This window comes from Sturnira hondurensis, unplaced genomic scaffold (genome assembly GCF_014824575.4).
Source record: "Sturnira hondurensis isolate 20B ecotype Veracruz unplaced genomic scaffold, ASM1482457v3 Scaffold0002638, whole genome shotgun sequence".
NCBI lineage: Eukaryota > Metazoa > Chordata > Mammalia > Chiroptera > Phyllostomidae > Sturnira > Sturnira hondurensis.
Window position 1 is genome coordinate 15966971 of NW_028075269.1, and position 72089 is coordinate 16039059.

Consider the following 72089-nt stretch of genomic DNA (forward strand, 5'->3'; position numbering starts at 1 on the left):
ATGCTGCTGATTGAACGCTGAGCATTCAAAGGCGTCTAGTCTGAAGTTAAAAGCAGGGAGGTGGGGAACAAAGTCAAAGATAGCCATGCAACCTTTGTGTTTTGGCCCTTTTTTACAAAAGCCAAGAGCTGAGGACTGAATCTGTTCCTTATGTGGATTTTGCTCAAGGCCTATTCCTTTCTCCACCAGCCGTATTTAATGTATTCCTATAATCCTTCCATTTTCTGGTTCGCAGGCCCGTGCTCAATCCACTGAGCTACGCCAGCCAGGGCCCATTTTTTGTTATGATGACCAATTCATTCACGTCCCAGTTCATGAACTTGGTTCCAGCTTTCCCAGTCTGGTGGTCCTTACACCAGTCACAGAGTAGCTTCTGTCTCTTCTGAGAAGGGAGATCAGTCCGCTTCTTCCCTTCTCTCTTCCATACCCAGAACCTCTTCTACTCGGTAGGAAGCAGGATACCACCTCTTTAGTGAAGCAGACTTCATTGTGATGCCATTGACCTAGTTTGAGGGTTGTTAAAAAATAAACAGCCCTGTGGAGCTCATCACTCATTGTAAGGGTATTGCCAAGGACATGATTCATTACATCATACAGTGTCCTATTTGTGAAGCCTTCTGAAAAATAAATAGAAGTTTCATCTTTATACAAAGAATAGTTGTACTTTTTCTAAGTATTTGAAATGTTTATTTATTTCTTTTGGCCTGTCTGTTTACTTAGAAAGGTCATTATGAATAGTTTCATCAATACAAAAGGTGGATAACTCCAGGAAAGTGTATGGTTTATTTTACTCTAACCATTTATTTGTCAGGCCTCCTTTGGAGTGTCAATAGCTCTTTGTGTTCTGTATTGTTTATTGCATTTTTTGTTGTTTTTTGCTGATCATAGTCATATATCTATTAGTTAATATTTCTAGAACACTCATTATGGTCAGGCAGTATTTTAAGTACATACATACATTGAGTCATTTGAATCCTACTTTCCAATGTATAAAATAGCTACTATGACTATCTTTTGCAGATAGAAAAAAAAATGTGTTGCAAAGAGAGTAAGTAACTACCTTAAGGTCACATAGCTAGTGAGCAGAGAAGATACTCAAAGAAATTAAATTATTTCTATAAGAAGACACAAAGGGGGGTTCGCTACACTGGAGCTAGACATAGGGCTGATTTCTCTAAAATGAAGGTAATTCCACTAGGTAAGGAAGTTTGCTTTAACCACTGAGATGACAAAAGTGCTGTCCTGTTCCGTAACCTGTTAGAGAATTGCCAAATTTGTTGCCAACAACAGCTCCCCCTGAGGCCTCAAGAGACTAGGTCAATATTTAGAGTTTACCAATTGAAGGTTTAGGGTTTGGGCACATGCAGATTACAGGAGAAAGGTACAGCCAGAGACAGTCTCCATGACTTAGAGGGTTGTGAGCCCTGGGTTTCCTGTGAGGCCTGTCACACTAAATCTCCCTTGAAAAGCTGATCTCACCTCACTTAGATTAAACACAATTATGTTTAACAGACATTCATGAATGAGTTGTGTGTAAGTGGGCTGCAGATATTGGTGTCGTTTGTAGTGCTGCATTCTAAGTTTTAGCTATTAGAAATCTACCAATGTAGGATTATATAAAAGCTTTTCAGAAATGTAGTAGCAGCATCCTTTTTCAGAGTTTTCAGAAGATAAATTTGGACACGGCCTCTTTGGGCCTTTTGAACGGACACAGAAGTCTTTCTTTTTTGAGTTCCTATACAAACAATGGAAACCAGGGCTGTTTGCCTGAGGCAGAGAAGGAATCTATTGGAAGACTATGAAGGAACAGACAGGATCAATAGGAGACTGAAAGAGAGTCTAGAAAATTAGCAGAGATCAAAAGAAGACTGGTTTGACCACACAGGCCAGGGCTGCCTTGGGATGCTGGGAGGTGGTGCTGGTATGGCTGCTACCACTTCCACCTTGGATACTGCTGCCAATGCTAGATTTAGTGCTGATCTCCCCTCACGAGTTCCAGGTTTAGTCAAAATCATGAGGTGGGCTGAGTTGCCTTATGATAGACAACTTTTAGCAACTGTCTGGCCTTGTACGCTTTTGTAACGGAAAAAGGAGTCCTAAATTCATCATACAAAAGGGTCCAGAAACGAAACTGCCAAAAAAATGACAAATGTTCATAAGAAATGACGAGTAAATTCCAGTTACCTTTTCATTCTTTCATCCATGTATTCTCTCGGCCACCCCAGACATCCATCTATCCATTCAACGAGTAGCTCCTGAGTGTCAGGCCTGGTATTAAGTGCTGGGAGTTACACTGGATATCTTCTGATTGCCTTTCCAGATTCATCCCCCACTGACCTTAGTCAGATCTACTCAGATGGCAGATCTTCACGGATGATCTTACCTGGGGCCCACTGCCTCCTAGATTCTGAACAGTGGAGGCATTGGCACAAAATTCAAAGTTAGAAGGAGAGAGAGCCAAGCATTCGCTCCTCCTGCTTCTCCCTGCCTGGCCACTGTCTGCAAGTGGCTATATTACTTTACAAACATGACGGCTCCTGTAAGAGTATGTGGCCTCACTTAAAGCTACAGCTCTCAGAGCGTTACTGTCTTCGCCCTGTCAGGTCTAAAAATGGTAGCAGCTCCCTACTTTTGCTAGCCTGGAGGAGTTTTCCCATCTTCTCTTGGCTGCTCTTAATCCAGAAGTCTTTATATAGGTTCCCTTTGAACAACGTCCTTCAGTTGCCTTTTGTAGAGGGCTATCTGTTTGTTGGAGGAACCATGCTTTTACAGAATCCGTTGGTTGCTTGAAAGTCAGCCCTTGATCTTATTGTACTTACAGTTTCACAAAGCTATGACTTGTGTATATTGGGAAACTCACATTGCAAAGGGGCTAGCGTGAAAAGCAGTACATACTCTACCACATCATTCTCCGTTCTGAAAATGGCTACTTCTGTACTCAGCCACGCTGACAAATGCGCAACACATATACATTTGTGTACTTTTCCTTCTAGAATACTTATTTTGAGTGATTCTTTGTGTAATCCTTCATTAGTCAGGAACTGTTACTACACAATTAAAGGCTTACTACAATAAAGGTTAGGTAATTAAATCTAGAATATAATCACATGGAGAAATGAATGTAAGCCAACAGAACTGAGTAACTAAATGTGTGTCTGTAATGAGGGTCTTCATTAATGTGACCACTGTATCTGATTCTGTCAGAATCAGACCACAGAATGGGGTTAGAACACATTGCCGTGAGGGTATTAGCCACAAGTTACAGGGGATAATAGAGGTGAAAACATTAAGAAAACAACATGGTATCTTTATTAGCAGAGTCATAGAGCAAATACTGTCAACCTAAATAAGGAAGGTAGAAATCAAGTCCAAGTAGGTCAGTGATTTATGGCTCTCAGTAGCCAACAAGAAGAGTCTGCCTGAGGACCAAATAGCAAAGGAGGAGTCAGCAACAGTAGGAAATAGTGTCACCTAGAAAAATCCACTAAAAACATAGGGGAACAACATGATCCTTTGCTGGCATAAATGTATATATGTATACATATATGTATATATACCATTATATATGTGTGTGTACACACATATGTACATGTACCTGTATATATGTATATATGTGTATATACATACACATACACACATATAAATGGTGTATATAAGTATATGTAGTAGTATAACTGTATATACATATGTGTGTGTGTATAGTTACATGGTACCCTTAATATTTAGTAGGGTGAAAAATACTGATATGCTACCCAGCTAGGGTCTATTGGTTCTGTGAAGAAGACTACTCTCAAGTTTCTTGGCAGCCATTACTAACAGTTGGAATGAGGCTACGGAAGATTGGCAACCTCAGCACCTGGTTTTTTTCTCAACTCCGCTGTAATCTCGAGAAGCTAGATTAATAGAAATGAATTCTGCAACCTGTTTTATGCCTGAGAATAAGCAGTGGCTCCCAATTTCAACTTGTAAGATATAGCTTACGTATTAAAAAAAGAATCTGGGTCATGTATTTAGAAAATTGGTTTCTCGTACCAATCATTAGTTTCACAAGTTGGTGATAAATACAATAATAAATAAATAAGTAAACAAACAAATGAGCAAGTAAATAAATAAGTTCATAAACTGGGAAGTTAAATTCAGGCCGAGCATATTTAACTGGTATCTTTAGAAGATACCATCTATCCTCAGATAACAGACCAAACTTCTTCTTTTTCATCTTCCCTGAGTGTCCTCAAACTTCTGTGCAATATGTTTTCTAGGTTTCCTCACAGACCTTACCAACCTGGGATCACTTCCATTTTCCTCTAATACTTTAAAATGCTATGCTTAGAATTACGTTGATCATTCTGGCTCTGGTTAGCAAAAATTTAGAGATGAAGTAACTGAAGCATTAGAGATATTAGCCTATGATACTCATATGTCTATTAAGTAGAACATCGTGCCCAGACCTCTATCTCCTACCTCCTAAAGCAAACTTCTTACCCATCCTAACTACTGTTCGGTAGAACACATAAACAAACTTCTATAAACCTAATAATTCTGTTATACATGCACCATGCCGCAGTACCAGTGGGCTAGGAAACCAACTTTCCTGCATTCTGCAGCATTTACTAATTCACCACGAGTATAACCAAAGCTAGAGACATCTGCCCAGAACTGGGAATATCTGACAGCAAGCTCTTCTATGTTGAAAGTCTACTCTGCTTCTTTTAAAATGTTTTCACAAATGTAATACTCTATATATAAACACAGACATTTAGTCATTAACATCAATGCTAGATGTTCTATTTTGCAGTGACTGTTTATGAACAAAAATATAATTTCAGTGTTAAAATTTATTTTAAATGCTCCACTTATTGCCCTTTTCACTCAGCATGACATTTTTCAAGACTTTGGGACGCAGAACACAGGGGCACAGGGAAAATGAAGCACTGTCTCAAGGACACGGGGGAAACAAATAACTCTAAAACATAGCTCAGAATTGCTCCATGGTGATGAAAATGAGCACAGATCTGCCTGGGGACAGCTGAGGTCTTGTCTCCAGATTCTGACCATTAGAGTCTGACTTGACAGTTAGAGAGACCAGATACATTTCTGATGATAGCTACTATAAAATTATTGACAAAAGCCCATGTTCAGTCTTGGAATAAAAATATTTAGGATTTAACCATACAAAGCATATTTCAAAAGAAATCATGATGTCCAAAAATATCCTTCATTTATTAACACCAAGAAATAATCAGTAAACTCAGTAGTAATATAATTTTTCAACTTTAGCTTTTGGCAACAACAATTTTTTGCTCTGAAACAATGCTAAGCATTATTATTACATAAAAGGAATCCAGAAGCTAAAATGTTATGCTTTTTAAAGATAAGCAAGTACATTTTAAACACACTCATTTCATTGTTATAACAACCATATAACAAAAATGTGGTAGATTAGAAAATCCAGCCATATTATTTTGTAACTCCTTTTATCAAAGTGAAATCTGTTTTCCCAAACTTTGTCTGGCATGTCCTCATGAGTTACTTTGTCCAATAGAATGTGGCCGACATGATGTTTTATGAGAACACAATTCAACCCACTACAGGCAGCAAGGAGACTTTTTAGTTGAAATGTTAAGTGAATTAAGGAAACTACTATTGGAAACCGAAAAATGGGTGACCATAAGACTCTTGACAAACCTGTCACTTGCAGTAACTTGCATAATGGAAAATATGCCAGATGAATTTGCATATATGGTTAAGGAGATTTTGAAGCAGAATATTGAAAGTGTCATTTGCCTTTTGTGAGCTGTGTTAGATAAGATACAGAAACAACAAGAGAAATGAAAAAATGAAAAAATTATTTTACTTCAAATCAGGATGTAGAAAATATATAAAATAACCATGACTTGCTTGATAGTAATAATAATAAAAATGTGTCAACTCTCTAGTCTCTCCACCATCCCCCCCAAAAACCTCAGATTAGGAAATGGCTTCAGGATCAAGGATGAGTTAGTAAAACTCTTTGTGAGACCTCAGTAAGACTTAAGGTGATACCTAGTAAACCCTTTTCACAGGTTTCTGTATCAAAAGCGGTTGCACCAGAGATACATTCCACATCTGGACCTGAAACAAATGACAACCTTGTAAACATTGAAGTTGATGCCATGGTTGGATGGGACTATAAAGTCTTGAATCATGTTCAGTGTATTTTCAGTGTGGGTCAAAGAAGTCCATGTGGGTAGAGAGTTATCTATAGTAGAATGTGGTAGTAACAGTTCCAAAAGCACTGTCCTTCCTAGCATCTAAGGCCTTATGCAGCCCTTCCCCCACTGATTTCTGCCTTGGGCGGTCATGTAACTAACTCCAGTCCATGTAACACCAGCAAACATGAAACAAGAAGAGGTTTGATAAGTGCAAGCACAGGAGGTTTGCCTTTGGGAAGGCTTCTACTGTCAGGTAAAGTAGGTTGAGAAGAAATAACATGGGATCTGAGAACCATTCTGGGCATCTTGGCATAGGCACCAGTTATATAAGTGAGACCAGATCATGCAGCCCCATGGTATTACCTAATAGCCTGTCTCCTACCTACTACCAATACCAGGCTGAGATTCCACTGTTTGCCTGCCCAAAATCTGTTACCTTCACTCCCTAATTCTCATATCAAAAATAGGTTCAGGTCCTCTGATGGGCAGACTGCATTATTTATATCACTGATCATGACAACGGCTAAACCGGGAAGCCTATATTTACTTTGGCTGAATTTAGGGGAGTCCAAAATGATGAGTTAGAGGGTAACAATCCAGATGACAGTGTTTCTGAATTTGAAATCTCTTGGAATGAGGGCTTGTTATCACAGATGAATTAAATAATTACATCATCTTGGAAGTGTAGAATTTTTAAAGTGTGTTTTATATTCAGTATAAAAACCTCTTTCCATTTGGTCGTACTAAACTTGTCTAGCAGCCAAAACAAATTAATTGGGCATAGTAATATGATGAATCTGAATAAAACTTTCATCTATAGGTTTTAATAACTGAGTTAAACTAGCTGCTTATTTATATTTACATGAGATTATAAACTATAAGAAAACAGGACTGTATATTTCTCAAAGACAGAAAAATGCAGGCCACATAAAACTCAATAAATAATTAAGTCAATAGATGAGATTCTCTCCTAGAACGTGTTTTTCTTGGACAAATCACCGCTTTCATGACAAACGGGAATGCTGACAAATGCGTGATGCGTTTAAGAGACCGAATGCTGAGAAGCGTGCAGTTAGTTCTTGGATTACTTCGTGGGACCTTCTCAGATATCTAATGAGTGCTTCTATTTGACAAATAAAAACTAAAGCTCTAAATAATTATAACTTTCTCAAAAATTGACAAATTAACTGTTGGCTGATTAAATGTTTTCTAATTCCCAGATTACAATGTTTTTCTAAGCCAGTGTTTCCCAAGCACCTGTCTTTTGGTAGCATTTTTGCTATTGTGAGGCTATCGGCAGTTTTGTCACCCACTAAATAGTTATTTAATTACCTCATTCATTTAATTTAAACATTTTTTTTAAAGATTTTATTTATTTATTTATCTTTAGTTGGGAAGGAGAGAGGGAGAGAAACATCAATGTATGGTTGCCTTTCGTGCATCCCCTGCTGGGAGTTGGCCTACAGGGAACCGGCCTGCAACCCAGGCATGTGCCCTGGCTGGGAATCGAACAGCGATCGTCTGGTTCGCAGGCCCGCGCTCAATCCACTGAGCTACACCAGCCAGGGCTTAATTTAAACATTTTAAATGTGACACTATCTTATAATATTTGGGAAATTTATACAATTTTCTGTACGTAAAAGATAACTATAAAATTGATTTCATGTTAGGCAAATTTTTAAATTCTTGGTGCTGAATGTCATTGACTCTCAAATGCTCTGTGGCAGTGACCCATTCTTTTTTAGTATAAAAAGAGGTTATCAAGCTGAAGGCTTATTAACACCAAACTGGGACTTTCTCCTTGAAATAATCAGATGAAATGAAACAGAAGAGAAAATATTTCTGTCCTGAGTAACACTGCATGGCACATATTCAAAAATTTGAAAAATATTATGCTGCTCTAGACAATATTACTTTCCAAAATTTGGTGATATTCTTTTACCTTCTATTTTTCTCTTCATAATATATTTTGTCCTGAGTATACATATACAAATATTTATTGACAAGCCTAGCTTAATCTATGTAATTATTTTAAAAGATACTGTTCCAATGGACTACCTTAGTAGCATGACATTAAGAAAGTCTACTTCAAGGTTAGTTAATGCATAAATGTGTTTTATTATAATTGAATAGTATCTTTCTTGAGCAAAAATACAGGTGAGTTCTTTGGTTGCAGTTTTATTCTCAATATAATATTTTTGAGACCTTTCCTACTCTTAAAACATTCTCTTCTCAAATCATTTCTTCTATTTTATTTTTAATTTTTAAGGCAAATTCCCATTCACTGACTACATTTCATGACCCTCCAACAGACTCTTTCCTTGGCTTCTTGAAGACCCCCACCATTCATTATATTAACCCAAGGATCAAGGATCACCAATAACATTTTAGTTGTCTTCAGTCATAGACCTTTTCCTCTCTATGTAATATTTAACTAACTGTTCCAACTCAACCTTAACTTCTGTGAGGTTGAGATCACTTGGCTTAAACCATTTTGACTGTATCTTTCATCCTAAGCCTTCAGTGATCTCCTCCTTGTAAATGAGTCCCAACTACCAAGCTATGGATTTTGTCTCTAGTTGCCTGCTATCCATAGGAGATAAGATGCCTTTGATTGGGAATGGGAACGGAGCATGCAACTCAAACACTCCATTGAGCAAATCCAAAATAAAACTCAACTTCCAGTGCCTCAACACTGCCCTTCCTACTTGTTTTTTCTAGTGTTCCTATGTGACTTTCATCTATTCAGTTATTCCAGACTAAAACCTTGGTGTCATCTTATTGACATGACATTTAAGCAATTGTCAAGTCCTATGTCCCACATGAAAAATATTAATTCTGGTTCTCATTCTCACTACCAACAATTTAGGTCTTTACAAAGTTACTTGTCCTGCTTTATCACTCTCTTCTATGCTCCCCAACTCTAGTGTTTCCAATTCATCTTAAGCAAGACTGTCAGATTATTCAACACATGGGATGGCACTATGGGTCAGGCCACTACCCTTCCTTAATGCTGGGAATTGCCCTGCCTGGTTTCAGGAGCTGTAACCGCCCCCATGGCTAAGGCTGAGTGAGTGACCTTCAGACCCTAAGCCACTAACAAGACAAAGCTAATCTCCCTGGCAGGAGCACCGCTTCTGCTCCTTTTTCCATAACTGGCCCCCAGTGCTTGATCAGTTAGCCAATGACGGGTAAGATTCTCCAAGAGGGGAGTGATCTAAGACAGGCATGATCATGTGGAGGCTCCAGGGAAGGACTTGGGGGGCTATGGAGAAAGGGAGTGATGGACCCTTGCCCCTTGGCTTTGACGAAGCCTGAGTCCTCAGTCCATCTGCGAGAAGTCTCTGAGAATTCCTTGGCTGTCTGCCTCCTCTGCCTGACTTACGCCTGAAAACAATGAGGGTGGTGCAGCCCAGTGCTGGCAAAGGTGGGCTCCGTGTGTGATCAGGCCTGAGAAAGGAGATATAAAATCCTGTGAAACCTACTTTGCTAAGAATGTTCTTAAGTAAATGATAAAGGCCCAGGCAGAAAATGAGTTTGTTTTCCTAAAGTTTTGTAGTCCTTTAGTTAATAGACCCTGGCTTACAAGAAGCCCTAATAGTTCTTTGTATGCTATCTATTGTTTACTGCCTGACAATGATTAATAAGTTGTATCTGAACTCCTGTACAAATAAATAAATAAATAAAAGCCTGTCTAGGGAGGGGTATGGGCGCTCTCCCCTTGAGAGAGTTGCCAGACTACTCTGAGGCACTTCCCCCCTTGAGGGAGTAGCCGTACCGTCCCTTTCCCTCCACAGGACTTGGTACTCCGTGTGAATTTGTCTCATGTCTCATCCATGACACCGTGGGCACTGCGAGCCAGTGCATGCATCACCTTATATCAGTCAGTGTCTTCCAAATTGATTCCCCAAACAAAGTTCAAACTTCTTAGTTTGGAATTCAAATCCTTACACGATCCAATCATTTCATTTACTCGGTGTGTATTTACTTTTCATCCTTGATTGTGAAATTAATTAAAAATTAGTTTAATTAAAATTGCACATAAATTTTAAACATTTTGATCTAACATCATATGTATAAGTATGTATTCATTTGCCAATCACTTCATGCAAAGCATGGGTGATTTTTAGTCTTCAGTATGGAGTTACCAACTGCATAAATCACATACTTTTTCCAGTTTTAATTTTCCTAGAGCGGAGTAAGTTCTTCGACACACTTCTGAAACAATTTGAATGCACAGTCCTTTTATATTTTAAAATATTCCTCCAAATGTTTATATTTGACTCTTTTCCAACCACTAATTCTGTTGTAATGTTTAAATAACTCATCTATATTGTGCCTTTTCAATACATTAATTTAGCATGCGCAGAAAAAATAAGCATCTTTCTTTTTTCACTTATATTTTGTTAGCTAGGCCAACACACTTGTAAGTTACTATATATTTACAAAAACAAGAACCACTGGTATCAGTAGTTTTAGGAAGAAAAACAAGTGACCCCTGCTAAACGTATCATTGATTTATAGAAGCAAAAATGGATGAATGTGATATAGAGTAGCTTAGAAGCCCAAAGGTCAATACGCCATGAACATTAAGAATACCTTACAGAAATCAGAAGGGTATCAGTCATTCAACAACTTGAAGTTTATTGAAGGAGATACTTGTACTTGCTATTCTTTATCCAAAATAATAATTCTGACCTTTGCTTCCCATAGTCCTTTCTCTACCCAGCCTACTCAAATTGAAAAGAAGTTTAGCAAATGGATCTTAAATTCCAACTCAGATTCCTCCTTTTCCCTGTTCAGTTCCCTGATGCTTCTACCTGAAATATTTAATCTACAATGATATTTGTATATGTGAATTTTGTAGGATAATGTTTTCTTCTTTTTTATTGTTGCTGTTCAATCACAATTGTTGCACATTTTCCCCTGTTGCTCTCCTCTGCCCTGCCCACCCCACTCTCTCTCAATCTTCACCCCATTGTCCATGCCCATGGGTCTGCTATACATGTTCCTTGACTTGCCCCTTCCCCTACTTTCCCCCTTTATCACCCTCCCTCCTCCCCTCTGGTCACTGTCATTGTGTTGGCCTTTAAGTTGTAGTTATTACCTTGCATATTTTGTTGTGTTTGAAATGTAGATGTTATCACTGAATTACCTCGGTACCCTCCCTAGAGTTTAGCATGAAGAAGGCAAAATGAATGTATCATCATCATATCTCCAGGCCAGTTATCTGGGGAATCTGAGGCTTAGAGAAAGAAGGAATAATGATAGGGCTTATACAGAATATTACCAACAAAGAGACACAGTTTCAACATAGGTGTTCATTCATCATACATCTTAATTTATAGCTGAATATATTTAGAATGAATAATTTCCATTTTTAAAAAAATTTGTCTTCAGTTTATATTGAAAGAAAGCTGCTAAAATGGGCAAAATTTTCATAAAGTATAATATATTCTAATGAAGGTATACTATGCAGTCATGAAAGATGATGCTTACAAAGAGTATTTCATGTAATAGGAGAAAAAAATCCTAAAAATGACAAGTAAAAGAAAAATAAGGCAGAAAATAAAAACTCCAGTTTAGGCACAATTACTAAACCTTAATGGAAAAAATAGGTGAAAATGAAAAGAAAAATATGTAGAATGATTGTGGGTACTTTGTTTCCTTCATTATTCATTTTATTTTAATTTTCTGCCAAGACCATATTTTAATTTTATGATCACAATGAAATGAAGTATATCTTGTTATTTTAAGGGGATTGCTCGATTTGTATAAATTAAATTATTCTCCTTTTATTAAGCAATTACTCTATTAATAGCTAATAGGAAATACCAAAAAAGACAATGTGGGTAGAAGCATAGTGCAAATCACAGCACTAGATCCTGAAATACAAGTGAGAATGCCAATGATTTATTTCCAAAGTACAAGCTGCCCAACTTTCAACTTCTAATCCAAAGATTAGATCAACAGAAAAAAGCTAAGTACATGATTAAGATCTCAATTTTTAATGTACTTCCTCAGAAGACAACAATACTATCTTTTCCCTTTAGGTAGGTGACAGCCTAAAATAATTTTAGATATCTTCTATTTAATCAAAGAGCCCCTGGGAGATAAGAAAGAGGACTGAACTTGCATGAGAGCAGACTTTTCACTTCTTAGATATGACCTGGGACAAAGAAGGTGAAGGTTTCCAGAGTTTAAGGCCATCTCAATAACACTTCGCCGATACATTTTCCCCTGTGGGCTCCCTCTTCCATTGCAGCCCTACCCTTCTGAGGCTCACGAACTAGTCCCTGGAGGTCGGGGCTGGGGGGGTTGGGAGAAGGGTTGGGGAGTGGTTTCCAAAGAGGGTACAGAACTCATAGGCAGGAAGGAAGCAGCCAACATCAACAGCAACTTCAAATTAGCTAAAAGTTTCTTGATTTTCTCAGAAAAATTTAGAGACCTCTTGAATGTGCTCATCTTAGAGTCTATTTTAGGATCTGCTCCTAGAACTGTCAAGGATTCCCCAAAGTAACTGGTCTTAAAATGTGGTGGATTTGTTTTCTAGGGATGCTGCAACAAAGCACCAAAAACTGACTGCTTTAAAATGACAAACACTTATTGTGTCATAATTCTGGAGACCAGAAGTCCAAAGGCAGGTTGCTGGTAGGGCTACGCTCTTATGCTTCTAAGGGCGGATTCTTTCCTGCTTCCCTGGACAAGGTCACCAGTTATTGAATTAAGCCCCTACCCTACTCCAGGATAATCTCATCCAAACTAGCTGCTTCTGCAATGACCCCATTCCAAACTAAGATCACATTCTGAGGAAATGGGGATTAACACTTCAACATATATTTTGAGGGCTACTAAATTCAGCCCATAACAGCTAGATACAAAGAAAGATTATCTATCCAAGCAATAAAAACAACAACAACAAAACCCACCGCCATATACACCCCAGTCCCTTCCTCTCAGTAATGCACAACTATCATTTGAAAGCTGAGATGGGGATAGAATGATTTCATTACAAAAATCAACAAATCAATAACTCCTTGAGAGGCATCATGGAAAACAATTCCACCAACACACGCATACACACCCCTAACTGCACTCATACTCCATGGCTCATTGACTTAAACAAGTTTCTTCTTCTCTCTGTAAGGAAAAAAAATAGCTTTTTCTTTCTTCATATCTGCTGAACATTTTCTCTAATCTTGCAAAATCCTACCTATAGCAGTTTCTTTTGAGCCTTTGTGTTTAAGAAAGAGGGGAGGGCAAAGCCATAAGAAACAGGATGAAATTTAGAAATGAGAGTGAAGGAGAGCTAAAAAGAAGAGAAAAAGAGAAAGAGAGACATTTGAGAATATCCATGGTATGTAGTAAGATAAAAAAGAAAAACCATATTAACAAGTATAGTTGTTAATTAGCCGTTCCTTTAATTAGTCTGATATATGCAAGTCAAGAACTTGAAGTGTTTCTACATCAGACGAACTTCTGGGATTCAGTCCCAGTGCTACTATGCTAATGATCCATAGAGGTCACACACACATAAATGTTACATAAAAGTGGAATAAAAGCATATGCTTCACGATGACAAGGAGGAGCTAGATTCATTAAATCCCTTAAGCAATGCCTGGCATAAAATAGATGCTCAATAAAAATGCTAGCATATGTGCCTTCCTCTAGTTTACTGTTTTCGGAATAGTTGTCTTGCCTTGCAATAGAATTATACCAATAGAGTTCTAATTTGTTACACATTTAGTACCTCTTAAAGCCCTAGTGATAGAACAATTTTTATATAAAAAGCCAGAAAACATTCTGGCTACAACATCAACCACATATCAAGGAGAATTAGATTTGATTTTATGGACGCATGCTCTTTGAATCGGTTGCAATTTTAAGGCTTCAATGGATATTTGTATCTATCTCTATTTATCTGTCTATCTACCTATATATCTAGCTACTTATTAATGATATAACACTCATCCATCCATCCACCTATCGATTCTCTCATTTATCGATTGAGCAGTTAATCCATTAACCTATTCATTCACTTATTCAGCAAATACTTATAAAGCACCTGTTTCTGTGCCAGGTAGTGTCCTAGGAAGTGCATAGATAGCAAAGGACAACACAAACTCTTTTGCATGTATGGAGTTAGATTCTAATGGGGGAAATCCACAAGGGTAAACAAATAAGGAAATAATATGATTTTTGCTTTCTTTGCTTCTATGCCAAGCACTGGAAATATTCTCCTATGTGGGGGCTTTAGGGGAGTTCTAGAGGGGTCCAGGGAAAGGAAACAATGCGTTCACAGGATCAGAGGTAGAAAGTCTTGGTCTCTGCTGTATAGATTTAAAAAAAAAATCACGGAGAAAGCCAGAAGTTCAGCCAGAAAGGTAGGGAGTGCACAGGTTCTAAAGCGTATCATAGAGGATATGTTAAGAATCTGGACTGGATCTGAAGGCAGGAGCCATACCTGAAAAGTGCGAAGTAGGGCATTGTCAGCCCCGTGTTTTAATGATGTCTTTCTAACAACAGTTGCTCAAATTTAAAGTCTGATACAAGTGTAACTACCTTGAAGGTCTACTGACATTATCTGGACTTGGAGTTCAGGAGACTTCCAGTTTCAGATTCAATTCCCCCTACAGCCGCCCGTTTCTTTTTGAACCAAGGAGACCTTGGTCCGAAAATCTGTTTCTGATTTTGGACTTCTTTCTTCTCCATAACCCAACTCTCAGCTCAGCTCACTTTCTGAGTCTAAGAATTTGCACTTACCCATGGCATCCCAGGAAATGCTGCTTCTTTGACGCCAGCCGCCTCTGACATGAGCCAACGTCCTAAGTTTGAGTGTAGCATTGGCTGGGTTCAGTTTGCGTCACACTCCAAATAGATGATCTGACTTCAATTGACAGTCTTAAAGTGTTCTTCGGAGGGACCATCACAAATTAAGATTGCTTTTTTTAACCAACTTATTCAAACAGGGTAGATAGGGAGAATGACAGCATCTTCACTTAAGATTAGTATCACACTAGCAGCATGTATTTGGGGGAAATGGTAATATTTTATGTTATTAGGCCAGTTTTTAACTGCCACAACACAAAAACAGTTTTCTCCCTAATAATGCATTTGTCTATAAGACATTTTCTGTTCATCTCCGCAGATTCTAGGGAAAGGATGAGTTCCCGTGAGTCCTGGCTAAAGAGAGTGCATTCCCATCATTAACAACATCAAAAAAAGGGTGTGCATGGATGGGCAGATTTAAACCAATCACAACCAAAACGTGTGACTAGAGCTGTGTAGATAAACACTTACTCATGAAAACAGGTAGAGGAAACAAAATAAATAAAACAAATGAGATATCCACCAACACTTTGGTTTGTCAGTTTTGTCAGCCTTCAAATATTTCAACCCAAAGTGTAAACTATAACGTGCTGGGGACTAGAGGAACTTAAAAAATAAGTGACTCCATCCATCTGGAGCCAGCATTATGCCAAATGATTATCAGAAGTAGGAGGTACTTCCTTGGGTTTCTGGACCACGCGAAGGTGAGAAGGGCCACAGCAGATAAAAGGTGTTCTTTACTCTCAGTTTCCCTGAGCTTGCCCCCTGGAAAATGGCTGCATGAAGGAAAATAGCTAATCAAATAAAAGCATTTATACCAAAGCTCCAGGAATGACTTACAACATTTCCTTCATTCTTTTATGTTTTTATGTTTTGTGTACTAAACTTCACAAATCATTTCTAATGTTCGAAATTAAATCATTCCCAAGGACTTGAGGGAGCCTCCCAGTTTGTATTTGGCGAAATGCAATCTATACATTGGGCGCTAGCCTATGGTGAATTCTCTGGCCCCTCATAGTAATTGTTTTGAACAGAGGCATATCTTCAAATGGCCAGGAAAGTTTTAACGTCTTGAGGTGGTTGGATCCAGGAGCTGCCACTACTGGTTCAGGTACTGATGGTGGTGGGAAACTACTGGAAAAAAATGCGTGTAGTTGGCCACAAAGTTCATATGGTTTTTTCCATAAAATAAAAGACACATGCTTTATTTTCACCAACAACTTTGTTGATTTGGACATTTTGAGTATGTCGGCCCTCTCCCATGTGGTATAATGTTGATCTTTCTCAATTACTGTCTCGGTGTGGTCACTATCAACTTCACCTGGGCTCCCTGATGATGGAGCAGCGTCCAGTGAGAGATCTGCAGCGTGAAACATCGCAGACCTCTTCTGACACATTCAATCCACCCCAGCACCTCCTCTATACACTGCACGAATCTTTTCTTTGCCTTGCGGTTGCATTTTTACCTTTCTTGAAACGGTAAAGCACCATATGCCAGAAATGTTGCTTATTTCTTCCATCTTCAATATTAAAATGACTACACAAAAACTCACCAATTTTTAATTTTTTAATTTATTTATTTGTCTTTAGAGGGGAAGGAAAGGAGAGAGGGAAAGAAATATCAATGTATGGTTGCCTCTCACGCGTCCCCCTGTGGGAACTGGCCTGCAACCCATGCATGTGCCCTGACTGGGAATCGAACTGTGATTGTCTGCTTCACAGGCCTGCGCTCAATCCACTGAGCTACACCAGACGGGACTTTTTTTTTTAAACTCACCAATTTTGATAAGTTTTTTTAAGTGCACGCTTATATGACAGCTGCCACAATACAATCTAACAAAATTGTTTTGAGTGATGTTAAAGACAACTAAGCACTACTAGCCCCATCTTACAGGAAAAAAAAAATGGAGGAACTTTATGGCCAACCCAATATTTGTGAGTGGCCAGCCGCGTAGTTACTGCAGGTGAGAACGCAGTGAAGTCCCCAAGCCTCCTGTGTAAGGGGGCAGCAGGTGATGGGTGAGGGAAGCAGGGTGGACTGACATCATATACAAATGAAACATTCTGCAAAATCTGATCTGAACATTAAAAGAGAAGTTAGTTAGACGTGACATGAAAATCATATCTGAGATTCATGATATTCCTGTAAACAAAACATGTATAAGGCAATCTCTAGAAGTCATTTTAAAAAGACCTCCGTGTAGCCTAATCTATAAATATCCAATTGTACCAGATGCCAGCTCTCAGGACTGTATCAATCTTCCTTCCTAAATAGATATTCTGAAAACCCACTGGGATATGTGCATTTCAGTACGTTTCCAGTGGGCTTCAAACACAAGCGTTCTTTGTCTGTAAAAGAATTACAACATGAAAAGACTATTCTCATTATAGAAATTCTAGTCCCCAAGGGAGGACTGAAGCTTTTCTTTGTAATTAAATTTCTTTTTAAAACAAAACAAAGAACCGTTTTAGAGAGAGCTTCTAAATCTCGAGAACACTTTGCTTTCCCCTAAAAGCCGTGTTAGATGTCAACCAATCAATCCTTCCATTGGTGATTATGGTCAGAGGCTATTTGGGACCCATTTGTTTGTTTATTTTGTTTTAAGAAAGGAGTGTGGAACAGCTGCATTTTTCTTCCTAAGAAGCTGATACGTTAAAACCCATGTACAAAGCGCTACTTTCCTATCTGTTTGAGTACTTAAAATGAATTTCTACAAATAAGCAGAAAATCATTTCATAAACAAGATTTTTATAGCTAGAATTAACTCTACCTTTATACAATCAGAATAGCGGTCACAGAGGTAGAACTAATTTATAGCAAAGTCCTTGCAAGCAATGCAAATTTTAGCAATTAAGCTGTGCCTTTCTATGACACACTTATTCACAGCCATAATCAACATGTGGCATTTGTTCCCTGTGACATAATACTCTAGACCCTCCTGACCCAGGTGGGAGGGAGCTATGTAATATAACTGGCTAGGAACAAAACAGAATGATGGAGATTCATGTATATGATAACCATCTTAAGGAGGCTAGAGAAAAATAGGCAGGTGAGAAAGTGTAAGTGTCAGAGAAGAGTAACGTAGACCCAGAAAACTAGGTTGTGATCAGTACGTTATTCAAGCACCATAAGGTCCATTAAAATGCCAACATCTAGGAATCCAGCCAGCAGAATCCTCAAGTTAGTTCAGGAAATGTTCTGGGTCAGAGTGAAGCTTTAGGTGAATACTTGTTAAAAAATGGTTTAAGCATTTGGGTACCTTTCTTTTGATAACATTTTCGTAAGAAGCTCTATTTTCCTGTTAAAGCAAAGCTCCTGTGCTTTGGAGAGAGTGGGGACCTGGGCAGCAACCTGCCTTCCGGGTGACTGAAGATTGTGCGGCGAGCTAGGGACCCAGTTCAAATCACCTCGTTCTAGGAAAGTGCTTCCTGACCTCTGTAATTCCAGTCTCCAGATCTGTAAAATGGCCCAGTGGCCTTCTCCCCGCTCTTCTGTCATGTGATAGGAGCGTGAAACCCACCCCACGTGCAGAAACAAAGATCTAATTTGAATGTTTGCATTGTGATGGCAAGCACTGTTTAATCCTTTTGACATTCAGCCTCTTTATCAATTAGCTGGGGAAAAAATCTTATTACTTTCACTCAATGAGGAATAATTAAGAATACACACACACACACATACATTGTTAAATTTTATCTCAGCCCTGTGATCCTGGAAACCAGTGGCTAAGAAATCCTACCTCCCACCTTTTTTGTGTCCTGAGAAACGCTCTACTATAAAGGACCGCCATTCACCGCATGAATTAAGTGTTCCCCCAAGTCAATCTACGACAAGATCCGACATAGACTCTCCAAATTCCCACTTTTTTGGCTCGTACATTATTAGCTGACCTGTTTGGTTTCTACTGATGAATCAGAACAAAATCTGTTAACTACACTTTGGTTAAGGTTTTCTCCTTTCCGGAGGGCCCTGAACACCACCCCGCCTTCAGCCTGATCCAGCACACAGGTTTTTGTTAACAACAGCGCTCAAGAATAAGCCCACTTTGGGGTAAAACATGCCCCGATTTACTGTCTGATCAGGCCACCTCCTCCTGTCCATCTCACTGATCGCGCCTCCCCACACCTCGTCCTGTACAGCCTTGTTTACCCCGGCCTGACTCAGAGCTGCCTGAGCTTCCTCCCTCCGGCAATGGCCCTCCTCTCTCCAGTCCAATAGCTATCGCCCCTCCTTCACAATGACCTCTCCGATGAAGCCTGGAGAGACCTACGTTGGGAATCCCTTTTTTTTTTTTTTTTTTTACACAGATGAACTTGCTAAGGAATAAAATAGGCTGTGGACTAGAAAAATTTAGGCGAAAAAGCTATTTTATTATTTGGGCAGGGAGGGCCCCAGGAGGGCAAGTTTCAGTGATAATGTCTATGATACTCAGATTTCTAAAAGTAGACATATCAGTATTGTCAATAAGGCTTAAAGTGAGTTCAAAGCAAACACTGTTCTGCAGTGTATAAAGCATTACATCAATGTTGATTAAAACCGCACCAGTCAGAACCTGTATTTCTGGTGCTGTACCGGCCCCAGACAGCCAACCACCACCACACGGAGTCTCCAATCAGCCAACTGGGGAGGAGACTGCTGAGTATCCTCACCTGGCTGTAAGCACAGCCTTTATTTGAACTATTAGATGTGTAGCACTTCTGAGTAAAATTTCACTTAAACACCCCGACAGCACTTTTTAAAAAGCTTTGAAAAGCGTTAACCTAAGACTTCCATTGCTTATATCAATCAGCTAAACGGCATCAACTTTTTACATATCTTACAGCTTCAGTTAAGCTATTGGAAAGTAGGTGAACTCACCAGTCATGACTAATGTCTAATATCAGGTCAAATACTAGTTCTTAAGCATTGGTCTAGGTATTAATATCTTGTACAGATCATTCTTTAAATGATACAGTCCAAGGCAAGCTATGCACAAGGAAAAGGCATTTGGCAACAAATTGGAGACCCTACACTATTTTGGGGCATACCTACAGGACTAACATTCATGAAAGCCCCAACACAGCTCATTCTCATTTCTTACCATCATACATCTTCCAGGTATCAGCAGGCATTTGTCATCTGCCAGGTAATAGGGTTTTAGATCCCACTCTAGCATAGCAGATTCTTCCATTTACTCACCAATTTCGTCTCTCTACTAGACACCAGGGATACAGTAGTGATAGGGCAGACCTCTGCATTCAGGGAGCTTACAGTCTAGAGAAGAGCAGCGAGCAAACTTCACAGAATAGTGGAGTCCCTTGGAGAACTCGTTAAAACCAAAGCTGCTCTGTCCCATTCGCTGACTTTTTGATTCAGTATGTGCGGGGTGAGGCCCAGGAATTTGCATTTCTAACAAGTCCCCAGGTGATGCTGGTGCCGCTGGTCTGGGAGCTGTTCTTCAGAAACCAAGTCTAGTGGTTGCCGGGGATGTGCTGCTTTCGTGAACCTTCTGACTGTACCTGTAACAATGGGACAGAGACTTCCCACTCTGTGGAAAGAGGCTGCCCTGTATTGTCAAGCTTCGTGCAAACTCATCAAGACGAATTGCAGAGAAATTGAGTGGGCCTTGCCGATAAACTCCAGATTACCTCTGATAACAAAAAAAGACTCATAAATGGAAATCAATCAAAGTGCTCTGTGTTTTGATATAAAAGAGAGACATTAACATTCAAGTTGGAGAGTTGGAGTTGTTTTGTGTTAAAAGCATGCGCTTGTCAGAGTGCGAAGCGGCTATGGTAATGACTTATATTAATATATTGTACTTTAACAAAAACAAGAGCATTTCCACATTTATAGTGCCAAAAAGCAGTGTTTGTGTCATTCATTTCAAAAGCCAGAAAATATGTTCTGATTACTGGTAGAATAATAAAATAGAACTTTTTCATAAGGATAATTTATATGTTTGTGTTGGAGAAAATATAAGACATATTCCTTTCTTATTCTGACCTTAGCTTTTTAATTTTGCTGTCAGGGCAGGGGAGACATGGGAAAAGCACAAGAAAAGGAAGGAAAGTTGTCATTCCATGAAAAACACCACTGTAACGCCTCAGAAGCCAATGCACAATACAACAGGTTTCAGTAACTCTGATTCTAAACTTTGACGAAAGCGATAAAATTGAGGCAAAACTAAAAATAAGAGAGTGCATTTGGCCTCTGAGCAACACGAAGCATTCTTCCTAATGATAAACAGTCCACAATTAATAAGAACTTCAATTTAAGGATTCTGAATGCCACCTACTTTGTAGACATGGATAGTTGTTTCTCTGTGACCTTCAGTTTTGAGGGGAATAAGGCATGGGCCAATAAGTAAGTAAATTACAAAAAAAGACATGTTGCAAACATCTACTCACATACAAAGCTTTTTCAATGCTTTGTTAAACCCTAACGAAAGTGACAGACCTGGTAAATCCTGATAACAGGTGATGATAACATCACCTCCGCACTGTTCCTGGGGCTGGAGATGAGAGACAGACCCCTCAGCAAGCTGGAAATTTTTTTCTCTCCAATGTCTCATCTAAAAGGTAATCCTTACAATAAAGGACTTTGAACAGTGCCTCTCAGTCTCAACTACACACTACAATTACCTGGGAAGCCTTCGAGCCATCCATGCCATTATTAGTCTGGAGCCCACTCCAGAATAACAAAATTACAATCTCTGGGTATGGAACCATGTGAACTCTCTAAAAGCTTTCCTGTTGTTTCAGATATGCTACTAAAGTTAAGCAATAATAATACAGTAATAACAATGTATGGTGCCAGTTGATACTAGAAATATCAGGGGGACATTTTGTAAAGTGTATGATTGTCTGACCACTATTCCGTACACCTGAAATTAATACAAAACGATTAATGATTAAATGTGAACTGTAATTGAAAAAAAATTAAATTAAAAAAATAAAAGAGAAATGCTAATCGAGAGGCAAGATAGGCCTCTGTGGCTGGCATGCATTGCATTCTTATTAGTTCATTCTGTCACACCCTGGATAAAGTCAGCTTCCATACCTCATTTTTAGCATTGTCAGAGGAATTATTAGGTTGTTTGAACTATTTTTGAGTTACGTAAGCACATTTTCTAGTATTTGCAAGAATTAAAAAACTAAAAAAAGATACCATTTGCTCAATGTCATTGGCAATAATCACTGTTTCCCAAGCAGAGCGTGTTCAGGGACATTTCAACTCTATCACCTCCACTGCAGCTCACTGAAACACAAGGAAAGATGGAAATGATGTTGAACAAAAGTGAATGCAGCCATACATCGGAGCTGCTCGAGACAGAGTATCATGTTCAAACTGCTCTGCGGTGTAGCTTTCAGAGGAGAATAAAATGGCTGTGAGCAAGGCTACACGGCATTCGCTTTCCAATGTGGCCCCAAAGCAGCAACTGGCCGTTGAAATGTGACTCAGCAGAGAAAAAAAAGCATTCCCCACACCAGTTCAGAATCCAAGGAAATAATGTACAGTGGGAAACAAAGAGCTTATTTGTAAGTATATCCCTCTAAACAGGACTGTCCTAAACTAGTAAAAAAAAAAATCATTCAGGCATGTTTCCTTAAATGTATCCAAACATGTGTGGAGTCAGATATGTACTCCCACACCCAATGGATAACCAGTGTTACAAACTTGTTGCGTATTTCTCAAATCTTTTCAATGTATCAATGCATTAATTTTATGCACGTGTGATAACATACAATATAAATTGAAATATAGCCTGATCTTTTACACAGCCTGTCAACAGCCATCTTTTCAGGTCTATACCCATAATTCTACCTCACCATTTTCAAAGATGCATTATATTTAATTGCTTGAATGGATTATTCTTGAGTTACCCATTTCCTCACTGCTGCACATTCAAAGAGTGTCTAATAATTTCCACTTAAAACAGGTGCACTTGTCTTAATTTCTGTGATAAAAAGACTGCATACATTTTGCAAGCATGGGGCTCGTGAGTTACAGCGGGTTGAAGGCGAAGACTAGAGGCAGACCGCCTACATTCAAAGTCTGTCTCTGATGTCTCTAAGTGAGTTACATAGCAAGTTGGAGACTCAAATTCTTCATTTGTAAAACAGAGATAACAATGTTTTCCACATAATCAGGCCTAAAGGGGAAAAGTATGTATTAATCAAAGTGTACAGTCATAGCAAAAAATTCTATGCATGTTAACTTTTAAAGTTTTGTTTACAACTTGACAGATGGTTCTCAAGAAAAATTGCACAGGCACAGACACTTTGGTCAATTCCTGACACTGACACACGCTTGAACCTTTTCAGCAAGAGAGTGAATAAAATACCACAAATTCATTTGAATGTCTTTATTAAGAAAGCCGTGAGGGGATTTCTATCTCAAACGGAATCAGAGAACATGAAATGGAGACTCTCATCCAGGCAGCTGTAGAGGAATGGAACTTAAGAACCAAGAGACCAATTTACAGAATGCCTCATTTACAGAAGACCGAGACCTGCCTCCTGACCACTGAACACCCACCAGGAATCTCTCCCCAATGAACGTACTATCTGGACTCAGGCTGAGCACCCCCCTCCTTGAAATCCCGGCCCATAAATGTAGCCCACCTACCTGTAACTTGCTGCAGCATGCATTTCTAGAACCACAATTTTTCTGCTATTGCCAAATAAATTTGACTTCTGGTAATTTCAGCTTGCCTTGGTTTACCTCTGTGTTCAGAGTGGCAACAGTTACTAGTCTGCTTATCCATTGGGCATTTGTTTTGTAAGCTACTGATAATTGATAATTCAGTTTTCCTTTATTCTAGCCTCTATGAGGTCAATTTTAAAAACTGACAAATTGTAGTCTATGGTTCAAATCTTGTCTGTTGCTTGTTTTTGTAAATAATGCTATATTGGAAACCAGTCGCATCCATTAATTTACATATTGTCTACAACTTCTTTCATGCTACAATGGCAGGGTCAAGTAGTCTCCGTAGACATGGTATGGTGGCCCACAGAGCCTAAAGTGATTACTCTTGAACTCTTTACTGTTGACCCTTCACAGTAATTCTTTCTATCCATGACTGCCTCTCTTTGTGAAATGTGCTTTTGACTATGAATGCAGGAATAGTACCTTGATCACTGCATAATTTTTACCTATGACAGTTTTTGGCACAGAGTTGGTATTTAATGAACATTTCAGTATATCATTTTTGTTTTACCGAAGACCATACAATTTAGGAAAATTTAAATGACTGAAAAAGAACTGAATGTTTAATTGTGAAAGAAAGCTTCTTCTCTTCTTATTTACTGGAAAAATTCTGCACATCCTCCAAGGTCAAATAACACATTTTTTGAAAGTATTCTCTAAAAATATACAGAAGTCCTGAAACCACCAACACTATTGTATCCCATATACACTATGATTTTTTCCATATGGTCACATGTAGTATGATGATATTTTGATCAACAATGGGCCACATATATGACAGTGGTCCCAAAAGATTATAATGAAGCTGAAAAATGTCCTATCATGTAGTGATACAGCCCTCGGAACATCATTGCACACAATGAATTACTCACAGATTTGTGGTGATGCTGGTATAAATAAGCATACCATGCTGCCAATTGTATAAAAATATAGCACATACAATTATAGTAGTAGGCTATACTGCTTAGGTTTGTGTAAATGCACACAATGATGCTCACACAAAGACAAAAATCACCTAATGATGGATTTCTCATTATGTATCCAGTCACTAAGCATGACTGTAAAAATGTACATTTTCACTTAAGGAAGCACTTTGTGGCTTCTCTTCGGCATATCCAAGCCAACATCACCACTCTTGTGCTTTACGACCATTACTACGTAAAGTAAGGGTACCTAAGCACAAGCATTGTGATACTGTGATGGTTGATCTGATAAGCCAGAAGGACTACTAAGTGACTGCCTGTCACCTGGGAAGCCATGCGTAGAGTGGATATACTGGACAAAGGGATAATTCAGGTCTTGGGTAGGGTAGAGACATATGACGTGAAGTTTCATCACACTACTCAGAATGGCATGCAATTTAAAATTGATGAACTGTTTCTTTCTTAACTTTTTCATTTCACATTTTCAGATTATGGTTGACTTTGACTAATGGACTGTAAAAATTAAGACTACAAATAAAGGTGGGCCACTATATCCTTCTCAAACAAACTAACAAACTGCCTCCTCCTTCATATACTACAAGACTGGAAAACCTAACATTATAGAAATATAACTCTCTATCATAATTAAGAGTTTATGAGTCTGTCCTCCTTCATAGGATATGACCTTTTATAAATCAGAGACTCTATTTTGCATTTCTTTCTATATAGCCCCAGCATCCAGAAAATAGTGGCCTTGTATTAAATATTCATTAAATGAATGAAGAATAAACTCATTGTTAGTCTTAGCCTGGGTCATTTAACTTTCCTCTGCATTAATTTAACCACAAAACATAATATTTTCTAATCAACTCTCAAGGTTAAGAGCTCCATCAGTCCCCCCCCGAAGTCATGTGCCTCATTGACCAGACTGCAGTGGGATGACACTAACTCATTCCCTTGTCACGGCAGGCAACCTTTTGCCATACACCCTAGTGAACATTTCTTGGACAAGACTTAGAATTTCTTTTTAGCAAGGTATGCCCTGCTAAAGAGAAGAGCAATGAGCCCAATAGTTCCACTAGGCTCTAATTCTTTGTGTTGTTTAGGGGAGCAAAGAAATAATGTAGTTAAGAAACTTGGTCATTGTAATTCTTCTGTGCATCTACTTAAATATTTAATCAAGACCTAGTATGGAACAAGCTATAATCCTGGAGTATATCTCCTATCCTCAAAAATGTGTCCTTCCAGAGTGGAGGAGCCGGTCCTGTGAACAGATCATTGTTTTCCAAGTGATGCATTTGAAAGAGTGTGCTATCCAGGGGAAAATCAAAGAAACAAATAAGAAAAGATAGCCAGGCATTATTAGACAAGCCCAAGGCCACAGAGCAAGTTAGGCTCTCTGGAAATAATCTCATCTGTGAAGTGAAACTCCCATAAGGCAGTTCTGCCAACCTTAAAACTTCTATTCGTCTATGGTTGAGAATGGATTCCTCAAACTGAAGATTGTGTGGCCCCATCTAAATACTCACTTTATTCTGTTTTACAGAACATGGGTGATTTCAATGTTAAAACAATCACCTCGTAATTACTCCCACTGGGAATAAATTTGCCATGTATATTTGTAGGAATCAGTGTATTGTTATCTTTTAGATGTTTTTCATCCTCAAGTTATTCCTTTTAAAAATTTTTTTACCAAAATATATCTGGTTTTTCAGTAATTCCCTAAATGATGTCCTCGTTTGTTGAATGGTGAGGACAAATCCCAGAGCACTCAGATGCCTCAGAGGGACCCTCACAAAGAAAAATGCCCTCAGCAGAGTCAGAAGTGCATGCAGCTACCTAAAAAGCAATGGTCAGCTCTCTGTATGTTCCCCATGGCCAGTGTCTGGTTGGTGAAATTGATGGAACAGTCACATACATGGGATACAACCTGTGCTCCATTTAGACTGTTCTGTCTCCCTGGTCTGGGAAAGAATTAGAGAAGTAAAGCCTTGTGTACCAGGGACATGATGCTTATAGCAGATCTTTTAGTGCTTAAACCTACAAAAACATATTGGCTTTGGTATATTGCAATTTTAGACACAACAAACACTTGGATACTCAAAGAACATTAATTAGACACTTCACTGAAGAAGCTATTCAGATTGTTAAGAAAAAAAACACAAGAAAGATGCTCAAGATTACTTGTCATTAAAGAAATACAAATTGAATTATATACCCAACTTGAGGCATGGAGGTTGAAGTGTGGACTCAATTCTTAATAACCAGTAATGTCTGTGACACTTTTTTTTCCTTATACCTCGAGGGAGTGCACCATCCCTAGAAGCACTACTATACCGGGTCAATGTGCAGAGTGGATGGAGCAAAGTCCTGTTCCACTCCCAAGCTCCAAAAACCCATTTAATATAATGCCCTCAGATACAGGATGTATCAGATATTAAACTGGTAAGAATAGATACTACACTTGACCTTAGCCAAAAGGCCAAGAAGTGACGTGTCTATGACACCTTACTCTGGAAAATTATATGCAAACTTAAAGACAGAAATGACCTAAATGGTATTTCATTGTGTGTATTTTTATATCATTGGTAAGCTACACAAGAAATAACAACAGAACGCAGTCTCAGACAAGCTCTCTGGTCTCAGAGCACACACCAGATATGAGCTCATCAAATTGGTGTTTGAATTCCAGTCCCAGCACTTACTAGTATTTAACCATACCTGAGATATTCCCCATCTATAAGATGGGGAATTGCAAGATTGAACGAGGCCTTCTATACAAAATGCTCAGTCCAGGGCTGGCAGATGATAATTGTGCTACCTGATGTGACTGTCATCCCTATGGTTACAACATCACCACACGAGCTAAATCAGCATCTCTCTCTGACATGGCTAGCACAAGTCCTGGGCCTCTATCTAAAGCATATGCAGGCAAATATCTGATTGGTGGGGGGTGGGGAAACACTCCATTATTTGATGTTGTTACAGCTAGTCCTGGGGAAAGTTATTCCGGTTCAAGGAATCTGTACAGAGAAGAAGCCTAGCTGCTTGAGGACATGAAGGGTGGGTAGAGAAGAGGAGAAGACAGAGTTTTGGTAGGTTGGCCTCATTCTACAGATTTCATTAGTTTGGTGCTTGTTGGATGAAGGGGTATCAAAAAAGAGAAGTTAAGGGTAGTTGGCACAGCACTCTGACCACAGAGAGTCTTCTTTATTTAGCTAAGATTAGGTCATTAAACTTTTCATCAAGGTCATACAATTTTGTATCTCCACACCCTCCTTTCAACAGAAGAGATGTCAATTTACTGTCTTCCATTCCTAAAAGGCTACATTTAAAACACCCTTGAAAAATACATTTGTTTATACAAATTTTTAAAAGTCATGGGCAATAAATTTCATAACAGATGTACGTATATTCAGTGTATCATTGGCCAGATGTAATCAAGACTTGATTGTGAGCTTCCTTCTAACTACAGTATCTTTCCTTTCCAGTCACGAAACTCAGACCTATATTTCAAGTCCCCTCAAATGCCATTTCCCATTGGCATGCCCAGGAAAAAGTAATCACCATTTTCTTTTCTATCCTGCCTATGTAGTTCTAAAAATTGGTAGTATAATCTACATATTTGTTTATAAATCTGACTGCCTGCTTGAAATTTAACTCTAGGGCCCAGCTTATAGTTAGTTCTCAAAAGAAGTCTTTGTTTCTTAGAAAATGATGTGATGTCATATCCTCAGGCAAGAAACATGTTTCCCATGTTATCTCATGTAAATCTCAATTTTTCTTAATTAGAGACTTTTTCTCCAGGTGCAATCCAGATCTCTTCTATTGTTTCTTGAGCCTGTCCTCTGATTTACACTTTCACACTAAAGTGAAGTTGAAAGTAGAATGATTTTATTACAATTTCCCTTATTAAAAAATAAAATACTATTCAGAAGGAGAGAGAGAGAAAAGATGGAGGGAGAGATGGAGAGAGAGAGAGAGAGAGAGAGGGAAGGGAAGGGAAGGGAAGGGAAGGGAAGGGAAGGGAAGGGAAGGGAAGGGAAGGGAAGGGAAGGGAAGGGAAGGGAGAGGAAATTCAAATAAGGAAAATAATATAGAGAAATATTTCTTAATCCAACCACCCAGGCACAAGCATAATTTATATTTTTGTGGCAATCTTTCCAGAAGCCCTCCTTCCCCTCCCCACACAGACACACACACAAAGCAGACAACTCAGTGCTTGTTTACTGACATCATTAGGGCTCATATACACCACTTCTAATAAAAAATTTCTTTGCAGTTTGGGTCTCTGAGATGTGTCTGCTGATTTAACAAATTTCTGCTGCCCATTAACTCCTCAGGAGATGCCTCTGTTAAGAGTTCAACTACTTGCTCCTCAACTTAGTTCATCAGGAACCGAATTGTCAGCTAAATTCTGATGGCAGGATCCTCACTGTGGTTAATTATGTAAAAGGTAGATAATACACAGCTGGTGTTTCAGTTTTTAGGTGGAATACACAGCATTGAAGGCAATCTAGAAATACCTTCTTGCCTAATCATCTGAGTCACAATGAAGTGCCCAAGACAGGGCATTTGCAAGAGGAAGGAAATAGACAATTCAGCAAGCACCTGTGGTGGGAATTTGTGTGGCGTGCAAGCGTGCACTCGGGGAACCTCACAGCGGATTCCTAAAGGAACGAGGGTCTGCATCCTGCCTTCACAACAGAAAATATCGGCTATGGGGAGGTGATCAATCTGTGAAGGTCTCCCAAACATGAAGTGACGGGACTCTTCCTTCACACCCTGGCCCTCCGATTCTCCATTCCATGCTTCATAAACAATCATTGCACAGAGTTGCCACAAGAATGCCATATTTGGGCTTTAACAAAGACTTTCAATTAATAACTATATAGATAAATACAACTCTAAACATTAAAGAAGACCAAATTATGCTAACAGATATTTTTAATAATAAAATTAGAAGGAAAAGGAAAACTATGTTTGTCTTATTTTTATAATGGCTAACATGTTAAGTCCCATGCAAAATACATTACATGAACTATCTCCTTTAATTCTCATAGGCTCCCAGAAGCAGTTGGTACTACATGGGCTTCAGCTTCCACTTGCCCAGATACAGTCACTCTTCACCTTCCCTCACCCTTACGTGTGAACTCGCACAGGCTTGAGCTCCTTTGTCCACTGGCTTTTGACTGGGTTCAGTCAGTGGGAGAAACTGGCAGGACATCAGATAAAGCAAGGAGGAGAGAAAGGTCAGGGCATTGATGTTCCTGGCTGCTTTCCTGCAGGGGTCATGTCTGGTTGAATTCCTAGGCAGAATGTCTACTTAGGCAGTGCTTTCCACATAGTTCTCTTTGACTACCGGTCCAGATAACTACCACAGTCACTCACCCTCCAGGCCCCTGGGTAGGAAAAGAGTGTTGAGGTCACCAGCCCTTATCAATTCCTTATACCTTCCTCACATCTATATGAATAGTTGCTGATGATCATACGGCATTGTCAGCCTCCTTTGCAGATAAGGAACCAATGCTCAGAGACATGAGATAATTTCTCCAAAGCCACAGAGGTGACAAATGTTAGAACTCAGGTTTAAACCCAGGCTTATAGCAAATCACTGCCCACACCAGACTGCTGCCTCATGCTGATTCTCCATCCAGTCTGTAAAACCCAAATGTCAACCCTTATTTTCTCTGAAGTCCTTGATAGGCTGGTGGTCCAAGGAGCAATGAGAGAAATTCAACTCCTGAATCAGTGGGAGGCATTAGTAATATCTTCAGCCACCACAGGGGAAAGTACAGCTTTATGAACCCAGGTCTAGTTAGCATAGAAAAAATGCTATAAAAGTTGTCTGCAAAATGTGCACATGGTAATTCACCTCTAAAATGCACACATTTGTGCCACTAAGTATTTTCAAATATGAGAGAGAACAGTTTAAGAAATTTCCATAATTTAACATTCCAGTATAAAACTAAGGCCCTTGTAGTTCATAAATGGATAATATTACACACGATTAGTCGGAAGTGACCAAAGTCAAAACTAGCTCTATAAAATGGACAGTCTGTGGAAGGTCACTTCATCTGCTGCCCACTATCCGGTCAGTAAAATGAGGTATTAAGATAAGGTTTGTCTTATCCTCTAACATTCAAGATTCGTTCCTATCTACAAAAAATAAAGTTTTTCATGGTCCTCTCTTGCCAGCCTCTCCATCTTAATCTTCTATCAGTAATTCAATGTTCTACTCTAGGTGAGTCAAGCTAACTGTAGCTTCTCAAAGTGATTATTCTTGGTAACTCTGCATGTTTCTCATGGTGCTCCAATGTCTGGGACTCTGCCCCCTGCCCATGCCACTTCATAAACTCCACTAACCTTAGAGATTCTGATGAAAACTGTCATTGGCATAACAGCACTATTAAATTATACCAAACCTGGAGCTACCATATCACATTACACATTTTCAGTTTACTAGATTTTGAGTGCATTCACATTGAACTGAGCTGGACAGTCTTTTTTTAAATTATTTTTGCATCCCTAGAACACAGTGCATGGCTCACATTGTTGACTCAATAAATATGCACGGAATACATGTATGAATGAATGAATGTTCTCAGCAGCATTATTTGGAATAGCCAAGGGCTGAAAGAAGTTAAATGTCCATCACTAAATGAGTGGATCAAAAAACTGTGGTACAGTTACACAATGGAATATTACACAGAAAAAAAAATGAAGAAGAAACTCCTACCATTTGTGACAGCATGGATAGAATTGGACAGTATTATGCTAAGAAATAAGCCAGGCGGTGAAAGACAAATACCATATGATCTTACCTATAGGGGAACCTAATCAACAAAATAAACCAGTGAGAAAAATAGAAACAGAGATATGGAAATACAGAAAAAACTGACAGTGACAAGAGGGGAGGAGGATGGGGACAATGGGTTAAAGAAAGAAAAGAGTCAAAAAACATGTATAAAGGACATGTGGACAAAAACAATGGTGGGAGGGGAGGACTGAGTATTGGGCAGGCAGAGTAAGGGAGCAGGGAAATGAGGACAACCATAACTGAACGACAATTAATAAAAGAAATAAATAAAGTTTGAAGCACAGAGGAGGAAGATTTTATCACTTAATCGAAACAGAAACTCTGAGTAACTTTGGATATTGAGTACTAAACTGAATCTATGAAAGATTTAGAAGTACTATAGAATGAATTTCTAGGAACCAAACACTATAGGATTGTCCTAGGTTAGGAAGACTGTCGTGTTTAACCACTCACCATCATCACTAAATTTATTAACTAAAATGATATTTTGTGGCATAGTTTTTATTGTTCATGCTAACATCATGCCTAGCACAATAACAGGCCCTTCAACCTATACAATGAGGTGTTTCTTCTTTCTCCGTTTCAGTAGGCTGAGTAGTAGCCCCAAAGGCATCAGATCCTAATCCCTGGGATTCATAAATGTTTTGAAAAAGACTCTTTGCAGGTGTGAATGAGTAAATTGATTTGAGACGGGATTATCCTGGTCTATCTAAATAAATCCTGAATGCCACCACAAGTACCTTTATAAAAGAGGTGTAGAGACAGATTTGACATACATACAGAAGAGTAAGCAAGCAATTTTGAAAACAGGGGCTACTTTAAGAAGGCCACAAGGCCAATAAGGCCAGCAGCCACCAGAAGATGGAAGAGGTGAGGAACAGGCTGTCTCCTACAGCCTTTGGAGACAGTGCAGCTCTGGCAACATGGTGATTTTAGCACAGACAGAAGGATTTAGAAGTTCTGGCCTCCATAACTGTGTGAAAATAAACTTCTGCTATATTAAGCCACCACGTTTGTGGTAATTTGTTACAGCAGCCATAGGAAACTAATACATCTATCAAGCTAAACCTCACCTTCAAAATTTATTCATAATTCTGTAGTAATTGTTATATATCAGACACTGTGTTAGATGTGGAACATACGGAAAAAAAGAAGCTTGCTTGTCTCATCTTCCTATACCAGGTACAATTTTTATGTCTTCCTCTGTGCTATCTTTGATTCTTGTACTTAATTTCTTTATGGTTCTTATCACTTTATATTACATTTTATTTTTAAAATTATCATTCCTTGGTAAGAAGACCAATTTTTACTCATTTTTCTTTCCCTAGGACATTGCACAGTGGGTGGCTGACAGTATGTGTTCAGAAAATCATTGGTGAATTAAAGTAAATTGAATCATGAAGTTTCCAAAAAGTCTTTTCAAAAGAATAATTTTGTGTATGCGTGTAGCTCCATATAAAATGAACTTAAAATCATACTTCTTTCTGGAAGAGGCAATGCTAATGATGTTATGGTAAACACTAAGACATTCAGAACTGTATACATTATAGAGCAAATTGATAATATTGACAAAAAAGAAGCAGGCCATTATCATCTTAAGATGTACTGCAACGTATAATTGAATGACATGCTTTTAGTTGTTCACTGGGACCAGCTTCCCTATGAAAGAAAAATCCCAAAGGTTCAGGAAAAATAGACTATAAAAGATTGGCATGAAGAATGTTCTAGAATTTTCAGTTAGACAACAACTATGTAGAATGGAATGATTATCTACTTAATGGATGGTCTGCTGAGAACCTCATCCTGGACCAAGAGCAGGTAAGAACAGTGGTTCTATCATTTGAAAAGAATATAATGAAGTGGCTTTAAGAAAGAGTGATAATAATCATTTTGATTTGTGTTAAAAACTGTACTCGAAAGTCCAGAATGTCAATTCCAGTGTGGCGAATCTGAGGTGCAAATATTTTTATTTTCCTAAGCTTTAATTGTGGGCCAGTACAAGCTCTAGAAACTTAGTTCTTACACCAATGCCAGCCATACCTGGATGGGATTCTTTGCTTGGTTCCTACCAAGATCTTTGTAGGGATACACCTTACAGTATACTTTCTGGGCAGTCACAGCCCCAGAATTTCTAGTCACTATGAACCTAGAAGTCACAACCACACCGCAGATGGGGCTGGGGGATTCCACATTAAATCTCCTATCAATAACATATTTTACACAGATTATATGGTTACTGGAATGTCATTTATCTGAAAACTTCATTGGGTAGTAAACGTGCTGTTTTCAACTTAGTTCACTTGTAGGGCATTAAAGGAGGCTGATGAAGATTTATAGGGTTACCTGACTCAAATATAGGGGACTCTTAACTTTCCCTTTCACTCTGTAAAATTCCTAAAAGCAGTTTTTTCACTCTTACTCCTCAAATGATGTTTTGTTTTTTAATCAGTTTAGATCTTTTGTAGTAGCAAAACATGAGAGGTATCTCTTCCTCATACAGTTAAAGCAGACCACCACAGAACTTTCTATATCCTTTTCTTGTTCTTGCTATTCTTATACTAGGCATTACTTACTGATATTTTAAATAAAAACTAATAAAATATTTTAAGACATAATACCCAGTATAAGTGACTAGTTAACTCTCTTTCACTCTCTAAGTTGAGAAAACCATGTAAGCTTTTTATGGCTTTCCAAATTGTAACCTGATCTTTCTCATCCAATAAACTCTTCTTTCGAGTACATGCCCATTTCAGGAAAAAAAGCACCATAAATTTGGAATTAAACAAATAAAGCTATCCTCCACGTGATGACTCAAAAACTGAGAAGAGCAAGATTCTGAGTCAAAGGAAGGATTTTAGCATTTTGTGGACAGATTTTTTCTGTTTTGTTATTCAGCCTTNCCAAATTGTAACCTGATCTTTCTCATCCAATAAACTCTTCTTTCGAGTACATGCCCATTTCAGGAAAAAAAGCACCATAAATTTGGAATTAAACAAATAAAGCTATCCTCCACGTGATGACTCAAAAACTGAGAAGAGCAAGATTCTGAGTCAAAGGAAGGATTTTAGCATTTTGTGGACAGATTTTTCTGTTTTGTTATTCAGCCTTGTGTAGGATTTAATTATCTGAATTGACTCTGTGTAAAACCCACAGATCCATCTACGCAAAGCAAAAATAAACAGATGTGTTAGAAAAGATCACAGCAATAGAAGGAAGAAAGCCCATGCACGTCTGCCCAGCATTGCCGGGATTGTAGGATAGAAGATCTCCTGATATTTTTAAGCTGAGAGAGGACACAATTACCCAACGTGACCCCATAAAATTGATCAGAAAAGGACAGTACTGTCACCTTAATTGTAATGTGACACTAATTCTCTTGCCAATAAGTTTGAACAGAGAATAAATATTTTTCTTATTAGAAGCAAACAAAATAGTTCAATCCTTATATTATCTCACAATGTGATGGTAGGGTGGGCACCATTTTCAACATGTTGATGGTCCTCTTCCACAAATAGGTTAATAAGTTCATTCCTGGTATTAGTGAGTAGATTATTATTCAATATGTTTATTCTGTCATTTACAAATCGTTTACTGAACACTTCACCAAGGGTCAGCCACTGTTTCAGACCCTAAGAGTACATAACAAGTTAACAATCAGATGCCCCGCCTCTGTGCAGTTTATGTTACAATAAGCCCAATAAATAACTGAATTATCTAGGGTGTTATGGGGTGACAGACTATTTTAAAAAAACAACAGTATGGCAAGAAAAGGAGAGAGGAGTCAGGGCAACAGTTGCAGTATCTCCATAAAGCCCAACAGACTGGGCTTTATGGGGAAGGTGAGATTTGAGTCCAGGATTGAAGAGCTGAGGTAATTTACCAAGGCAGTGATCTGGGGTGCATATTCCAGGCAGGAAAGGACAAAATCAAAGACCTTATACAGGAAGGAAGCTAACAAGTTCACAGCTCAGCTAGGAGGTCAATTTGAACTGCAGAAAAAGTGGAGGAAGACTGCAGAATAAAAGGACATTAGAGAAACAGAAGAAGGCAGATCAAAAAGGCTGTGTGGAAACATCAAAGAATAGCCATATCAAATTGATTAAACACAAATATTTGGTTGGCCCCAAACCCCAAATGTTTATTTTCTTTTTTTTTTTTAAGATTTTATTTAACTTTAGAGGGGAAGGGAAGGAGAGAGGGAGAGAAATATCAATGTATGGTTACCTCTCGGACACTCCCTGCTGGGAACTGGCCTGCAACCCAGGCATGTGCCCTGACTGGGAATTGAACCGCGGTTGTTTGGTTCGCAGGCCTGCACTCAGTCCACTGAGCTACACCAGCCAGGGCTCCAAATGCTTATTTTTCATCAAATAAAAGACACATTTTTTATTTTTACTAATGACTTTATTGATTTGGATATTTTGAGTATGCAGGCTACCTCCCACTATTGGCTTCTCACGGTTAGAGGCCAGGGGTGTTACAATCGCCGATGCATAAGACAGCCCCATGGCAAAGAATCTTGGTCAAAATGTCAATTGTGCCAAGAAACTTTGCAAACCACATTTGACATGTTTGATCAGTCACAGCACCTTCTCCATAGACTGCACAAGTCTTTTTACTTGTGTTTAAGTCACATTTTTACTTTTCTTGAAATAATAAAGCATAATATGCTGAAAATGTTGTGTATCTTCTTCCATTTTCAGTAATAAAATGCTGCATAAAAATGCACCAATTCTGATGAGTTTTTTTAAAACACGCACTGATATGACAATGTCACAATGCAATCAAGCAAAATTGTTTTGACAAAAACAATTTAGACAAAATTAAGATAACTAAGCACTACTAGAGCCATTGTATGAAAAAAACTAAACAAACTTTTTGGCCAACCCAACATTTCTATGTTAATATCTGTACCAAACTGTGTGATGTTTTCCTAAGCAAGATAGGCTGTTCTTAAAGCTGCTATTGGCAGAGGTAACAAAAAAATTATGTTTGGCCTCCTATAATCTTGCATCAAAGAGTTCACTTATCTTGCAAAGCTTCGTATTTATGTAATCACAGGGCAGGCATAATCATCATCCCAGCAGAAGGGAAACCGAGCACACTGCTTTATTCATTCTCTAACTGGGCTTTGATATAATGTTGGAATATATGCATGCATTGTTCCACATGCAGCTAATGAGAATTAAAACATTCCATTAAAAGAAAATTGCCTCAAGTGGGTAGACTTTACCCAGACAACTAGGCCCAGTTCTAAAATCTCTTCAAAATCTTTTTTGAGTGGTTGCTGTATGCCAGGCACTTTTGACATGAGTTAACAACACATTTATGCCCACAACAAGCTAGTGAGAAGGATGCCATTATTTTTACCCCGTTATACAGGTAAAGAAGTAGAGGTACTGATAAAATAACCAACTTGCTCAAGTTGACATAGTCTGTGAGAAGCAGATCCAAGATTCTATTCTTCTCTGCCTGAATCCAGAGCCCCTGTTCTTAGTTATCACGCCATCCTACCTCATTTAGAAGGAAGTCTGAGCCCTGGCTGGTGTGGCTCAGTGGATTGAGTGCCGGCCTGCAAACCAAATGTTGCTAGTTCAATTCCCAGTCTAGGACACATGCCTGTGTGGCAGGCCCTGGGCCAGGTCCCCAGTTGTGGGCACATGGGAGGCAACCACACATCAATATTTCTCTCCTTTTCTTTCTACCTCCCTTTCCCTCTCTAAAAATGAATAAGTAAAATCTTTATAAAAAATAAAAAGAAAAGAATGTTGAGGTATTCTGAAAAGTATACAAAGAAGGGGTGACTGACATCTTTGCCTCTGCCTAAAGCAATGAGTGGGGGAGAAGAAGGGACCTTGAATAGAAAAGGACCCCCTCATGCAGAACCAAAGCTATCATTCATCCTTCCCTCCCACATTCAGGCCATCACAACACGATCAGAGGACAATCAGTTCAGCAGCAGCAGAGAGCAGCTCTTTTCCAATCTAAAGATGAATAGGCAATCTAGAATTACCAAATATTTGAAAAAAACACCACCATGAAAGTTGTCGAATTCAATGCACAGGAACAAATATGATATGCAAGACCACACAGTTAATAGAGCAAACAGAAGATTTTGAAAAGGCTAAAATTATATTCTCAGATACTGAAGAGGCTGCTCGTATTCATAAGACAAGAAGTGGCTTTTATAAAAAAAATTTTAAAGGGAAATATTGGAATTAGAAGCATGGTTGCTGCTGCAATTAGAAGTTCAATAGCTGTGTGGATAGCAGAATGGACAAGGCTGATGAGCAAATCAGGGAGCTAAAGAAGGAAACAAATCTATTGTCCCAGGGTACTCAGGGTCACAGCAAAATTTAAATAAATGGAAGACTGACTCAGATGTCCGTCCCACCTTCTCCATTGCTTTCTACTCAGGTGCACTCATGTTTCAGGATACATTTCTAGTCCTTTTCTCCTCATTTGTGTGTGCACCCACGCTTTTGTTTTATGCAAATAGAATTGTACTGTGTCTATATTTTCTGGAATTTTCTTTTTTGTTGATATATGACTAGAATTTTCACATCAAATATTTCCTTATGTAATTATTGTGATAGTTTTATAATAGCATTCATCAAAATATAAAATTAAGGTATAGAACATTTTGTGGTAAAGGAATATATATATTTTTTATTTATTTAATTATTTTTCAAGTACAGTTTTCTGTCTGTTACTCCCATCCCATCCCACCCCCCTCAGGCTCCCCCCTCCCTCCCATTTCCACCCTTCTTAGTTGTTGTCCCTGTATCCTTTATATTTGTTCCTCTACATCCCTCCCCTATTTCCCCTGAAATTCCCTCCCCTCTCCCCTCTGGTAAAGGAATAGATTTTTTTTCAATATAGATTTCCACCAATTTATTCACCATGTTTAGCAATTTAAACTGGAAAATTCTGAATAAGAGTTGCCAATCTGAGGAATAATGACCACATGTCCAAACGGAGATTCACTCATTTATCTCCAATCAGTCTTAAAAGGCTTGAACAGATGTGAATAGCATTTGTGTCTTTATTCACTTATTTAACATCACTGAATACATCATAGAGCCAGGACATTGCTGGCTCTATGGTAAGAATAAAAAAAATGATACACGGTATTTTCCCTCTTCAGAATTCACTGTGTAGCAAAAGATACAGACACTCAAATGACTATCGTACAATTTGCTAAGTGCTCTAATAAAAGTCTGTGCAGATTGCTATGGGAATGGAAAGGAGGAAATTCTAATAGTGGAGGGACATTTGAAGGGCCTGGACTGCAGAATGGATTATTGCCTTTACAAAGGGAAGTTCAGTTTCCTTTTCAGGTAGTATGGTAGCCAACCATGCAGACTGGGGAGAAGGAAAGGCAGAAAGTGGAGAGGAAGGTGATGCAGGTAATATCCTTGTGCAACACCTCCTGCTGCTTCCATTGATTGAGACGGAGGAAATAAAGGCTTACTCATATTGGTTTCCAAGGAGTGGGAAGAAATCACGATTTGGGGTTCATGCATATTGCTTTCACAGGCTACAGGTCACCTGAATGAAGCAGCAGCGCTGTAAAGCAACAGTCTACCATGTGTTTCGTATGTTTTACATTCAACATGAAATTAAAACATTAATATAGCAAAGATGTGAGAAGTCTTGTAGCAAAGAAATTTCTGAAAATGATCTGATCACAGAGACTGCTTCCTGCTTGTTTTTTTGTTTGTTTGTTTTTCCAGAGTACTCCTGTTAGATCCTGTAAAAGAGGTTATTAGTAAAATTTTGAAAAATGTTGTGATATGTACTGTCACGTTATAAGTTCCTCTAAAGTTCATACTGTTCATATTTCTGTAGACAGTTCTCTTCAAGGTAGAATGGCTCCTCCGTGGGTTAAGTCCTGCCCACCCAGCCTTGCCTTTGACTGGACAGTACGTCTGCCAATATAAGGTTCCTTTAGCATTCCCTTCTGGCTCTCCAACTAAAATATCTCCCCCAATCCTGCCTTTAATCACCAATGAAGGCATTATTTTATTCTTCCAAATGCCTGCACTTTAACTTATTTTTGACTTATTGCTCAATTACTTCAGAACCTGCTCAGAAAAGAGGAGTATTATTTACTGAGCTCTCCCCGCAATGATCGCCATAGTTTTAATAATGATTCAGGGATATTGCTCTCCGAAGGATCTCACAGAGTCTTCTCTCAGAAAACTCAAATGGTTGGGTAGATATGGGAAGAGATGCTCTCTTTGTGGCTAGTTATGTACTCAATATGTTTCATACAGCATCTTATGTCATCCTCATAACCTACAGATGGGGGTAAAAATTATTAATATTACCACTTCAAAAGAACCTGAGGCTGTTCAGAGAGCTTCAATAACTCATACCATGTCACATAGCTTCTGGAATCCTTGCTTCACTGCCCAGGCTTTTTCCCATTTATCACCTGGAATTTCTATGAAAACTAAAAAAAATGGGTCTTCTCTCCCTGTGATGCTTAACCCAGTTCAGTTCAGCTCAAACCTGTAGTTCCCTGGACATCTAGTAGTTTGAGCTAGTTTAGTGATTAATAATGAAGTTTCCAAAGTCTCCCTGAGTTTATATCCAGTTCTAGATTGTTATAAAAGACAAATAATAAACGGACTTTGAGTCTACATTTATGAAGCTCAAAAAGAAGCAAAATGACAGTTCTCGCCTCATGGAATAGAATGAGTTGATGCACATAAAGTGTTTAGCACAGATGCTGGCACATAGAAAACATTTAATAAATCTGTTGGGTCCCCCAAACCTGGTGATCAGGTCACACATGTTTAACTGCACTTTCCCTAGTCCCTGGAGTGGGTTGCGTTGCTATTCTTCAGTTTGAACAAGTTCATAGTGAAGAGATACTTGGTTTATTTATCATGCCAATGTTTCTGCTTAATGTGCCTTTGTGGGCCCCAGAACCACTTGTAATCATACATTCAAACGTCATGCTTTAGTGTCCAGCCCAAGGCACATGGAATTGTTATTGGTACATGGTTATGCCACCATAAAGTAAAATGAGATTTTTATTTTTGATAAATTCACCTACTCAGAGGTACCTATATCTGGGCCTTCCACTAGAAATGCTCTTTTTTTCTGAGCCTGACCCATCTCTTTCTTGGCTAACTCCCCTACTCAGGTTTCACATCCCAGATTGAAAATACTTCAAGAAAGTATTTCTTGAAGGACCAGAAGTCTCCTTGAAATATGCTTACCCAGCATGTTTTTCTTTCAACCTTTTGTCTTCATAGTAATTTGCTAACCCTACAGGATTGGAGTCATGTCTATCTTACTGGGCACTGTTTCCCCAGCTTCAAGCATAGCTTGAGGGAGGCAATCAATATTAGTCTGATTGAGTTGATTAAATATGGGCCACATCGTGTCAGAAAAATAAGGGCAAACCAATATTATAGGATGCTTCCCTTAGGCTAGGCATTTTACAGACATGATTGTAGCTCATCCTTAATGCTGCATGATGTCAGTGGTACCCACCCGCCACCCCCAAGGGATTTGTAGTTTAGAATGGTTAAGTGTCATGCCAAGCATTTATCAATTGCTTATTAACAACAGATACTGAATTGATATATTTTAATGCAATGCCGTGACGTTTGCCACTATGCAATACATGCAGCAAAACCAAAGTGGTACATTTTGCTTAAACAGATGGATGGATGGATAGATAGATAGGTAGATAGATGCCATATTTTTTAGAAAAAAATATGTAACAAAAACACTTCAATAGCAATGTCATTTTATGTCACCCAACACTTTACTGGATCTTGTAAATAACCATGTGTACAAAATTGTCCTGTTTGGGTTGAAGACAAAATGCTTTCTCAGCACAACAATCCAACACAGAAGGTTAATTATCCTGCTAATTCTTCTGAACAGAAGTACCTGCTAACTGGTGCTTTCCTGTTTGGGCATCATTGGAGAGAGAACGTGGGCTGCCTCCAGCCACCAGCAGGTCAGCACATTTCCTGATCAAGGAATGTAGCAGCAAATCCAAAACACTTAATCTATCACCTGTTCACACCACTCCTCCCTGGAGTCTGTTGACTCTAAACCTTTGTCCAGTGTGGCTTAAACAAATCAGACTGTGGGAACCACTTCATCCCCTAATCAACTCCACCAATGGAAACACTTTGCGGACAACCACAACTAATTAACAGTAATGATAAAGCTAATGTAATTGTGCTGATAATTTAGCTAAAGTACAGACTAGTGTCACCAAATTAAACTAAGCAAGAGCTTCCAACTACCAGCCCATCTTTCATCCCAGTGACCACCAATAAAATACCATGAGCCATACACTCCCCAGTTGTCATGGTCTCCTACAGTGAATTTGCATACTAAATAGCAAAAGAGAATTAAACACTAATTATGTCCTGAGTAGGATCTGGAGAGGTGATTCAAGTAATTTGACTGTCTCATCAGCAGGAGATAATTTCTCAGCTATTACTCTACATATTAGAAATGTACTACCTGTTACAAATGCAAATTCAGTATCCTGTGGTCCGGACAGTGGCCCTGACAGATATTGATGACAGATATTAATGATCAGTTGAGTCTGTGGATACCATGCTCCCATTTAATGGTGCCTGAGCACTTACTGACCACTTAGACACAAGGCACTTCTGTAAGTTCTCCACAAAGTTTAGAGAATTTAACTATACAACTCTATTTTAAAAAACAAAAACAAAACAGAGATGCCACAGCAAAAATCAGAGCTAATTTAAGTAACTCTGCTAACAGCTTACATCTGATGAGCCGTAAAGGGCAGACTTCACCAAGATGCCTAGTTTCAAAATCTAGGCTCTCTACCATTATCTTTCTCCATCTTTAAGTGTTTATGGCGGACTTTAGGCAGTGGGAACTCCCAATTTGTACCAAGAGGAAATTTGTCATTTATGAATTGTTTCTGATCTCCAACCTCAGATTAATCATGACATTAACTTTGGGAACTACCAGCAACTAAATGGAAGCTGAAGATGGGCTAAGCTCTTAAAATTGGTTGCCATTTCATCCAGAAATACAGGAATCCAAATTTAAAGTGCTTGAAAGACTGAATGTTTAATTAGACATCGAAGTGGTTTAGGATCAGAACTGAAATGACTAAGAAAATCACTAAGATTTATTTTTAATTAGCTAGGGTTCAGTGGGGTAGTTGATAGTAAAACCATTGGTGGAAATACCCTCTAATAGTTGTCTAAAGCCGGGAAATGTCAGTCTAGGGCAAAAGCCAATGGCTATGCTAGAAATTAAAACGCTTCTGTCCTCATTCCAACTCCCAGGCCATCCTGAGTCCAAGCCGGGCCACACATCAAAGTTCTGTGCGTTACTTTACCTACATAAGCACCAATCCTCACATGAACATTATGAACTAGTATTATTATCTCTGTTTTACAAACAAGATAATGAACTCTGAGATGTTAACTAACTTGCTCGCAGTTAGTTACACAGGATATAAAAATCAAAGCTATGACTCTAACTTAGATTGTCTTGAAAGTTCTTAAAACCACCTCGAAATGTTTCCAGGCCTACTTATAAATATTCTCCAACAGTCTCCAGATTAAGAGAATATAAAAGTTTTCAATATATTCCTTATGACATTTCTTCTTAATTCTTTAACATCCTTCAAGCACTGAGAGCAAGCAATTAAAAAATGTCTCAAATTATAATGTAGCCTAGAAAATTGCTAGAGTTGGCCTTTTCTTCAAAGAGTTATATTTCACAACTACAGCAATTTCACTTAGTTCTTCTACATGTAATTGCACATCAATCCCCAGGAATTAGGTACGTAGGTATCTTAAAACACCAGGGGCTTGTGCTATATCTGGTCACACAATTACATATCTGCCCCACGTGGAAAGTCTATAACATATGCTAGGCAGGAACACAAAATATAAGTTAATAAGGGAATTAAGGTAGACTCTGCTATTAGAATATTTGGCTACATGGTATTTTATTTACCATGATTCATTCTGGTCCATTAAATAGCATGGTGAAAAAATCATTTGGCATTATTTTCCATTAAAAATAAATTACCTTCAACACTGAATAGACTGAAAATATAACAATAAATGGGACAATTGTCTTCAAAGAGATCTCAGTCACCAACTGAAAACTAAACTCTATTATTTTTTTATGTAACAATAGTAAGTAAATACCACAGACATCAGTGTCCTCATTTCAATTTCATCCTAAAATGAATATAAGAAAATCACAATTCAGTTTTAATGGAAAATTAATCACCAGAAAATACATGAGAATGTTTTTTAGTTCATTCGTAAATGATCAAACAGAAAGAAGGCATTTTTCTTTTAATTTAATAAGGCATCTCTTTCTGTTGAAAAACAGGTACACGTACTCGAAAGTGGGATCATTTCAGAAACAAATATGATGAAGAATCCACTTTACATGGGTGATTTCAACTATCCTTATAATTTCAAATACAATATATAGTCCTGACTCCTTAAATTGATATCAAGTCTCAGCTTTTAGGCTTAATTTCCAAACTCACTTATATACTAGATATATTTATTTGCATGATCTGCAAGTATATTAAAATCCACTCCACAAAAAAATTCTGAACAAAATTGAGACAAAATACTTCTTGTTAAGATTTAAGTTGGTGGGTTTACTTAACTAAAATTAGTAAATGAAACAATCTAAATGTTTCTGGTCTTGATTATCACAGGAAAGACACCTGTGTGCTGCATTCTTGTTCTACGCCATTCTGAAAACCACTGAATGACCAGTAGGCCAGCTACTGGGAAAAGCAGTTATGACATTTCACCTCACTCTCCAATTCTGGCTGACACCTTCTTGAGGGACAATAAGCTGTCATCTTACTGCCTAAATCTTGTCCAGGCCTGCCCCATAGAGGCAAAAAGCAGTTGACAAACCAGCCAGAGTAGATACAAGACATGAATAAGTGCAATTATTCCAAGGTGGCTCAAATTAGGTTGGTGTTAATGAAGGAGGAGTGGACCTGGTACACAGCCTTACCCACTATATGGAAAAAAATAATTTAGAGAAATACTCCATGTGCCAAGCTACAAAAAAAAAAAAAGCAATTTTGCTTTCATGTTCTTTTTTTTTTCTTTCAAAGTTGGGTGGTGCTTTCTGTTTTTATTTTTTTAATTTTAATTGTTGTTCAAGTACAGTTTTCTGTCTTTTAAACCCATCCCAGGACTTCCGCCAAGATGGAGGCATAGGTGGAAACACTGTGCCTTCTCCCACAACCAAGTTTGGATACAACAAAAGTTTTGGAGAACTAAGACACACCCAGAGACCAGAAAACCGAATTATACGGAAGTCCGACAGCTACGAATCGTTCAACGGGGACAGTAAGAGAGGCAGAGCCAGCAGTGGAGCAAGGTCGGGAAGGGCAGACCTAGGAGTGCAGGCAGCCTGGACCTAGTCGGGGTGCGGGGCAGACTGACCAAGGTCGCACATTCGCCCGCAGTGAGACGGACCACGCAGGCCCCAGGGGGCGAACCCAGTGGTGGAGGGCTGACAGCAGTGGCACACTCGCTTGCAGTGGAGCGGGGCGTGTGGCCCTGGTGACGGTGGTGGCTGCGGTGCCAGTGGGGGTCGCGGAGGCGGGCGCCAGAGGGAAGCCATTGTTCCTCTTTGACCCTGCCCCCACATACAACATCACAACCCAGCGACTGAGTTGCCCTGCTCTGGTGAAAACCTAGGGCTCCGTTCCTGCTACTTAACAGGCACGAACAGCCCAAAAGATGGCGCAAGAACTCAAAGTCCCAGAGCCAATAACTCTAAGCGACCAACAGATTGCCAGCCTCTTAGAAGCCCAATTTAAAACACTATTTATCAGGATGTTCACAGAATTGGTAGAGTACAGTCACAAATTAGAGGAACTTAGGAAGGCTAAACTAATTGAAATGAAGGGAGATGTCCAGGAAACCAATAGCGATGGAAAGGAAAATGGGACTCAAATCAAGGGAGTGGACCAGAAGGAAGAACGAAACATCCAACCAGAAAATAGTAAAGAAACAAGAATTCAAAAAAATGAGGAGAGGCTTAGGAACCTCCAGGACATCTTTAAACGTTCCAACATCCGGATTATAGGGGTACCAGAAGGGGGAAAGAAACAGCCACGAGTGGAAAACTTATTTGAACAAATAATAAAGGAGAACTTCCCCAGTCTGGCAAAGGAAATAGACTTCCAGGAAATCCAGGAAGCTCAGAGAGTCCCAAAGAAGTTGGACCCAAGAAGGAACACACCAAGGCACATCATAATTACATTAGCCAAGACTAAAATGAAGGAGAGAATCCTAGAAGCAGCAAGGGATAAGGGGACAGTCACCTACAAAGGAGTACCCATCAGACTGTCAGCGGATTTCTCAAAAGAGACCTTACAGGCAAGAAGGGGCTGGAAAGAAGTATTCCAAGTCATGAAATCCAAAGACCTACAGCCAAGATTGCTTTATCCAGCAAAACTTTCATTTAGAATGGAAGGACAGATAAAGTGCTTCTCAGATAAGGTCAAGTTCAAGGAGTTCATCATCACCAAGCCCTTATTATATGAAATGCTAAAGGGACTTATATAAGAAAAAGAAGATGAAAAATATTAACAGTGAAAGGACAGCAAACACACAGTTATTAACAACCACACCTAAAACAAAAGCAAACCAAGAGGACAGCTAGATCAGGAGTGGAACCATAGAAATGAAGAACACATGGAGGGTTAGAAACAGGGGGGTGGGAGGAGGAGAAGGGGAGAGAAGGCACAGAAAATAGCATAGATGGTAGGTAGAAAATAGATAGGGGGGAGGGCGAGAATAGCGGGGGAAATATAGAATCTAAAGAAGTTGAGACACGTGGTTATAAACTAAGGGGGGAGAAGGGTGGGGGAGGGAGTGTGCGGGTGGAGGCGAATGAAGGGGGAAAGAGAACAACTGTAATGGTATAATCAATAAACTATATTTAAAAAAAAAAAAACGATGACCCTTTGGTTCGCAGCTCGAGCTCAATCCACTGAGCTGCACCAGCCTGGGCCTTACTCACTCATTTAGTTCTCACCATAGCCCTGTGATGCAGGGCCTCTTATTCTCTCCATTTACAGAAGACATGGAGGCCTGGAGGGGTGCTCTGGGTTGAGCAGTGCTTGGTGAGGCTGGGGTTTCAGACCCAGGAAGCAGCCTGACTTCTGCTGCCTCTGCGCATCCCATTTGTGTTTTACTGGATCACTGATCTTTATCTCTATTAAAGTTATCTGTTTTTTTTGTTTACGCAAAAAAAAAAAAAACCCATCCCAGCCCACCCATGCCGCCCTCTCCCCTCCCTCCCATTTCCACCCTCCCTAGTTTTTGTCCATGTGTCTTTTATACTTGTTCCTGTAAACCCTTCCCCTTTTCCTCTGAAATTTTCTTCCCTCTGGACACTGTCAACCTATTTTCTATTTCAATGTATTTGGTTATATTTTGCTTGTTTGATTGTTTTGTTGTTTAGGCTCCTATTAAAGGTGAGATCATGTGGTATTTGTCTTTCACCACCTGGTTTATTTCACTCAGCATAATGCTTCCCAGTTCCATTCATGTTGTTGCAAATGGTAGGAGCTCCTTTCTTTCTGCTGTGTAGAATTCCATTGTGTAAATGTACCATCGTTTTTTGATCCATTCATTTACTGATTGGCAACAAGGTTGCTCCAGCACTTGGCTATTGTAAATTGTGCTGCTATGAACATTGGGGTGCATAGATTCTTTTGAATTGGCATTTCAGAGTTATTAGGGTATAATCCCAGCAGTTGAATTGCTGGGTCAAAAGGCAGTTCCATTTTCAGTTTTCTGAGAAAATCCCAAACTGTTTTCCATAGTGGTTGCCCCAGTCTGCAATCCCACCAACAGTGCACTAGGGTACCCTTTTCTCCACAACCTCTCCAGCACTTGTTTTTTGTTTGTTTTTTTTTGCTTTGTTTATGATGGCCATTCTGATCGGTGTAAAGTGGTATCTCATTGTGGTTTTAATTTGCATCTCTCTGATGGCTACTGATGCTGAGCATCTTTTCTTATACCTCTGGGTCCTCTGTATGTCCTCCTTGGAGAAGTGTCTGTTCAAGTCCTTTGCCCAGTTTTTAATTGGGCTTTTTGTCTTCCTGAAGTGGAGTCATGTAAGTTATTTACATATTTAGAAGATTAACCCCTTGTCTGAGGTAGCACTGGTAAATATGTTTTCCCATACAGTTGGTTCTCTTTTTATTTTTATACTGTTTTCTTTAGCCATGCAGAAGCCTTTTATAATAGATGAGATCCCACTTGTTTATTCTTTTCTTTATGCCCCTTGCTCTAGGGGACATATTGGTAAAAATATTACTGCATGAAATATCTGAGATTTTCCTGCCAATGTTCTCCTCTGGGACTTTAATGGTGTTACAGTTTATATTTAAGTCTTTTATCCACCTTGAATTTATTCTGGTGTATGGTGTAAGCTGGTGCTCGAGTTTCATTTTTTTGCACATAGCTGTCCAGTTTTCCCAACACCATTTGTTGAAGAGGCTATCTTTACTCCACTTTATGTTGCTGCCCTTTTTGTAAAATATTAATTGACCATAGAGGCTTGGGTTTATTTCTTAGCTCTCTGTTTTGTTCCACTGGTCCATGTGTCTGTTTTTATGCCAGTACCAGGCTGTTTTGATTACAGTGGCCTTGTAATACAGTTTGATATCAGGTATTGTGATCCCTCCTACTTTGCTCTTCTTTCTTACATTTGCTGCAGTGACTCAGGGTCATTTATGGTTCCATATAAATTTTTGAAGTGTTTATTCTATGTCTGTGAAATATGCCATTGGTACTTTAACAGGTATTGCATTGAATCTGTAAATTGCTTCGGGTAGACATTTTGATGTTTTTTTGATGTTTTGAGTTTTTTGATTACTGCTTCAATTTCATCTGCTGTTATTGGTTTGTTCAGGCTTTCTGCTTCTTCTTCATTCAGTTTTAGAAGACTATATTTTTCTAGAAATTTGTCCATTTCACCTAGGTTTTCAAATTTCTTGGCATACAGTTCTTCATAGTAATTTCTTACAATCCTTTGTATTTCTGTGGTGTCAGTTGTAATCTCTCCTCTTTCATTTCTGATCGTGTTTATTTGGGTCCTCTCTCTTTTTTTCTTGATAAGTCTGCTTAAAGGCTTGTCAATTTTTTTTTTACCTTTTCAAAGAACCAGCTCCTGGATTCATTGATCCTTAGAATTGTGCTTTTAGTCTCTATGTCATTTAATTCTGCTCTGATCTTGGTTATTTCCTTTCTTCTACCACCTCTGGGTTGTCTTTGTTGTCGTTCCTCAAGTTCTCATAGGCATAGGGTTAGGTCGTTTGTTTGAAATGTTTCTATCTTTTTTAGGTAGGCCTGTATTGCTATGAACTTTTCTCTCAAGATTGCCTTCACTGTGTCCCATAAATTTTGAGTTGTTGTGAGTTCATATTTCCAGAAACTTTTGATCTCTTCTCTAATTTCACTCTTGACCCATTCATTGTTTAATAGCATGCTATTCAATCTCCATGATTTTGAATATTTGGGTTTTTTTTCCCTTGGAGTTGGTTTCTAGTTTCAGTCCCTTATGGTCAGAGAAAATGCTTGGTATGATTTCAATTTTCTTGAATTTGTTGATGCTTGTTTTGTGTCCTATCATGTGGTCTATCTTTGAAAATGTTCCATGTGCATTTGAAAAGAATGTGTATTTAGCTTCTTTGAGATGAAGGGCTCTCTATATATCAGTTAAGTCCATTTCATCTAAGGCTTTGTTCAATGCCACAATATCTTTGTTGATATTTTGTTCCGAAGATCTGTCCATTTTGACAGTGGGGTGCTAAAATCCCCTACTATAATTGTGTTTCTGTCAATATCTTTCTTGAGATCCTCTAGGATTTTCTTTATATATTAGGATCCTCCTATGTTGGGTGCATATATATTTACAATATTTATCTCTTCTTGGTGGATTCTTCCCTTGAGTATCATGAGGTGACCTTCTGGGTCTCTTTTTATGGCTCTTTTTTAAAATTCTATTTTGTCTGATATGAGTATTGCTACCCCGGCTTTTTTTTTTTCCCTGTCCATTTGCTTGGAAAATTTGTTTCCATCCTTTCACTTTTAGTCTGTGATGGTCTTTTGCCCTGAGGTGGGTCTCTTGTAGGCAGCATATGTGTGGGTCATGCTTTCTTATCCATTCAGCTATTCTATGTCTTTTGATTGGAGCATTTAGTCTGTTTACATTTAAGGTTATTATTCATAGGTACTTACTTATTGTCATTTTTGACAATAAGTGTTCCTCTCTCTCTCTTTTCCTTCCTTTTCTTAAAGCAGCCCCTTTAACATGTCTTGCAGAGTGGTTTAGTGGAGGCATATTCTTTTAGACTTTTTTGTCTGGAAAACTCCTTATTTGGTCTTCTATCTTGATTGAGAGCCTTGCTGGGTAAAATACTCTTGGTTGTAGCCCTCTAATTTTCATTACTTGGAATATTTCTTGCCATTCTCTTCTGGCTTGGAGTGTTTTCATTGAAAAGTCAGTTGCTAACCTTATCGGGGCTCCCTTGTATGTTATTTCCTCCCCCCCTCCTTGCTGCCTTTAAGATTCTCTCTTTGCCTTTGAATTTTGCCATTTTAATGATGATGTGTCTTGAAGTGGGCCTCTTTGGGTTCCTCTTGATTGGGACTCTGTGTTTCCTGGATTTGTGTGACTTTTTCTCTCATCGAATTAGGGAAGTTTTCTATCACTACTTTTTCAAATAGGTTTTCCATCTCTTTCTCTTCTTCTTCTCCTTCTGGTATCCCTATTTTTGGATATTATTACATTTCATATTGTCTTGCATTTCTCTTAGTTTATCTTCATTCTTTCTGAGCCTCTTTTCCTTTTCTTGCTCTTTCTGGGTGTTTTTTTTCTACCTTGTCCTCCAACTCGCTGATCTGATCTTCTGCTCGTCAATTCTGCTTTTGATTCCTTCTACTGTGTTCTTCAGTTCAGAAATTGTATTCTTCACTTCCTCTTGGCCCTTGTTGATAGTTTCCATGTTGATATAGTTTGCAGCGAGTTCATTGTAGTTTCTCTATAGTTTCTGGTAGTTCATTGTGAGTTCATTGAGCTTCCTGATAACCATTGCTTTGAACTCAATATCTGATAGTTGAGCTGCCTCTATTTCACTTAGCATTCTTTCTGAGGTTTCTGCCTTTCCTTTCATTTGGGGATTGTTTCTTTATCTTCCCATTGTTTGTGAGACTCTTCTTGTTAGCCTCAGATTTTTAAATTGATCTGTTCTGACTCTCTGGGATTATGGTGTAAACTTCTGTGGTAGAATACCTGTGAGATTCAGTGGTGCAGTCTCCTTTGGGTAGCCTTGTGTTCACCACTACCACCTACTCTTTTTTTTTTGATCAGTTGGAGGGGTAAGGCAAAATGGTTTAAGACAGCAAGAGAGTATTCTATGCTATTTACAGTAGCAGCCAGTAAGGAAGATGTAGGAGAACTTTGGCTATGTATAGTGTTAACCATTATATTCCACCCAACTAGCCACTTTTTAGAAAGGATGGAAAGAAGATAAGACTCTTGTTGGGGAGGGAAGGATTGTGAGTTGGATCTAGAAAGCAGTGAGGTTGTGGGAGTTCAGATTCTGAGCTAAGGTGAGAAGAAAGGATAGTAAATAGGTGTAGTGTGTGAGAGAATAGAATTAACCACTACAGTAATAGAGTTCAGGAAACTGTGAAGTGGGCTAAGATCTGGGAGGGGTGTTGTGTAGTACTTACAGTGGTATGGAACAGCTATTATTTACAATAATATCAGATCAACAATCATATGACAAAACCTATGACATCTAGATACCAAGAATAGGGAGTACCGGACCTTCAGTAAGTACTGTGCTAATGGAACACAGGTGAAGTGAAGGACAATAAATTAGCAATGCACTAAGAATGAGAGGACAGGGGAAATCTGTCAGATGATACAATATAACCAGCCAAGCAAAGAAGACTAAACAAAAAGAAGAGGAATATGAAAATAGTATTCAAATAAAAGATGTAAAAATAATGAAAAAATAATAATACAACTATGCAATATCTTGCAGGTTCTCTGTAATAGCAAAGTGAAATTTGTCTCTCTGTCTCAGCTGTTGGGATGCCCCCTCTTTGGGTCCAACTCTGTTTTTTTCACAATTCCGAGGGCTTCTTTTGGTCTCATTTGTGGGTACTCTAAAAAAAAAAAGAGCAGACTAACAAAGGTAGAAGAGCTAAGATTGGAAAAAGGAAGAAGGAATAAAATTAAAAAGAAGGAAAGATAAGCAAAACAAATTAAAAAATAAAAAATAATGAAAATTAAAAATTACTTTAAAAAATCAAACAAACAAAATACAAAAACGACAACAACAATTTTAAAAAAAAACAAAAAACCTCTTGCTGGTTTCCAACTGGCCAAATCATTTTTTCTGTTCTTGCTGGCTGCAGCAGGCTAAGGGGCGGGTTACAGATGTGGGCTCCCGGTCTTCTGAGGCACGCATGCTCTCTCCAGGTCCCAGGTGGGGTCCCCAGATGTTCCACAAAGTTCTCTCGCTCCACTTGCGGGTGCATGCACCAGGCCAAGCCTCCTCCCATCAGCCTCCTGCACACACCCTTCCCAGGACTATGCATGGGTGCTCACAGCCCCCGTGTGTTTGCCACTCAGTCCTTACTCCTCTCTCTGGGACTTCAAGCAACCAGGTCTCTCCCAGTGCTGCTCAAACCCTGCTTGGCCGGGGAGAGAGTGCAGACCCAGCTCTCTCCCAAGAGTCCTGTGGCCAGCCCAGCGGGCCTGGGCCTGGGGCTGCAGCTTTCCTGGTCCCCACGCTGATCCCTGGGCCCTTATTGTCCTGAAGTACTCTCCTTACCATCTGGTTTTTCAATGTCTGCTACAATTTTTGGTCTGCTATTTTCATATATGCTGTGGTACTGTTGGCTGTCTGCTCTGTTGCTCCATAGATCAGCCAGGTTTCTCTCCCGTGTGTAGGGGGAAGTGGAATCTGCTCCCTCTTACCTAGTCACCATCTTCTCTCTCTCTTCATTCATACTCTTAATCAAGACACCTGAAGGCTGTCACATCGATTTTCACTATGAGAAATAAAATCTCTGCCACGTCTTACATCGTACAACTCTAGCAAACTAATAAAATATTGCCCTGTAATATGCTTTCCTGACCTTTAGAAACCACAAGGCCATATGCTTTGGAGGAAGTTGCTGACTCCCCAGGAACAGCCACAGTCACAGTGCCATTTGGAGAAGGTTCGTGCCATCCCTTTCCTCCAAAGGTCACTTCTCCAGAGAGGGCCTCCCCGACAAGGCTCGGTGCTCAGCACGTCAGTCCCTGGGCCCCCGCACTGACAACATCAGACCCATCCTGCTGTCAGCTCTCGTACACCCTGCGGTTGCCTTTATTCTTTCCCAGCTCTTATCTCACTTATTTTCCATTCCCAGGTTATTTCAGTGTACATCTCATCAAAATCATGCCCCTCCAACCAGGTTGTAAGCTTCCTGTCCATGAGGACTAATTCTGCTGCATTTTTCTTTGATATCCCATTCGTTGAATCTAACACAAAATATAGATTGATAAAGGGATTCAATGTACAAATAGTAAAATCAAAAGATTATGTAGCAGAGAAGCCGAAGGGGCCCTAAATATCATTTATTTCAACTTCTGCATTTTGGAAAGAGACTGAGATGGAGACGACAAAGCAGGCCTAGACACCCAAGTTCTCCCAGCTGGTTAGTGGCAGATACTTGGGGTGCCATTCCTGTGGGTTTTCCAAAAAAGCATTTTACTGTCTTACGTGTGTAAGATACATGCAGTTCCTGCAACTTCTCCGGAGTGCAATAGTCTCTTGGGCACCGTTTTGAAATAATTTTAAATGATCTAGGAGGACAATTGGAAAAATCAGCTCATTCCAAAGGAAATGTTGATAATGCAAATTAATGTAGAATCATAACCAGCCTTCTTTTTACTATGTGATGATTGCCTAGGACTAACCCACAGCTCTTTCTGGACTATGGAACATAATTAACTTGAAATGTAAAAGCTACAGATCTCACAACGATCAATTGCACAATTCCTACCCTGAAGGAGGGGATCAATTTAAGTTTAAATTAAAGCTAACCGGAAATTTTGTCAAACATTAACATTTTCAGTCTGATCACTTACTACTCTTCCATATTCACTTTACTCATCAGCTTTATGGACAGACCCTATTGTATTTTAGATCTATTGCATTTCTATGTGAAATTTCTACCTGAAATCATTGTGTTCCTTTGTCTGTCTAGGCAGCTCACATTCATCCTTCAGAATTCAAGTTGAGAATCACCTTGTGGCACAGAGCCTCCTGCTTTCTCAAGACAGAATGCATCTCTTTCTAATCTCAGTGCAGGACCTAATGTTGAATGCCTGCATTTTCTTTCAACATCATGCCAGAGGACCTTTCTGTAGTCTCATGAAATGAGCCAAAACCAATATAAACAAATGATGTGAGAAAAGTTTATTCTCAGAAAATATCCAAATTTTAAAACTCATTATTTTTAGACAAACATTTGTCTGACATCAAAATTTTTGCATGCCCAAATACATACAAATAGTTGGTTGTCATGAAAATTGGCCATTACTTTATAAGCTGCAGGATACTTGATCATCACATCAATATAATTTATTCAACAATGACAAAATCACATTGAATATTTTTCTATGCTTATGGTAAGCACACACAGACACACAAAAATGGTTTTAAATGAATAGGCAACTGAACTTATCATAACTGCAACATCATAATTGAACTAATTTTGTGGGCTGAATTTGTCAAGTTATTTATGTATGAGCTATGCAATATGGATAAACTTATGGCTTAAGGTCTTTTCAAATCAATTAAGTAAGAATAAGAGTCTACCTCCAGTTAAAAGTCTAGACTTTATTTCCTGGCTACTGATTCCAATGATGGAACTAAATAAAGATGCAAATACATTCATTTGCAGAAGCCACAGCTTAAAAACAGTAGATGATTACCTTTTCTACCACTAGAGACTGAATATAAAATGTCTCTTTAAGTGACTGGCACTGGTGTAAGAAGAAGAATAAGCCAAAGTGGAGGTATTGTTCTGGACTCCCACATCTTGTGTTGGTTCTCTGGAAACAAATCTGTTTGGCATGGATTTCTTATCTGCTTTGCTTTTCAGGATTATGTGATCAGGCAGTTTTCTTTCATGATGCATCTTCTTACCAAATAAACAGGGTCAATCTGTGCTATGTTCAATTATATTTTTTGTTGTAGAATACCCACTCCCAAGGTGATCGCATCTATAACTGTGGCTAAAGTTACCATCTACATTCTATATCTGTAGCCTAATGCTTCACAGTTCTGTATCTTTGGTTTAGACCTATCTCGTGAGCTCCAATGTGAAGCCATCATCTATCTATACCTAGACTGGATTTTGGACCGTGGTCTCAAAGACAGCTGAAACTAATTATCAAAAACTGTCTGATCCTGAACTAATTATCTCTCATCATCCCGAAGACTATATATTCTGTCTTTAATGGTCTGTATACTGCTGAGGTCTTGCATTTATACAAACCAGAAACTTGAGAATCCTGTTAATGTTTTTCTCATCTTTCACTCCTTATAAATTATCAGCCACCAAATTTTATTGGTTTTACTGCCCATACATACTCTGCATCTGCCCATTTTTCTCTGTTCCAGTATGGACGCCTGAGGTTATATTTCTAGCTACTGTTCTTTTAGCTGATACTTATAAAATATATGTGATCCTATAACTTTTCTCACTTAGATTACTGCAGCAGCCTCAAAACTGGTCTGTAGGTCTCTGTTATTTTTTTCATCCTATCACATCTTTCTCACTGCAGCCAAAATAATCATTGAGACACCCATTTCACTATACTCTACATCTGTTAATTTTCTGTCATTTCCAAGTGTCTAATGATTTTGTAGAAACAAACAATTCCCAAATGTCAGTGGCTTAATCAAATACAACATTATTTTGCATGCAAATGACAAATCTAATGTAGGTCAGCAGGGGTGCTCTGCTTGTCATTGGCACTCAAGGATGCAGGCTTGGTAGGGCCTCAGGGATCACTGGATCCTCTGAGCAGTACAGAGAATTGTAAGTATGGCTCTGCCTGGGAGTAAAGCACATTTAATTGACCAGAGCAATTCAGGTCACCCCTGGCTTCAAAGGGAATGGAGAAGTGCAATCTTTCAATTGCTGAAGAAAAGAGAAGCAGAATATTGGTGAATGCATTAAGGACGATTACAGCTTTTTATTGCTGGTAGAATAAAATCCAAACACTTCAGCACAATTCTCAAAGCCCGGACCTCCGCAGCTTCTTACCTTGACTTTTTTGTCTTTTTACCTAAGGCTCTCACAGCTCTGTTCTTCTCTTGGTCTCTGAATACATAGCAATCACCAGTCCACATGTACCCCTTCGATTGGGATCCTCTTTACTCCTCTCAGCCTGTCCAGCTCTTACTCCCCATTCCAGTTTCAGCATGAGAAGCATTTCCGTATTTTAAAGTTAAGTGCTCATTCTATGCACTCCTGGAATATGCTGGAATTTTCTTTTCCCACTTACTAGATTGTGAATCTTTCCCATCTAAATGTCCAAGGAACAAGAGCAGGTATGTGTTGTTCGTAACTAGATTTCCTAGCATTCTCATAGCCTGCACAAAAATCTCACACAAATCGGCCATTTAAAAACTAGTTTTGAAATGATTACATATTATTGCCTACCCAGTTAATTTTTTATTTTTTAAAGTCTGAGTAATTTCAGAAGTAGACTTGTGGAAAAGCCAGGAGATACCTTGATGTCAAGATAATATTTAGACAAAAAAAGAAGCTTTTTCTAGGTCTTTATAAGAAGCTAAAAAGGAGAACCATCTAAAGATTTATATCTTTAAATTAAAATTTAAATTAAAGTTAAGGTCAATTAAGGAGGCACTTTCCCCTTATTTCTGATGATAAATCCCTGCTGGTTATTTTGCATTCACTTTGGTTTACCACGTTGGTTGCTTCATCAGTCATACATCCATTTGTTTAGCAAATTTGTGGAGTGACTACAAAGTATCAGGAATGTATTTATTTATGGATTGATTTATTTATGGATTGATTTATTTATTTATAAATTTTCCCTTGAGAATGTGTTCATTGATTTTAGAGAGAGTGGAAAGGAGAGAGAGAAATATTGATTTACTGTCTCTTGTTAAAGCCCCTACCAGGGATGGACCTAAAACCTGGGTATGTGCCCTGACCAAGAATTGAACCTGCAACCTTTTGGTGTAAAAGAGAATGTTCCAACCAACTGAGACACCCAGCCAGGGCTCAGAAATGTATTTAGATATTGAATTCACTCACCAGCAGTGAATGAATACAAGCCAAAATCCCTGCTCTGATGCTTTAGGGGCGAAACTGATAATAAATCAATAAGTAAAGTTTATGTCTAACAGTAATAAAGGCCATGAAGATTAAACAAGTGAAGAAAGGAGCTGGGAGATGCCGGAGGTGGGCAATCAAAGTGCCTTTAAGTACTATAGTCAAAGGGAGGCCCCAGTGGCAACTGGTCCAGGATTGAAGGAGGAGCTGAAGTGAGCCATCTTTATCCTAAGGAGGAGATTTGAGGCAAAGAAAACAGCAAGTCCCCTGGGGCGGAGCACTGCCTGGAATAGTTGACTTATAACAAGGGGGGGTGGTGTGGCTGTGTAAGAGAGTAGTAGTAAAGGAGTCGTTTGTGTTTATTGGAGGTGCTAACCTGGTAGCAACATGCAAACTGTCATTGCAGGGAAGTGTCTTTGTTGACCAACCAAAGACAAGTTCAACATGCGCTCCTTTTGAGAAAGAATGGAGATCTTGTTTTCCTTACTTATGACTCCTGAGCAGCGCAGTTTGGTATTTCTTTTAGCACGTGAGAGAGGACAACAGTATAACCCCAACTGACCCCCTGGGGTGTTCATATGATCACACCTGGCATCATAAGCCAACATAAGGAAACTCAGCGTTTCATTCCCTCACCTCTCTGCGCATGCGTGCTGCCTTCCCTGCCTCCACCTCTGGGCGGATACTTTAACACTTAAGGGAACAGCATTCAGAATCAGGGCTGTAATTTAGATGAGTCAACTCACTAGGGATGTGAAATGTTGATTTGCCTGCAATCAGAAGTGGGTTCCACCCCAAGCCCTCAAACTCAAACCAGAAATTCTAATTTAAGCTCAATGATGATGACTTCCATTTCTATAGTCGCATTTGTCCAGAAGTATTGCAAAGTGCTTTAACAATTATATGTAAGCAGTTACATTGCCCACCACTAAAACACAGTCATGTCTGGGGGAAAATGCTGTCGCTGTTTAATAACAAACAGTAACATAACAAGAAATAAAGAAAAACACTTTGACAACTGCCACAGCCAAATGGGAGGGGCGGGAATGAGAGTCGCTTAAGAAGCCATATGTACCTCAAGCTGGGAATAAGCCAGGGGACCTTGTGTAAAGTCTGCATTTCTGTAAAACACGCTGTCTCGCCTTTAGCGCCCTAGATGGTCTTACATTAACTCTTCCAGTGTCAACCAGGCCCACTGTGCCACTGATGCATAAAAATAGCAACCAATACATCGGCCTATTAAACCGGAATATTGCCTGGATATATAACCCAACACACTTTGACTGCTGACCCCTCACAAGAGTAGAGTTAAACTGATTCAAATCTTCTTTGATATAAAGAAAAGGTCAGTATTTCTTACATGCTGACCCATAAGACAGTGGTTTTAGATTCCCCAGGGAGTTCCATACCGTTCAGATTCACGGGGCCTTGCATCAAACTTTCCATGTTGGATCAGTCAAAAGTAAGGGCGAGGGACCTGCATTTTAGCACGCTCCCTAAGTAATCCACAGATCTGTACTGACAAACTTGGGTACCGCTGGTCCGACTGGAATTAAGAAGTAAATTTGTGAGCATGAGGCCATGAGGATTGAGGAACAGGAGAGATTTCATGAAAACAGGAACATTTAGGAAAATCAGAATTCCCCAAGGCTCTTTCTTCTCACCTGCAGTTATGGCCTTGACATCTAGGACTTTGTGTGAGCCACGAAACCATTCAAGGTATAAATTCGGGTTTGCAGATGGAGAAGATTTCAGAGTTGGTGTAATCTCACACTCAAATTGCAGCATTGAAAACTGAGGGCAAAGAGGTCATGCCACTTGGCCAAGGCTATAATGGGCACTTTGTGTACTTTATAATCAATCACCTTTCCACCAGAACAATAGGCTTCTGCCCTGAGGGCCGGATCTGAAAATGCCAAATGGACTTTGGTTGCTTTCAGTAATTTTGTCCTTTTCTTCTCATTAACTATCTAGTTCACAGTTTTACACTGTGAACACCTAACAACTTCTTTCCTAACATCTTGATTCCTTTTCCATCTGTCTTTTTTCTCAAATTCACTTCAAACTGATGGTTCCTGCTTCACTTAACATCCCTTTTGGTAACAACCACAAGCTATTTTGAATTCTCACCAAGGTAGGAAATCTTGCCAGGAACCAAGGATGCAATAGTGGCCTGCAATGCAAAGAATATGACTTCCAAAATCTAGAGAACTGAGCTCCAGTCACAACCGTGGCATTAAGTTGATGGCCCTGGCACCATCCATGTATTTGTTGAATAATTATTTATTGAGCATCTACTATAACTTTGGCACTGCTGGGTGGTTGTAGCAACACAGCCATGTTTTCCTTCCTTCTGGAGATCACGGTCAATAAAAAAAAAAATGAATGTCAAACAATTTTCAAATTGAGACGCTGTGCTAAGAGTCCCACAGGAAAAGCGAAAGTAGCTGTGGCACAAGCATAGCTATGTAGGAAAGACACACACAATCTAGTTGGCAGTGTCAGGGGAGGCTTCCTCAGGGAAGTGACACTGAAGTGGAGACCTAAGGGTTGAAGTGAGTAAGAATCCGCCAGGCGGAGAGGAAGCATGCAATAGTGCTGTAGAGAGATCTAAAAACTGAGATGAGAGCTTGAGCAAAGAGGGGACAGAAAATAGACCCAGAAAAGGAGGACGTGGCCAGATCACAGCACTGTGAGGGTTCCTAAATCAATCGGAGGTCATTGAACTTGCCACCCAGGTTATTCTTGACATCAAGAGGAGTAATTTTTGAGAGAAGAATTTGACAGAAGCCAACATAACAGTAACTTTAATGGCAAGGCACACTAAAACCACTTTTTTAATTCAATGGGCATCGTGTGTAAACTTGCTGTTTTCTCCTCTCCTCCAGAGAAAGGGAAATTGAAATGCTGAGGTCCCCAGCAGAAAATGGCCAACTCACATGGAAATTGAATTAGGATGTGAGATCAACTGCTGCTACTTTCCCTTTCCAAAGGAATCAGTAGTAAAACTTGAATTTTGGGTGGGTAAACACATATATGTGTATAAGTGCCTGCAGTTCTTAACTTATCACGGCATTTACTAAGTCTTAAAGGTGACCACCCAGTATTTATGACCTGATTAAAGTCAGTCAAGGGCTGAGCCAGTGTCTCACATTATTGTATCTGTATTTCCCCTTGTTCCACAGGAACACCACCCACACAGAGCCCCCTTAGTCATGGCTAAATATTATCCTCATTGTAATCCAGGTTTTGCTATCAGAAAATACCTGCTGCAAAGAGTTGATAATCAAGGCTGGCCAATAACCGTTGGTCCTAACGTGGTGGAATGATGCACTTCTGGTTTGATAAACTTAGGGCAATGAGAAAAAAATCACAGTCCTCCACTCAACATCCTTTTAAGTCGGTAACCACCACCAATGCACATTCTCTTTCAGACTGTTATTAGCCCTCATCTTTGAGGGAAAGAGCTTTTAAATAGGTTGGTTGTTCATGAATTACAGTGTACCAACAGCTACAGAGCAAACTGTTTTCCACTCAGGGAATCAAATAACTTAACCCCTTTCCTTAAAAATGGTTTCCTCTTTGGCTTGGCTATATGAGAGCAAGATATTCTATCTTCTTATTGCCCATTGGTGCAAGTCTTCAGATTTTCACTCTCACCTTCTCCCCCACGGCCACATACACATGACCTTGTAAAATGAACATTAGAAGACTTTTCAGGGATTTGCTTCTGGTGCATATTCAAGAGAGTGATCTCTGAAGAAACTAGATCTCCCAGAAAATAAAAGCCAAATGCGCACAGAATTACATTCTTAATGCTCCCCTGTCTTCCTGAACTACCACTGGTCTCACTAACTAGACCTCAGAGAAGAAATTCCCCTACACTCAAGAACCAACTGCTGACATATAAGATCTCCAAGCTCTGCTGGGCTGGTTTAGGAAAACCTTCCTGATATTAACCTAATGAGTTAGAAAAGAAGACATTGAGCTTATCAATTAAATGCTGAGAATCAATTCCCAGTATTCATGAATACCCTCAGAGTATTATAGTAAATTAGCAGTAGAAAAAAAAAAAGAGTCAATTCTTAATACCCATAGCAGTTCTGCTTGAGCCGTAACTCACAAATGAGCTATCCTATTCTGATCCTCTTCACTAATCCTCCAAGAACACCTTCCACTAATGAGGGAAATACATAACACTAACCAATCACTGTCACTTTGCTACTTGCTAATGTCCGACAGCAAGTTTAGCTCTATTGGATTTTTATTTAGTCTGTAGACTAGATGATCTAGCATACATTAATGAATTTCTTTTAAAGAAAGATCGCCTTGGCTAGTGTGGCTCAGTGGATTGAGCACTGGCCTGCAAACCAAAGGGTCACTGGTTCAGTTCCCAGTCAGGGCACAAGCCTGGGTTGTGGGCCAGGTCCTCAGTAAGGGGAGCATGGGAGGCAACCACACATTGATGTTTTTCTCCCTGTCGTTCTCCCTCCCCTTCCCTCTCTCTAAAAATAAATAAATAAAATCTTAAAAAGAAAAGTCTTTCACTTAAATGTTCTTTCCCTTTTGAGCTATTGCCTGAAAAAAAAAAAACATTCTAGTGGCTATGAAAACTTGTCAAAAGAGTTTACAATGATGATTTTAGTATAAATATAATCATTTTGAATCTCGGTTCACAGCTCCAACTGTTTAACACTTACCTCTGATGTACCCTTCCTTTCGGCAGTTCAGGATAAAGTGACTACTTAATGAGTCAGGCTGAAAACCAGTGTGAACTAAGGTTTAAAGCAGTGATACTCATAGACCCAGGAGACAAAAATAGCATCTCATAGAGAGTAAGGGGCCAACTGCTCCACACATATCCTCCCACCAACTCACAACCATCACAATTAGTATGTAAAAGGAACTGCTAAAGGAATTTCTCACTCATCCAATCTTCTATTACTAAAAAATGACCCCAAATCATGAGATTTGGAGGTGAAATCTTACTAGAGACAGAGAAAGTTGAGTATCTTTGTAATTTCATATCACATGAAAACGAACACTTTTCTCTAAAATATGTAATGTGAACTCATGTGAGAACTTCCCATATCCTCAGGTCAGAAACCCATGGATCAAATTCTGACCCTGCCACCACCTTCAGTGCCTGCTCTTGGATAAGCAACTTAATCTTTCTGGATCCCAGTGTCGCCAGCTGTACAAGATTGATAATAACAGATTTTAGGGTTGAAAATATTATGAATGTGAAAGTACACTGTAAGCCTCTCTAAAATGTTTAATTAGAAGTTGTGTAAGTTAGCTGAGTCATTTGTCACATCTTCAAAAACTCCTTGCTGTGTACAATGTAGATATAATGTTCTACTGTCTAAGAACTGCAAAATGTGCTTAGCAATTCTGATCCCATGATGTACTCAAGTATCATTATACACACATTTCGAATTTAACATTATCCAGCAATGGCAATGGCTCTGATTTGGGAAAGACCTTCTGAGTTACGGGAATTAACCAGTTCTTGTATCCAGTGTCCTATAATTAGGTTACAAACAACAGAAAAGCAGGAAAGAGTTAAATCATACATAAACACGTGTTACACATACTTGGAAAAACAGACACTTAGAACTATCTGTGTGACGTGACACACTACCAAAAATTTAGCTAGAGCACTTGATTTATTTTTCTTTCCTAAAAGTGGAGAGAGATTTTTTTTTTACCCTCTTGCCCCATGTGGAGGGGAAGTGGGGTGAAGAGCCAGGGAGGTGAAATTCAAACCTACTTGTGAAATGTAAACAGCTTCATCTGCTAATGGCCTTGAAATCCCTGTAATTAAAGCAAGCTGGCAAAGTAAACAGACAATTAGCTTGTCCTTTTTGGGCGTAAACAGAAGAAGAATTCATACACACCCTGGAAAAACTTGTGGTATAGAAACCGCCTCCCGGGCTGGGTTTTACTCATCCTGTTTATTGTGGTGAGAGAACAGTGCCAGATATTTAACCTATGAAGATTGCAGGAATGAATGAAACAAGGAATGAATGAATGTTCTCCACCCTTGCATTCATCATGGCCTGAGAACTGTTCACATGGATTTCCGAGTCTTCACAAATGCAGATGCATTGGCTAAACAACTTTAAAATGATGTGTGCTTGAATGCGTGCATTTGTGTTCGTCTATACTCTCATACACAAAAATACATCAGCAAGCCAGAGGCTCAGTGTTTAAATCTGAAATGATGTGGTGCTAGCTGAGCCATGGTTTATTTTCAAACATGCTGCACTTGCAGAATGTTGGGTAATGATGATGAAAGCCCTTTCAGAATAATTACAATCCAATCATTGGAGCCCCTTTGGAAGCTCACTGTCACTTGTTCAGCTCCTTAGAAATTAACGCCTCTTGCCACAGTAAGGGAAGCACTGCAGCAGTAACACCGCACTGTTGTGGATTCCAATAATGAGAATTTGAGTGATGAAGTGTGATAGCATCAGCTGGCCTTGGCTCATCCGTATTAATAATTGACTGTGGTTATCTGTCTTCACCCCTCCCCGGATTCTTTTTTTTTTCTAGCTATTTTTTTTCCTTAAGGGCAAAATATGTTTCTTCTGCAGTCTGTAGAAATTTTTCTTAATAGTACTTTATTCATTTCAAGACTATTCATTTGCATTTGGTCCCACACATTGTTTTTATTTAAAATTAGGGTAGACATAGCTAAACCAAAGTTGCCCAGATCCGCAGCTTACTGAAATTTTCTGTAATTTACATTGAGTGGAAGATAATCTACATTGAGTGCCAAGAGTCTCTTGTGGATTTCCTACTTTATTTACGCCAGAAGGAACTGTCCCTGCTCCTTTACTGGCCTGAGACTTGAACAACTGCAACAGAAGTCTCTTTGTCTGAGGGAACACAGTCCTCTCCACCCTACTGCCAATTTCACTAAATCTAACCTATCCACCATCCTGGAATGGGAGAGAAAGAAAGGAGAACACCAATTCCTATCGCAACAGCCAAACACTGTAGTGCCCCTGTCAAATTGTGAATAAGAGAACCTTATAAAGAACTCACGGCAAAGACATTTGGTCATACTAACGAGTGGGCGGACTCAGAGGAGGTCCACCAGAGTGGTTTTTATAAGCTGAGCTTTGTGGTTTCAACCCGAAGGGCCTGCTGCATTCAAGCCAGGGAGATTTGCAATGGGTAGCAGTCGCCGTGAGTCCTGGACACCTCCCGCCTGCCTCTGTAGCAAGCACAGACGCTCCACTTTTACCCATTTTATGGATTGATCCATAAAATATATTTGAAAAAAAAAAAAGGCTCTGCAGCTTAAAAGGAGTAATCCCTTGTCTGGGGCACAGAACGTGGTTTTGGACACAAGCCCAGGCACACTATAGCCTCTTCTTGCTGTTTGACCTTGGAAACTACATCTAACTTCTATACCAGAGGAAGATGTTAACCCCAATGGCACATCCAACTCTAAGAGAGGTAAAATCTGCTTGATACCTGTAACTGTATCCATTTCTTACTCGGATCTTTTTCAGGAATTTTCCCCTTGCACCCCAGATAGAGACATGGGGCTTCATTCCCGTCACTCATATTTTTACTTCAAAATCAATTTATCAGTAGATTTCCATGGACATCCATCTGAAATAACACGACCCTGTGACCCTTTAGCCTTTTACCTTGATTTGCTCGCCCTTCACAGCACCTGACTTTCTATACATTAATATTTTTTATTCACTTGTTGTTCTCTTCTCCCACTTTCATGTAAGCTCTAGGAGATAAGGGACTTGTCTTTTTTATCGCTTTATTGACAGGGCTGGAATAGGGTCTGGCAGATAATAGACATTCAATACATACTTACTGAATGAAAACATGAACACCTCTCATTCCAAACACTTTTTTTAAAGTGGTTATTAACAAATGAATATTTAAAAAAGAAACAGTGGCTTAAAACATCCTAAGAAGCCCTGGATTCTCCTACTAGTGTTATTGTTGGTCCAATGGATGCCATTTGGTTAATTAGTTTATCTCTCTAGACCTGTTGGGACACACTTTCATCAAGGAAGTGTTGAGATTCTGTGATTGTGATTTTAATGAAGTAAATCCCATTATCGTTGTCTTCTCTTGGTCCTGTGTAATCCTCTAGAATGTGGGCAAAACCTGTGACTTGCTTCTAACCCATAGACTAGAGCAAAGGTGACAGAGTGTACATAACTATAGGACATGAGATTAGCATGGCAATCTAACCAGGAGACGCCCTCCCTTGCTGGCTTTAAGGAGACTCATGTGAGAACAATTAAGGGCTGCTTTCAGATCCATAGCCAGCAAATACCTGATGCCCTGTGTCCCACACGGTTGTCAGCACCACCGACAACCATGTGGGTTTGAACCTGGACCCGTCTTCAGTCACGTCACATAGGAGACCACAACCCCAACCAAGACCTCTACTGCAGCTTCATAAGATAGATCTGAAGCAGAGGATCCAGTTAAAACATTCTGAACTCCTAACTCACAAAAAAATATACATAATAAATGTGTGTGGTTTTGAGTCACTACATTTCCAGTAACGTTGCTATGCAACAACAGATAAGCAATACAAAGGTGAAATATGCTTTTTGCTGTAATGGCAGGTTTATCAAATGTGCTGCGCCTAATGCCTGCGGAGGACAAGGGGCTAATCACATCTCTGCAGTCAGGGGTTCTGATTTTTCAGAGATCACTAAAGGAGTACGTTAAGACAAACACACAAAAAAACAACCGATGCTTCACTTGGTTACATATTTTCCTCATCACACTACTGTGAAGTGGCCAAAGATGTATTTCAAACCTAGTTTTTGTATTGCTCTTCTGTTTTTACTTTAAGGATCTTCTATCTCTCCTCTCCCAACTTTATTTCCCCAGGTATCAATTTTTTTCCCTTTAGTTTAACAAAACAAATCATGTCGCATGGACATGTCCTTTGCAAACTGCTCGCCATTGTGAACACTATCTAAACCACTATCTTGTCAGAACTCAGCATGGTCTTTTCACAAATGCTGGCTTGACAAAACATAAACCAATAAGTAATCACAATCAAGCCATGGAAAAAGTCACCCTTAATGAGTCTGCATAGATGGAGCCATTCAAAACATCGGAACTAGTGACTGTACAGCATGCCGATTCTCTCTATAGTCACACAGAGCATGTCTCAGAAACTCCCAGTACATTGGGGAAAAGTCTGGTCAGAAGACACACAGATGCCTCTCTGTCTTTGAAACAGGAAACTTCTCTACTTGAAGATATTCTCCCTCCCCTATGTGAGCCTATAAATATTACCAATAGCAAGGTGATAGAGATATGCCTAGGCTTAGAGACACATGCCTATTTAATATGTCCATGAAGTCAGACGCACAATTATCAGAAAACATCAGAAAGAGAAATTACATATATTGGATGGAAAGAGGTCTTGGATGAATCACGAGGTAAGCAAGCCATCTAAAAGCGTGGGAAAAACAAGCCTTTTTTAAAAATCAGTAAGTCTCTTTAAGCTTCCTTTCTTGTATCTTTCTTTAAGTTAAAGTACATGCAGAATCAGAGTAGGTAATGTGTCCCATATAGCAGATACCATGCTAGTCCTCTTCGTCCAACCTTACTTAACCAGCAGAAGTCTTACTCCCTTTGAAGAGGAAGAGAGGGGAAAAGAGTCCCACCTTCATTTTGCTCAAGGACTCCTTCTAAATAAAAATTCATTGGTGAGATAGGTTTTGGCCCTTCTTTCAGTCTTTGACCTCTTTTAAATTTTTTTTCCTCATTTCTTTCTTTCTTTGCTTATTACAGTCCCTTAGAATGAGTGATCCCAGCAGTTCTAAATTCTAATCCCAGTTTTTTCCAGCATCTTGTGACTTATTTAAACGAGCTAACATCTCCAAGGCTCAGTTTCCTAGCCTTTTTTGTAAGTCCTTAAACTAGATAAAGATAAAGCTTGCCTCTATACCAGACGATTCCCAAGACTCTCAGCAGCTTACCAAAATAAGAAGTTTATATCTTGTTCACCTAATTGATGGTTAGGGTACCTAGTGGTTAAAGTTTCACACATGGTTTAGTTATAAAATTTCTATTATAATATTCTGTATGTCTGCCACCTCTCAGGGCTTCAGAAGAGAAAAGAGGAAGTGGAAGCTCTCACATGTCTTAATCATTTCAATCAAGATGTGATGATACCCACGAGGCCTGCTCAAATTCTGTTAGTGGGAATGAGGTGCATGGCCAACAAGAGTCAAGAAAGGCTGAAAAATAGTTCTAAGCAGAGCATCCATTTCTACCGGTGATTTGTGCTATGGAAAAGAAGCGCATATCTTTGATGAGCAATTAACCATCTATTGCAGAGGTACTACTCAGACACTACTTCCACTATCTAACGATAAGCTTTTACTATGTAAAGCTTCTAGCCTAGGTTAGAGTATGGAAAATGTAAAAAGATAACAGAAGAAGCATAGAAAGAAAGGTAAATCTTAGAAAATAAAGTTCCTATAAAATCCCATTTAAATACAGATATGAAATACATACCTCAAGCTGTTCACTCAATGTATTATTTGAATAATGTATCTATGGTGATCAAATGATACACATGGAAAGATTATTGATAAATAATGTATAATAATTATCATAAGTAGTATCTTGTGGAAGCTGTAATTCTGCCAACAGTCTACCTAGGACAGCTAATCAATTTTTTACTAATTATCTGCTATATACAAAGCATTATCCTGGCTATTCCTTATTTAGATGAATGAAAACACTTTTTTATATTAAGTGGGTGAAATATCTCATTGAAGGAGTAAAACAACACCAATATAAGCTAAAACTATAACAAATTAATGTCAGACACAAATATTTTTTTAGGGTAAGTGGTTCCAAGATATCCTTGTGGCAATAAGAATTTCAGCTAAACATCAGAATTTAGATGGAATTTGAGGACATAAAGATGAGGGAAATTACTCTCTCTTCTCAAACTCATGCCACCAACCTCTTCTCTATTACTTATCCATAAAAATGCACCAAAGGAATAATAAATTTCTTCCCATGGATATTAGGAAATTGTGTATATGTATATATATTTACTTTTCTGTCACAGATTTACTCAATATTTTTATTTAAGTTATCTTAGGTGCCCTGATTTTCTTATTTAAACCAGGCTTTTTCCCCTGAGCTTTCAAAGTAGCAGCTGTTGCAGTTGCTCTATACGAACTTTATGATATTTGCAAATGCCAACTTGAATACTTTCAAAATGCACTACTCAGGGTATCAGCGCCTCAACCTGAAGCCCATATGAAGGGCTTTTAATTTAATGTATGTCTCTCTCTCAGGTGACATGTATCGTACATGTCCCTTGATGACCTGGGATATTTTATTCAAAGAAATTAACACACCTTTAGCTACCATCTAACTTTTGAAGAGAAGACAGAAAGAACAGCATTAAAAAAACCACATATACAAACAAAACCAAAAGAACATTTGTTAGAAACTAACTCAAATAGACTAGCTCTTTCATTTTCTAGATGAGAAATAAGCATGTCCAATGCTTATCCAAAGATACCAACAGAATAGTAGTTTGATGATAAGCACCTAGATCATAAATTTACACAGGGTCAATTTGCAACTTTCAAGTTGAGTTCATCAAAGTCTATTGTTAGGCCATACTGGGGGGCACGGGAAGATTAAGACCATGTTGTTAAAGAGAGGGGAGATCAATATGTGTTCACCTATAATTACCCAGCATTTACTAGAAGGTCTCAGTTTGGGTTGGTACTAGAGTGAGTGAATGAACGCATAAATAAACGTAAGGATGAATAGATGATGTATAGCTGGGTGGGTGGATGGACGCATGGATCCATGGGACTGCACATCTTCTCAGGATTGTCCGACATATCTGAAGATATTCTTTGAAACTGTAACTCAGCCTCACCAGGGAATGACAATCCATTTAATGATAAGATAAAATTAGTCAGTCCATGGTAACAGTTTTTATATACTTCTACCCCATTTCCTGCAGGTAGGAATTTAAATATCTGATGAAAAGAAAAAACACAACTTTATTTTCTTGAGTCACTACAAGGGATTAAAAGGAAGATGCACATTAGAGTCTTTTATTCCTCAGTTTAAAATCCCTTCTGTTATTTCCCTGGCCTAAACTTCCGGCGTAAGAAGATGAACTATTTATCTTAATCAAGGAGGTTCTATGCATAGAAGTACCATTTTGCTGACCGAGCAAAGAAGTTACAGTTATACTTAACTTCAAGTAATATAACAACAAGAAAGTAAGATTTTTGTTGTTGTTTGGCAGTGGATTCATCTGCAGAACCCGGTACACACCAGTATTCTTCACGGATACAATAAAAGACGCTATTTTAGAAAATAAGCCCTTTAGCAGATAAAGCCCAGATAAGGATCTTTCTATTTCTAAGAAATGCCTGAGGTAGATACTGACATTTGGAGAGATAGGCTTATCATTTTATTGGTCTGTGAAACCCAGCTGGTACCATTCTGAAAAAAATAATAGTAACTTCTGGAAAATAATACGAAAGGAAAATAATAAGAAAGGAAAATCTATGTGTTTGTCCTATACATTGTGTTCAGTTCTCTAAGGGATTTGCAGGTGTGCCATTATTCTCAGAAATATTCATAAACATTGATCAGGGCCTATTTTAAGGGAACTATGTAGGGTGCCCCCTAAACTCCTTACTAGCAAGATGTATATAGAGTTTTTCTCCAGATGGAGATGAAATTTCTTTTTAACAGCAATAGACACTTTCTGCTGTACCATTTGCCCTAGTAGGTTGTGAGTTCTCCTCAATCATTTCAGACACTCATTTTTCGCCTGGCCTTACCAAGTGACTTCTCCCAAGATTTATTCCCATCAAATGACCAAAATAAAAAATTCACATGGTCATTGTAGGTCTTAGTTTTGGACAGGATTGGGATAACAATACCTATTTCATGGAAAAACAGTGACATATGACAAGTAAAGGCCTCATCACAATGCCTGGCATAATGTAAGTACTCAAAAATGAGAGTCAATATTAACAACAAATTCACCACCATCTCCACCACCACCTCTGCTGTTGTTATCATCACCATCATCTTCAACTCAAGGCCATTCTTTTATGTTTCCAACTGAGAAAAAAAGGAATCAAAACTTTCTCCATGGGGGAAAAATGCTGAATGGCATTTAAAATACACTCTAACTTAAAACATATATTCTGCTTATGAGAATCTACATTGAAAATAATGAAATGACAGTAAACAATTTTGATAATGAATGTTTGAATTACTAAATTTATACTATTCTTTCACTCAGTATGTATTAGCTTTTACCTGATTCCTGGACATAAAATGTATTCATCATTTTAAGATCCTTTACTTATGGAAGAACTGTCTTGAGACATTTTCTCAGCCAGTGTTTTCTGAGTGTAGGGTATTTTTTGTCTTTGCCTTACACTAACAACATAGCAAAATAAAATATACCTGTATCAGATATTATATATTCTGTAAAAGTACATAAATTCTTTAAAAAAACTGTTTGAACAGTAAGGCACTTAGTAATTTTCAAAACAGTAAGTCAAGAGATGGTCATTTCCAAGTTAATTCAATGGTTAAATTATGTCTTCATAGATCTAGAGTTTTTCCATATTCTCACTGCCCTCAGCTTTTGTTGGTTTCTCCCTTAGTAATCAAAAAATGACTGCAGTTGCTCAAAGCAGCTCATCTTTACACTACCTTGATCAAAAATGGAAAGGGATGGGCAGGCTTGTGGTGTGCCTCCTTATTAGGAAATAAAAACTTTCTTCTATATTCTTGTTTTCTTCATTGGCCAGAACTGGGTTATCTGCCAAGGTTTAGCAGCAAGGGAGCCAAGTAGCTGACTAAAGAGCTGGTTATTTCAACCACTGCAGTGGGAGGTAGATTCTACCAACAAGAACAGAGGAGTCTGGGAAAGGATTTATGGCAACTAGCAAAGTTTATGTAACATGATTCCTCTTTTGAATGGGTTTGCAAACTATTATAACAAAACATTTCTGGGTACTTCCATGGGCAAGACTTAATCTTAAGATGTAAAAATTAATAGGACTTTGTAGGCTAATGTAAGAAGTTTGAATTTTATCACAGGTAGAGTGGGAACTTTCTAGGGAGGTTTGTTGAACATTTGTTCTGGCTGCAATCTATGCTAGAAATTTTCAGTTGAAGCATGTTATATAATTTCTTATAATATCCCAGAGAACTCATCTTCCCCCCTCTCCACTATTTGCTTATGAACCTCGAGCCACGATGACTTCTCTGTGATTCCTAGAATCTACCAAGATAATTCCAGGGGCAAACATACTTGTTGGGTCTTCACTCTGCAAAGCATTTTCATAGATCTTGTGGTTGGGTCCTCAGAATTCAGACCTTGACTACCAAGTCACTTTCTTAGTAGTCCTTCCCAAAGTGCTCAGATAAAAGACATGCCCGCCTCAACCCTCAGCATTGTTCCCATTTGAAAGATGAGTAAACCAAGTGTCTGTGAGCTGCTCAAGATTATACAGCCAAGTGAGCCCCAAATTTCTTGCTTGTTTCATTGTCCTATTCACTTCTACGAAAGGTTACATAAAAGCCACATTGTCTCCTGTGAGTCTCCAGTGTTTAATCCTGCTCTCTCTTCATAGACTTCTCATTGTTAAGGTAAGTTATTGTTTCCAAATCTATGATGGTTGCTTCGTCTATTTGAATGTAAGCTCATGGAAGTAGGGACACTGTGAATCCTGATCTCGTTGGTTGTTATATCTTTAATTCCTAGAATAACGGTGACAATTCATAGGTACTCTAAATAATGTTGAAGGAAGGAAGGCATGAATGAATTATTCTGAAATGCGTTAAAAGTGAGAAAATTCCCAGGGAGTGAACAGACATCCCGTTTATAGCATGATGAAGCTTTCTACAAGTTTCCAAATCCCAGCAACCTGTGCTGCTTTACTGCACCTGAGTATCTGCGATTTTATTGGGTTTTGCATTTTTCTCAGGACTTTGCTTTCATTTGTTCTGTCAGAGATTATTTCTCTTCCAGGAACAGGTTTCTTGTTTGTTTGTTTGTTCATTTTCTGTCTGGTTTTTGTACACTTTCTTGTCTTATTTTATTTCATTCAGGTAGGATTAACCTATCTAATCCCGAAAAAATAAAGGTTACCACAATTATTACACATCTCTGCCTAC

The 72089-nt window shown here is 38.9% G+C and overlaps 1 non-coding gene across 1 annotated transcript; it reads right to left on the reverse strand.

Moving 5' to 3' along the window:
* Positions 1-26938: 26938 nt before the first annotated feature.
* LOC118983220 (U2 spliceosomal RNA) lies at positions 26939-27129 on the reverse strand. The gene has a single exon (XR_005065664.1). It is a non-coding gene; the product is annotated as a U2 spliceosomal RNA (small nuclear RNA).
* Positions 27130-72089: the final 44960 nt, after the last annotated feature.